This window comes from Camellia sinensis, chromosome 9 (genome assembly GCF_055761805.1).
Source record: "Camellia sinensis isolate YWXY chromosome 9, ASM5576180v1, whole genome shotgun sequence".
NCBI lineage: Eukaryota > Viridiplantae > Streptophyta > Magnoliopsida > Ericales > Theaceae > Camellia > Camellia sinensis.
Genome location: NC_138969.1, coordinates 79,937,978 through 80,010,066, shown reverse-complemented (window position 1 = coordinate 80,010,066; position 72,089 = coordinate 79,937,978). Strand labels below are relative to the sequence as shown.

Here is a 72,089-nt window from a genome sequence, read left to right as displayed (position 1 = left end):
AATGCATGCTCTGGTTTGTGCACGACCTAACATTGCATTTGCAGTTGGGATGCTTGGAAGATACCAAAGTCATCCAGGAATGGAACATTGGAAGGCTGCAAAGAAAATCATGAGATACTTAAAGGGAACCAAGGACTACATGCTTACTTACAAGTATGTTGACTGTCTTGAGGTGGTTGGATATTCAGACTCGGATTTTGCGGGTTGTCAAGATTCCAGAAAATCGATTTTAGGATATGTCTATCTGCTAGCAGGTGGTGCTATTTCATGGAAGAGCGCCAAAGAGACGATAATTGCGTCGTCAACAATAGAAGCAGAGTTTATAGCATACTTTGAAGCAACATCACAGGTTATTTTGTTGAGGAATTTTATCACAGGGTTTCGAATTGTGGATTCAATTTCTAAGCCATTAAAGGTTTACTGTGATAATTCGGCTGCAATTTTCTTCTCTAACAACAACAAAAGTGGCAGCCGAAGCAAGCATATTGACATAAAGTATCTTGCTGTTTGAGACCGTGTTAAGAAGTAAGAAGTCAGCATTGAGCATATTAGTACCGATATGATGGTTGCAGATCCCATGACCAAAGGTCTTTCTGTAAAGGTGTTTTCAAAATACGTTGAAGGCATGGGACTGATTGGTTAGCTCAATAATTTTTGCAATTGTTGCTTTGTTTTGTTTTATTTTGTCATGACATTTTGATTATTGTTAGTGAAAAGCATCATTTTGTGCACCTAAAGTATTTGTAATGCTATGTAGTCCATTGAGACTATTGATCCATAGGGATCATTGGACTCAGAATAACTTATTAGAAATTATTCATCAAGAATGACACCACATAAAGTTGAGAGTATCATACAATGTAATACATGGAAGGAAATACTCAATTGATAGAGTATAACCGCCATGATTCGTGTATTATGACTCTTATAAGGTTTAGGTATTTTTGTTTAATGGGCATAATTAGTTTGTTGGTTACCCAAAAGTTAGCAAAATGTGGCACATGTGCCAAGTGGGAGAATGTAAGTATGTCTCCGTAAAGTGGCCCACATGCCACATTAGTTTTATTTATATTATTTAATCAGTATTATTTGGGTAACTAACGTATGTGATACCCATTACCCAATATGGTGGAGTCATGGAAGTTACAACTTCCCTGATGGTGGGAAGTTATTAGGAGTTACAATGGATCATGGGTCTAAGCCTATCTATGTATATGTTTGTGATTGCCATCAAAAGCAGACGTTGTTTGTGAATAGAATATACTTGAAACTTTGTTCTTTTCACTTTTCCAATATGGTTCTGTAAAAGTGTTCTGTGAGTGGGTTTTGTTTATACATTCAAAATTTGATCATTCAAGGATAAAGATTCAAAGGCTTGAACACCATGGCAGGATGTATTCTTCTTTCTGAATTAAAATTATTTTAATTCTCACAAATAGATTAAGTATTATGAGAATTGACACTTTAAAGAAGCTCAATGTAATTGTGCTACACTTGTAAGACTCAATATGAGAAATTTTACTATACACACCTCTTGAAAGGAGTGTAACATATGCACCCCTAATTATGCCATTTTGTTATTTAGTTATGCGTAATTTTTTTCTTTAATTATGACAATATTTTAATTATGAGTTATTAAATCTTTGGTTATGTATCATATATTGTTTGGTTATGATTTTTTCTTTTTATTTTATAGTTATAACTCATAAAATATAGAATTATGCCATTTTATTATTTAATTATAAGGTGCATATAGTCTTTCCCAACTCAATATATTTTCTTTGGGTTGAACTTGAGACCCGTAGGGTTCACCACAAGTCCCTTTTTGATGATTTGAAACGTTTATCTTGTAGGGCTCTCAGTGCATATTATTCATAAAAAAAAATTAAATTGATTTGATAATTGAAACATTTTATTTTATTGTGTCCTAAAAAATGGACAATAAGTTTGTTTTTGAAAATAAGCCATTGACTTTTTTTTTGGAAACAAACATAATAAAATCACAAGGTTTCAATTATCAGAACGATCTAATTTTTTTTAATAGATGATACACAAAGAGCTTTACAAAATAAATAATTTAGAATATCGAAACGAAATATCGAAACGAGACTCACAATAGACTCCATGAGCTCCTCAAATTTAAATTCGAATTTAAGAAAGCCCATTCCTGCTCAGGGCACCTTCATTACTCACTTATATTGGAAAAATGACATGCTAATTAATTTTAATGGAAAAAATTTCTAATTTAATTTAATTTTTTTTTTAGATTCAAAGGACAAAATAATATTATAAATTAAATTAATGGAGGATTTTTCCTTCATTAAAGAATCAATTCAACTCTTCTATCCATATTTATGTCTATGTATTCTACATTCCCTATTTCTTCCATATCTCTCTCCCTCTCTCTCTCTCGTCAAAATCTTCACCATTTCTATCCATCATTTCTCATGGCCTCCATCGTAGAACTTCATTGATTTTTATATTTTGAATTTTATTTGTTATATTTTGATGGTTGTTTGGATTGAAGTTTGCGATTGACTCGTATAAGAGATATATATTTTGTTTGTTTTTTCAAATGAAAGAGTAAATAATTGTTGAAATATTTATTTATTTATTTATTTTTATGTGAGATTAGGGACTAAACAATGTGTATTTCATTTGTTACAATTATTTCTTATTGAATAGGACTGAACAATGGTGTTTTTGTTTGCTGTTAATTTAACTTTATTTTGGTTTAGTTTAATAATATATGGCTTATGTTTTATTTATTGATGCTTTGTTTAAAGGTAAAAATGAAATTATACTTTGGTTTGATACGAATATATGTAATTTATCTTTGTTTTTTGATATTTTGTTTTAAATTAACAGTAAAATTTTATTCTGTTAACATTATCATTTCATTATTTTAATAATTTTTTGATTCAATATTTCTACTTGTGGCGATAACAATTATAGTGTAGTGACTGATGTTTAGTGATTTAAAAGAATTTCAAGCCTAACATGAATCTTATTTGATAGATTCCGATGAGAGTATTTTAAAATGTTAATCATATTAAAAACGATATTTAAATTAAAAATTATATCATTTTAAAATTTAAAATATTAAATTAGTCACTGATGACATTTTGATAATAATAATGTATTGCCTTTTTGAGAAAAAAATTATATGCCTATCTTTAATACGTACAAGTTTTATTATGAGAGAGTTTTGACTAATTTCACATTTTAAACCTCAATAGAGCCCAAACAGGTATCATTAAAAAAATGTATAATAATAAATTTTATTAACCAATACTTTTTATGACTCTCATTAACAATACCAAACAAGAAATAATTAAGTGTCACATGCCATGGGAACTCTAATGTAGTATAATTGCAGTTGATGTTAGACATGGCATGTGGGACTAGGATCATGTGCATGGTTTTAAACTTAAGCAGCGTGTAAAAGAACCTTACAAGTTACAAGTGGCATAACACACGCGCTCTCTCTCTCTCTCTTTCTCATATATGAAATATATGAATCTTCCATGCCAAACAAACTGCTCAACCACCCTTACCCCACCGATCACCTATAATTATTACTCTCTCTGTTTTTCTTTCATTACTTCACAACTCACAACCTTCTCTCCCAAACAGAGCCATCTTCTTAGCTCATGAATCCTCATTTTCAACACTAAACCTTTCAAATTCCTCTTTACATTGCAACTTCCTAATTTTGAGATTGCATTTTAGTTGAAATGGCTAAAATGTTTAGACTTATGTTACTTTGTTCTGTTTTGCTTGCTCTGTTTTTGTCTTCCTCTGCGCAATCATGTGCCAAATATGCCTTTGCAAGCAACAAAGTGTTTAGTTCCTGCAATGATCTCCCATACTTGAACTCTTTTCTTCACTGGACTTACAACCCATCTTCAGGAACTGTCCAAATCGCTTATCGACACACCCAAATCACAACTTCAAATTGGGTTGCTTGGGCCATCAACCCACAATCTAAAGGCATGGTTGGATCTCAAGCTCTTGTGGCTTTCCAGAAATCTGATGGAACTATGAGCGTTTACACGGCACCGGTGACCAGTTATCAGACCCAATTGCAGAAAGGAGATTTGAGTTTTGGAGTATCGGGTTTATCGGCTACTTATTCCAAAAATGAAATTGTAATCTTTGCTACTTTGCAACTGGCAAACAATAGTGGAACAGTGAACCAGGTTTGGCAAGATGGACCAGTTAAGAATGATGCTCCTGGGATGCATGTTACTTCTGGTCCTAATATTCAATCAATGGCCAGTCTGAATTTTCTTTCTGGACAATCTGGGACAACAGGAGGAGGTGGAGCATTGAATTCAAGACTCAAGAAAAAGAATGTAAGTAACTTAATTCATTTTGTGGTTTTGCATAATGGGTTCAAATTTGTGCTCTGTTTTTGCTCTGTTTGTTGACTCTGCTTTTGTGTTGTGCTAGTAACCAAGCTATGGTTATTTTTCATCCATTAGCTAATATTCTTTACCAAAAAAACAAAAAGCTAATTAGACATAATAACTTCTCTCACAATATATTTTTCTTGTTAATTTGTTGATTAAGCAAGTATTTAGTGTCTATGAATAGAATCATTTTTATTTTATTTTTTTGAGAAATTGAATTTCACCTCTTGTGGTTTTGACTGGAAAACACATGGTTTACACCACTTGGGTTGCGTATTTTGGGGCCAAAAAACATGAGGTTAAGTAGACAAGAAAACAAAAGAAATAATTGTATTTTTTCTTCTCAAAAAAATAAAACAGGTGAGAGTAACAAAGAGTTCTATTTCTTATCATTTCTTACCAAATCACTCAATATAAACAAAAATTGAGGGTTAGTATTTTTTTTTTTTTAAAAAAAAAACACTAACCCTGTGTTTGGTTGGAGGATTTGAGGAGGGATTTGGAAAGGAAAAGGGAAAAGTTAGGTGAAATGTAAATAAAATATACCTATATTTTCACCTAGTTTCACACATCTTTTCCATTTCCCTTTCAAATCCCTCCCCAAATCCCTCAACCAAACACAGCATAAGAGATACATTACAATTGTGATGAATGAATACAAAGTTTGTTACTTAAATTTGGTGGGTGATGAAATTGCAGCTACATGGAGTGTTGAATACAGTGAGTTGGGGGATGATGATACCAATTGGGGTAGTGATAGCAAGGTACTTGAAAGTATTCAAAGTAGCAGACCCAGCATGGTTTTACCTTCATGCGACTTGCCAAACCTCAGCTTACATAATTGGTGTAGTTGGATGGGCAACTGGTCTCCAGCTAGGGGCTCAGTCTCCTGGCATCCAATACACTGCCCACAGAACCATTGGCATTGTCCTTTTCTCGATTGCCACCCTTCAGGTATATCATCAAACAAATTTTCCCATTTGCAAAACAGTTTCAAACAGTTTGGTCAAACAATTTTTCTGTGTTTTACTAGAACATGAAAATGATATGAAATATGGTCTATTTTGTAATGTTTATATTTGTAACATTTTTATTTATATTTATAAAATTTTTGAAATGTGTAAACATTTTATTAAATTTTTAAAAAAGTTGGTTTCACTTGTTTAGGAAAAAAAGAAAAAGAAAAAGAAAAAATTCCCTCTTCCACCCCCTCCAGCCACCACCTACCACTCTCATCACCACCACTCGACCTTGCCCGTCACCTTCTCTGGTAACCACCTTTGGCAGCTGCCAACCACTGTCCACCAGTGGCAACTACCTTCAGCCACCCTCTCTTGTATGAAACCACTCTCGGCCACCACGTCCAATCACCACCTTTGGCGATCAGCAATCACACCGTTGGCCACCAACCATCAACAACTGTCTTTGACCACCATCTTCCACCAGCCACCTCTTTCACTTGCTTTTGAAACATGTGTGTACCAAATATAATTTTTTTTGTTTGTTTTTGTTTTAATCAAAAATAAAACACAATCATATTTAATGTTTTCTACAAACAAAAAACAAAAAAACTGTATACTATAAATATTACCAAACGACACCATAATATACGTGTTGTTGTTTTCAAAGGTATAGCTATTTTGCTGATTGTGGCATACTAAGGAAACGTTTTTCTTTTTCCTTGGATGTAGGTGCTTGCTTTGTTTCTAAGGCCAAAAAAGGAACACAAGTACAGATCATACTGGAACATCTACCACCACTTGATTGGATACGCAATCATCATCCTAGGCATCATGAACATATTCAGAGGATTCAACATCTTGAATCCAGAGGAGAAATGGGAGAGAGCTTACATCATCTTCCTCGTGGCTTTGGCCGCCATTGCTGCATTCTTGGAAGTTTATACGTGGATCGTGGTTGTGAAGAGGAAGAAGTCAGGGGGATATGACAAGACCCCTCATGGCATGAATGGAACAAATGGGTTTAATGGGTGTGGAGCTAGGGCACAACATGGGGTGTAGAATGTAGATAGATCTCATGGTTTCATATTTACTTTTTTTGTTTTGTTTTTTTTGTTTTTGTTTTTGTTTTTGTTTTGTTTTACTGGTTTGTTGATGCACCACTATTTATAGATAATGAATGAGAGTACTTAGGACACCTGATGTATTGGGGGAGTCCATGGTTAGATGTAATTGGTAGCATAGGGTGTGTCTCGACAGTTACATGTATTTGTTTCTTATGTATTATTATTACCAGTTTTATAGATCGTTGTCTTTGCATTTTGTTTCTATATCATTCCATTTCCTACTCTTATTGTGTCTTTAGTTTCTTCCCAATTGTTCTTTGATATAATGAAGCTTTTAGCTCCCTTTGATTTTCATTCCAATTGTCGCAATGCCTCGACAAATGCATCCTTGAGAAGTGGATTTGAACCAGCCACTCACTAAGTTGTGACACCAAATTCTTTGCCAAAACTGATGCAAAACAAGCATTACACTTTCGATGAAGTAAAAAATCACTTTAAGAGTCTGTGTCATAGAATATAATATACATGCCCTTCCAATAGACCCCAGTCCCTCCAACACACACACACACATTGTTAATGTATATATTTATATTTATCTCATTGTATCTCATCTCTCTCTATCTCAATCTTATCTTTATCTCTCTCTATCTCTATCTCATTGTATCTCTATCTCTATCTCATTGTATCTCTATCTCTTTCTATCTCTATTTCCTTATATACTTATCTTTTGTGTTCAGCCTGTAAATACAGGCTCTCCTATTGTATTCTTATTCATTCAATAATATAGATACATTATTCTAACATTGTATCAAAGCTCTAGGTTCTACACTTATGGCCTTTTTTTTTTTAGTCTCGTACATAGTGGCACTATAGCATTCATTCCATCCCCAATACACTTTATTATATTTGTTCCCGCACTGCTTCACCAATTCCAGTGGCCGTAAACACAACACTGCGACACCATCATACTCGTCTCTTCCAAACGATTCCAGCACCACAAACCACGCACTAAAACAACTTTACACGCGCCCTCACGCGCCTTTTATTTCACGGCGTGTCATTCACGATGCCACCAGTCTCTATACGCGCTACCATGCGTCGGTTGTCAGACTATCCCACGCTATGCGTCAATCACGCGCGTGTGCCTCCGCTCCACTCGTCGCTGACATCAGCCCTCAACGCGTCAGCGTCATCACTCCCGTACGCTGCACTCCTGTTGCTACCGTGCGTCTCATCTCCTCCTGCTAACGTGCGCCGCGCCTCTGCTGACGCCTTTGCTGCTATCGTGTGTCGCGCACCCTCTTGCTAACGTGAGCCGCACACCTGCTGACGTCATCCAGCCCCTGCTAACGCCATCTCTACATACTAGACCTCTTTTACGACTATATTCGACCTTCCGAACCCGCTGGTACGCTCTGTTTTGCTGATTTTTGCCCCTATAGCACTGTTTTCACTATTTTACCTCACCAAACCATCATTATGGATCGTCATGATATTTCTCATCCAATCTTTGTTATCCTTGATGGCTCCAACTATGTGTTATAGGCCCAAGCCATGTCCGGTTTTCTGAAAGGGAAGAAACTTTGGCGCATTATCACTGGGGATGTGGTTCAACCAGTTAAAGAGGTTCATGAAACAGCTGCCACATATGCAGACTGTTTAGAAAACTGGGACAGTAAGAATTACCAAATCATCACTTGGCTTCGGAATACTTCGGTTACCTTTATCAGTTTACAATTTGGTCATTTTGAACTAGACTCCGTGACTACTCCTGCCAAAGACATTTTGGATTTTTTAAGAGAACGTTATCAGACTACTGGTCTTGTTCATTAGTATCAGCTTCAAAGTCAACTTCATCGCCTGTGTCAAGACCTTGGTCAGTCTATTAATGTTTTTCTCTCTCAAAATATTCCGTTTGGGACCAGCTCGTTCTCTCTGAACCTGTCTAGCCTCATATTGAAGATGTTACTTTATTCACTCAGTATCGTAATCACTAACGATTAGTTTAGTTTCTCATGGCTCTCACTACCCAGTTTGAGCCCGTGTGTGCATCTCTGCTTCATCGCACTCCATTGCCCACTTTTGAGCAGGCAAGTTTTGAGTTATTATCTGAGGAGACTCGTCTTGGCCCTCTAAAGACTCATCATGTGGATACAGTTCTTGCCACTCCCCAATCAGTGAGTTCCTCTGCACCAACCACCCAACGGTCCACTACTTGCAATTATTGTCAGAATCTGGGCCTTCTTTCTACTCATCTTCTGCTTCATTACCCAGTCAGATCTTGTCGGTATTGTAACAAGATTAGTCCTGGTCATCTGCAGCAAGATTATTTTCGCAATCCAGACCGTTCATCTACTACTCGTGGGGCTCTGTCATGAGGTCGTTTATACCGTCCCAGGAATCAGTCTAGATCTCTGCCTGCTCCTCGCACTGCTGCTGCTGCTGTTTCCTCTGAGGAATTTTCTGAGCCTTTAGATCCAGCCGTGCCTGTCTTTTCCCAAACTGATGTTGAAGCCATGTTCAAATAGTTTCTCACCACCTCTGGTACACCTTCTTCTACTACTCTGTCTGTGACTTTAGGTACATTTCCTTGGTATTTTGACTCAGCTTGTTGCAATCATATGACTTTTGGTTCTACCCTATTTTCTTCTATTTCTTCCTCTCCTCATATTTCCTCCATTCATACTGCTGATCGTTCTTTTATGTCTGTAAGTCATATTGGTTCTGTTTCCACCTCTCATCTATCCTTATCAAATGTTTATCTTATTCCTGCTCTCACTTTAAATCTTATATCTATTAGTCAATTATGTGAGCTTAGTCTAACTGTCACATTTTCTACTAATGGTTGTTTGGTATAAGACCCTTAGACTGGACAGACTCTTGGGATCAGCCGTAAGCATGGACGTCTCTATGAGTTCATTCATCTTCATGTTCCAGACTCCACCCTTATAGCTGCTCCTACATTTGCTTCCAGCATGTCTCATTTTAATATTTGGCATTGTCATTTAGGACATATTGTTGTTGGTCATTTAAAATCTTTAGTTTCTACTGGTCAGTTAGGTCATGTCATTCCCAATAATTTGGATTGTTTATCTTGTCAACTTGCAAAACAACCTGCTTTATCATTTAATGCAAGTACTTCTATTTCTTATGCATCATTTGATCTTATACATTTTGATATTTGGGGACCATCACCTGCTACCACTATGGGGGGATCACATTACTTTGTTGTCTTTGTTGATGATTTTTCATGTTTTACATGGTTGTTTCTTATGAAAAGTCGATCAAAACTCAAACAACTTTATTACAACTTTGCAAGCATGGTCCAAACCCAATTTTCTAAAAACATTAAAAAATTTTGGTATGATAATGTTATGGAATATAGGGATCTTGATTTTCTCTCTTTCATTCAGCGTCACGGTACCCAGCCTCATCGTTCCTATGCTGGCATGTCCCAACAAAATGGTCGTGCTGAACGGAAGCATAGGCATATTCTTGACACTACTTGAGCTCTTCTTATTTTTTCCTTGTGTCCTGAATCTTTTTGGGGGGGGAAGCTGCTCTTACTACTGTCGACACTATCAATTGTGTTCCCACTCCTACTATCCATAACCAAACTCCTTATGCACGTTTACATGGCACTAGTCGTCCATACACAAATCTTCGGGTTTTGGGGTCTGCATGAGTAGACGTCCTTGAACGTCCCGGAAGGGAATCCCGTTTTGTTCATTGGGGCTTACTACAGTTTGGACTCAATGTCACGGTCCTGTATCTAATCTCGCGGAGTGCAATGCAAGACCGATGAATCATCAAAGAGTCCAAATCTGGCAAATCATTTTGAAAAACTGATATTTAGAAAGAAGTGCCAAACATGGACTGCTTTGCCAGATACAGAGTCGCCACATAAATATTTTATTTTGGGAGAATTTAGGAAACCCCGACTCGTGCCTAAGGCCACGTGTCCGTCATCACCAAAGTTGCCTCGGCTCGGGAACTTGGGTACGATTGGGGAAGGTCACTTTGTGAGCACTCCCGCTCGCCCGATCAAAGATCGGCCTCTACTAACCATGATATCGAGTTTTGAAAACATTATGCGCTCTTATTCCGGTTATTAGCCTAGAATTACTATGTGATGCACACAACATACAAGTATAGACTGGATCGTTTGAGTTGGAACAAAACATTTCATGTTTGTTTATTTGAAAGATGGTTTGATGGTGCTACTCGCAAGTATGCTAAGACGTGGATTTGCCACTCTCAAGTGGGCTTAAAAAAATATGATTTTGCCACTCTCAAGTGGGCTTAAAACTCTCAATTGGTGAATTGTTCTAATTCAAATAACCCAACCTTCACCCATAGGCATTCAGACAATTATATCACATAAGCACATAGCCTCATGGTAAGCATGCTATCATGGCAGTCACTCACACGCATGCAAGGATGCTAAAGCATAAACACTTACCGAGTACTCCGAGCCAAAGAAAGAAGCTAATTAGAAAACATGCATGAATCCTAACTATGCTGAGATGCCTAATGCAACACATGCAAGAATGCAACTAAGATAGGCTCGGCTATTCTAAGATGGCATATGAGCTGCTACAGGTAACATGTATTCAACTTGGAATTGAAATACGATGTAGTTAGTATGATGCGCCGAGCCCGGTGCATGCAAAACAGATGAATGGATGCAAACATACGAGCATAAGGATGCTAATTTAAACGTGTCCTAAAACTAACCATCATAAGCTGGTAAATAAAAGGGAGAAAGACATGGGGTTGGAAGACATACATCACACACGCGCACACTTATTACAACATTGCCTTCCTCGGGGGGTCCGAATAAATATTACACAACCGAATGAATAACGAATTACAGTTAATTATTACACAACCCTAACTAATTAACAAATTAACTAGAATAAATAAGCTAGCATGCAAAACATATGAAATGGACTGCCTCAGCTCGGTCTTGAATGACAAGGAATGCATGCATGCTCGAGTCGCCTTGCCAGAAAATCCATCGCGATGCTCCGACTTGCCTTTGTTTGCAATTGACCTCAGAACATTGCACAAGGCTCCAGAAGGCTGAAACTCCACCCTGGGAAGCTGTGGGAAGGCTGCCGACCAGCCCTTGGCCTTGGAGACCACCTGCCGACCACCTTTTGTGGTGGAGACCAAAAGAGGTGGTCGGCCTACCAAAAAAGCTGGTCGGCCGACTAGTTTCTGCCTCCTGTTCCTGGTTTTCTGCAACACAAAGCAAGAGAGAGGCATAACAATGTATTTTCAACAAATGTGTGCACGACCACTCTCCCATCATTCCACAAGCTCAAGGGAGTGTAGTCCTCGACCCTCGTGCCACCAATCACGTATCTCGATGCATGATGGCCGAGGAGTCGGATTGCACGACTCGATGTAAAATGAATGCACATATAAACACAACAAAGCCTAAACTTCATCATGGGTAATCCGGAGTGTCGACGACTGAGAATCGAGGCGCGTTTCGTCACTTGGAGTACAAAACGTCCCTCGTTTTCCATGTCTAGACTAAACCCTACTCCAAACACAATGCAATACACATGGCATGCATGAATGCAACTCTAACATGCAACCTAAATATAATGCCACTAAATGATGCAAACATCCAAGTGATGATATGCAAACATGCTACTAGCATACACAATGCTATGAAATAATCAATGGCATATTCAATGCACATGAAAACTATATGGCATACGCAATGCACACATGGAGACTAACATTGAAATGCTCAAGGCATACACAATGCAATGGTCAATCATGCAACAACATGGACTAAATAGCATATACAACGCAAGATGGACTTAAATCAAGATAGGTGAGCCTTAGCCACACCCAAATCAATGGCTAAACATGATGCAATTAGGCAACAAAACACATGCAAACATGCACAAATGCAAGGGACCAAACCTAAGGCACCAAATGCAACTCTATCAAAGCATGGCAAGAGATGAAATATGGCATACAAACACACATTTTCCAACTCTGAAATGACATGCAAGATGGTCCCGAATCATGCAAACACGTCACACAATGCATGCTAGATGGCCCAAATACCGAAACTAGTGAAGCGCATTACACTAGAGGTACATAAAGCAATGCACAAATGGAAAAACCAACCCCAAACAGACCCTAGGCAGGTCCAAGACAGTGGGAAAATGATCTAAAATGATGGCTCGAAAGGCATGGAAATGAAACTCATGCAATGGTCCAAAAACGAGACATACAAGCACGACTCTCAAACGCATTTAAAGAGTGGAAGACATGGGAATATGGCATACATGTAAGCTCTGAAATATGATGCACAATGGCCCCAAAACATGGAAACACCTCAACATAAGCATGCAATATGCTCCAAAACTCAAAACTAGGCAAGGATATTGAACTATAACCATGCATAGCAAGCATCATTCGACCATGAGGCATAAAAACAAAGCTAAGGTAGTCGAAAACATGCACAAAATCGGTTTAAAGTATGGCCAAAAAGTGCTAGAATCAAAATAGCATGCAATGTAAGCTAGTAAAGAGGATTTGCACTACAAGCATGTGAGGCAATCAAGAGGCCATCAAACCAGAAAAATTCAGAGGTATGACATGCCAAATAAACCCAAAAACCCACTGAAACTTGGTCTATGCATGCAAGAATGATAGGCTCCTTTGATAGGCTATAAAGAGGGTTGTTCTACACGTACAAGATGGACACGCAAAATGGAAAAATGGGCTCTAGACGGAGCCTATGGAGGTCCTAAAACCCACCAAAAATGGCCTGAAATATGGCTTGGAAGCATGCAAATAAGGGCTCCTTTGTTAGGCCAAATATGCTAGTAAACAAGACAAGGGGTGAGAGGGTCACCCCTCTCTGATTTTGGCACTCAAAATAGCATGCTAGCCACTGAAAATCCATTGGATTTCAGTGGCTAGAAGGCCAAACAAAGGTCAATGCTAAGGGCCTAATGCATGGCTCAAAATAAGGCAAAATGAAGCATGCAAGGGGGTAGATGACCCCCAACAGAAAAATGATCTTAAACAAACATGTTAAGGACCTCAAAATAAGAATTTTTTTAGTTTACACCAAATCTCAAAAATGATTTCAAATATGGCTAAAAGATGAAGCAAAACAAAGCCTAAAAGAGGGAATAGGGTGTTACCCTTGTAGCTCAGCAACTCCAACAGCTTCTGGACAAGAAATGTAGCTTCTCAACCTCTGAAAATGGGCTCCAAGAAGCTTAGGTTGGTGTTGGAGGGGTTAGGCTAGGAGATGGTGTGCAAAGGGCCAAAAACTTCACACTTTCTAAGCCTAAAGGGAGAGATATAGAGGGAGATAGATGTATATGCCTTAACCAAAATCTGAACCTTCACAAAGGAGGGGGAGGCCCTACTTTACAGCCAAGAGGGTTCAAAGCTTCTCAAAGAAGCTAAAAAAACAATCTTGAAGTGTATGGAGGATCCATTCTGTGCCTTCCAGCTGGCACAGTTGGCAACAACTCACAGAGATAAGACTGAGGGAGGCAGGCTGACCAGTTCAGGTGGTTGGCCGACCACTTTCCCTGGTTGGCCAACCAGTTCAAAAGGTTTAGGTGGTCGGCCAGCCAGTTCAAAAGGGTCAGGTGGTCGGCCAGCCCATTTGGTAGTCTCCCAACTGAATGCAAGCTAGTGGTGTGGTGGGAGACCAGCAATTATGGCCCAAAAACCAGGGAGACCAGCTTCCTGTCAAGAAAATTGGCCGGCGAAGAGAAAGGTGGTCTCCAAGGAGAAAAGGTGGTCTCCCACCCTTGTACCACCTTCCAAACAATGAAAATAGGGTCCTTGCCAAAAATGAACTAAGACGGATGCAAAACGAGGGTTCGAGGGCCAAAACGCGCAGCCGGGTGTATAGCGATTCCGATTTTACCTTTCTGTATTTATTGTTTTCCGGACTTGGGTTCCGTGATGTTGGTGGTTGTATACCTTGTTGTCATCCTTTAATTCCGCTTGATTGAGTTTTAGGATGTATTGGGTAGAGTTGTTACAGGTTGGTTAGACTTTAGTTTCAATTCCTTGTTGCCCTGTTTTTAAGAGGTCCGCTTGAGCGGGTATTCTTGCGCTCGAGCGGAGATTGCACACTCCCAGTATTTTGGTGCTCTGTAGAATTCTACAAGCATGTTTTTCACACTCGAGCGGGTTTCTTTACGCTCTAGCGGTAGCGCTCGGGCAGGTACTCTGGCGCTCGAGCGGGTGGTACTTTTTGGGTGTAAGTTTTGGAAGGGGGAAATCTACGCTCGAGCAGATTGGTTTTCGTGCTCGAGCGGATGTACTTTATTCTTGTGTCTTGGCACTCGAGCCGGTTTACTTGCGCTTGAGCGGATCTAGTTTTTTGTTCTTGACGCTCGAGCGTTGTGTTTTCCGCTCGAGCGAAAATGTCGTATAACAGAAGGCTGCTGGGCATTTTTGAATCATTTTCTACACTTCCTCTCTCTCTTTCTCTTACTTTTCCAAACCGCCATTTGAGAGCTTCTCTCTCTAGAAACTCCCTTCTCTCTAGGGTTTGATATAGTTAGAGTGCTTCCCTCTCCTTTGGCCTTTGTAAAAGTTGGGTTGATCGTCGAGGGCTACATTTTGATCCGAGAAACTTGTGATTTGGAGCAACTTCGTTTTCGTCATCTTCTTCTTTGGGTGTCATCTTTTGAGGTAGGCATTCCTATTCACTCTTATGGTCTTTGACATAGATTTTTGGTTGTTTTGATAATGTGTTGAAGTCGGGTAATTTTGGGACTTAGGGTTTCAAAATGTTAAAAGAGGATTTTTGTTATTTTGATTCTAAAATGTGTATTGTGGGTGCAAAATAATGATATCGTTGTTGGTTGTTGATATATAGACCATTGGGTCAATATTGGGAAATGGGGTAGAAAACCCTAATTTTGGGAAATTGTGATTATATGGAATTGAGTTGGAAATAATGAAATTGGTTCATTATATAGTAGAACAGTGGAGTTAGATTTATTAATCGCTCACTTTTGAAAACATTGATATTCTATCTGTTGGAGCTTTTATTATCTATTTAGAAATAATTGCTTGGGCTACTGGTGGAGGGTAGTTTTGATTGTCGTAGACAATGCATGATGCTTAGGCAAACTAAAACTAATAAGTTGGATATGTCATAGAGTATGACGGTTGATAGAATACATTAACGTTATGTATTGATTGATTGTGTATATGACCTTTGTGTATATACGTTGTGTGTGTGTGGGGGAGGAGATATGGGATATACTCCATGGTTTAGGGGAAGATAGGGGATCGACCTCTAAACCGGATGTTGTTTGGGAGGAGATAGGGGATGGACTCCACTGATACAGCTCATATGCTTGTCAGTTAATGTGTTGATACAGCTTATATGCTTATCTATGGAAGTGTTGATACAGCTCATATGTTTATCTTTGGAATTGTTGATATAGCTAATATGCATATCTGTTGAAATGTAGATACAGCTTGTATGCTTATCTGTTGAGATGTTGATACAACTAGTATGTTTATCTATTGTAAAATAGGAAACGTTTAATATGAGTTACTGTCTCATATAAGTGGTTAGCCAGGTTCTGAGCCGTTGATGTAAATTGTGAAATTGATAAGAAATGGAAACTGAAATGAAACATGAATATAGTGGTCATGAAATGGAAATGGGTTATGAATTTATTTATGGAAATTGAACATTTATCAATTGCTAATGTCTTAGTTATTGCTCATACTGTGTTTAGCATATTTCTACTGGGCGTTGGCTCACCCTATATGGGACATTACTTTCAGGTACAGGTAGTATGCCACCTCCAAGGACATAGCTTGGATGATGATGAGAGTTGAAGACTCTTTTTGTTTATTTTGTTTGTATTACATGTATATCAAGCCAAAGGCTTATTTTGTATAGAGTTAGTACTCTTATTTTGTGTAACCAGGTGTTGACTTGGAAAGCTGTAAGCCCATAGGGCATTTGCTTTTGTTGTTAACATGTAATACAGTTGTAAGAATTACTCTGATGAATAGAAATGGTTAGTTTCCTTTATATTAATGCATGTCTAAAGTGATGGGTTTTATGTATTTTTTTGAGGGCGTTACAGGGTGTCCCGAAAACTGACTGTTAAGCATCGAAAGTGGCGTGCGACCACGAAGGTGGTCTCCCGAGCCACAGTGTCCCTCTAGAGAGAGGAAACAAGGTGTGTGCCAAAAATCGGAGCAAACGGAGAAAGTTAAGCGGTCCCGAACCGAGGCGCACGGCCGACGGCTCTGAAAACTGAAAACTGGTCTCCAAACGGGAACAGTGGTCTACGACCATGAAAAGTAGCCTACGGCCACTAAGAGATGGTCTACGAGACCTCTCCCTCCCTTCAGGAAGAGAAAACAGAACTTGGTTCGTAAACCGAGGCAAAACACAAAAGAATCCCAAAGTCCGGGGGTTAGGCTCTCAGTTGAGACTCCGTAACCTCAGAACGAGCACAACATGCACCATCACCGAGCGCTCAATCGATGACGTCTGAGTCTTAAGGTTGGTAAAAAATGGTGTGTCTACAGTTGCCCCTCTTTGACAAAACTCGAAAGTCATAAGTGACGGGAGTGAATGTCAAAGCCCAAAGATGACCAATTTTTGACAAGGCCGAAAACTTAGACAAACATGCAAGATAACAAAGAAATGTGCCCACAGGCAGGGGCAAAATGAAAGTGACAATGCAAGAAGCCGAACATAACTTATGATCATGCAAAGAAAGCTGTAATGAAGCAAATATGCACAATAAATTCAACAATTTAAGCAAACGAATACAGACCAAACTACATCACATGCAGAAAGGATGTAAGAGAATTGTACAATTCTCACTACGTCTCACACGGAGAATACAATACCATCCGGTTCGTCTAGTCGTACCAGCTTCAAATGAACCGTACATACAATATCGTGTGGTCGCACCAGCCTTGAATGAACTGTACATACAATATCGTGCCTGTAAAAGAGAGAAACATAACAAGTACAACATTCGTTAGAGATATGCATGGCAATGCAAATGAAAAGTGTGTGACGACGCAAGCGAAGTGTGGGTGCATGACAATGCAACCTAAGTGTGACGCATAATAATGCGAGAAGGGGCGCATAACAATACAACCTAAGTGTGACGCATAACAATGCGATAGGGATGCAAAACAATGCAATGCACTAACAAGTGCAGATGAGGTGGGCAAGATAGTGCGAATGATGCGGTGCACAAAACAGTGCGATGCGCAAGATAGTGCGATGCGCAAAATAACGCGAATGATATGCAATGCATAAGACAGTGCGATGCGCAAGATAGCGCGATGCGCAAAATAGCGCGAATGATATGCAATATTAGAAAACAATGTAATAATATACAATGTAACGAAACAATGCAAATGATATGCAATGTATGTGAGATGATCAAACCACAAGCACACAAATATCATAAAGGGATGGAGATGCAAAATCAAACTACTTTTAACACAGAAAAGGAAGTGGGCATGAGCCGAATGACGCCTAACACAAGCTAAGTGCCTACATCCTAGTACTGGCCACAACTCAGCATGGATGCTTACACATAATAGAACCATGTTTCAACGTGAAAGGGGTGCGAGCACATGCAAAACTATGTGTTTCGCAGGGAAACCACAAAGTACAAGTAATTGGGTGGCATGATATAAGTGGGGAATGATCTGTTGAGGAAAGATCGTGATCCTAAATGCTGAATGCAACAAACTAAAATACGATGAAATGGATGCAATAGATGAATTGAATAAAGCGCGCGGCCAAACCACATTTTGCCTAGAAAAAGGCATGGATACAAACAAACCACGTCTAACACAGAAATGGTGCTGTCACCCTCAAACCACAATTTCCTTAGTGGAATAGGCGCGTACACATAATCACATAACCATGCTTTAACGCAAAAAGTATAGGCATATGCCAGACTAAGTTTAACATGGAAAGGATGTAGGCGATGCAATGGATATGCAGTACAGGCATGTAACATATTCTATATACAATGCAATAGACATACTAGATGATGTAGTAGTTAGGAAGCAAAGGTACCTTACAGGGGCAATTGGCAATGACCTACTTCATGCTGCTGGGGACCTTCCCCTTCTTCTCGGTTGAACCGTAGGTGCTACTTTTCTCCCTGACTATGGTCGCAGCTTTCCCTATTCTCCAACAGGGTGACAGACTAGGTTGGTTCATTATCCAGAATTGAGGCGTATACACATGCTATCTCAATCTATGGGGCTGCCATACAGATTTCAAGCCGAGGATATACCCTTGGGTATTTAAACCAGACTTTACTCTCGGAAATCCCGAACCTTTGTGTTCTAGGCGTGAGCCATTCGAACTCTAGTTTTCACCGTCTCAATTAGTCTTCTAGGAACTCATCGCAAACACAAGTAGGTGGCTATACCAGACCACTGGAAGTCGTTCGGGCACGACAAACACCAAAGGAATCGCACCTTTAGAGGATTTAAGGTCTCCTAGACCAGAGAGTGCACAAGACAGTGCGATGCAAAGGGAATGCACAAAACAGTGCTATAGAGGTGCACAAGACAGTGCGATGCAGGGTGAATGCACAAGACAGTGCGATGTAAGTGTGTGCACAATATAGTGCTAAGACAAAGGATGCGCAAGACAACATGAACAAGAGTGAATGCACAAAACAGTGCTATGCGCAAGAAAGTGCGAGTGTAGAGCTGCACAAAACAGTGCGATGCGCAAGAAAGCGTGAGTGTAAACCACACAAAACAGTGCGATGTGCAAAAGAGCGCGAATGTAAACTGCACAAAACAGTGCGATGCACAAAATAGCGTGATAAAATGCATGCACAATGCAAGTAAAGTTCACAAAATAGTGCGATGTGCAAAATAACGCGATATGCAAGACTCGGCACACGACTTACGACATAGCACTCCATTCATTCAGCACACTGCTCACTACACAACACTTTGTTTGTTTGGCACGCGGCTCACAACACAATATTCTGTTCATTTGGCACGCAGCTTGAAACACAACACTCTGTTTATCTGGGCACACAGCTCTTTTGGGCACACAGCTCTTTCGGGCATACAGCTCATTTTGGGCACACAGCTTATTTTGGATACACAGCTTATTTCGGGCACGCAGCTCATTTTAGGCACACAGCTCATTTCGGGCACACCGCTCATTTTGGGGGCACACAGCTCACTTCGAGCACACAGCTCATTTTGGGGGCACACCGCTCACTTCGAGCACACAGCTCATTTTGGGGGCACACAGCTCATTTTTCGTGCACACAGCTTATTTCGGGCACACAGCTCATTTTTCGGGCACACGGCAGATCTCGGGCACACAGCTCGTTTGGGGGCACACGACTCATTTTTCGGGCACACAGCTCGTTTAGGGGAGCACAGCTTATTTTTGGGCACACGGCTCATTTTTCGGGCACACAGTAGATCTCGGGCACATAGCTCGTTTGGGGGCACACAGCTCATTTTTGGGCAAACGGCTCATTTTTCGGGCACATAGCTCGTTTCGGGTACACAACTCATTTTTCGGGCACACGACAGATCTCGGGCACATAGCTCATTTGGGGGCACATAGCTCCTTTTTGGGCACACGACTCATTTTTCGGGCACACAGCTCGTTTCGGGCACACGACAGATCTCGGGTACACAGCTCGTTTTGGGGCATACAACTCATTTTTGGGCACACGGCTCATTTTTCGGGCACACAGCTCGTTTTTCGGGCACACGGCAGATCTCGGGCACACAGCTCGTTTTTGGGCACGCTGCTCATTCTTCGGGCACACAGCTCGTTTCGGGCACACAGCTCATTTTTCGGGCACACGACAGATCTCGGGCACACAGCTCGTTTGGGGGCACACGGCTCATTTTTGGGCACACAGCTCATTTTTCGAGCACACAGCTCGTTTGGGGGTGCACAACTTATTTTGGGCACACGGCTCATTTTTCGGGCACATAGCAGATCTCGGGCACACAGCTCGTTTGGGGGCAAACAACTCATTTTTGGGCACACGGCTCATTTTTCGGGCGCACAGCTCGTTTTGGGCACACATCTCATTTTTCAGGCACACGACAGATCTCGGGCACACAGCTCATTTTGGGGCACACAGCTCATTTTTGGGCACACGACTTATTTTTCGGGCACACAGCTCGTTTCGGGCACACGGCAGATCTCGGGCACACAGCTTGTTTGGGGGCACACAGCTCATTTTTGGGCACACGGCTCATTTTTCAGGCACACGGCTCGTTTTTCGGGCACACGGCAGATCTCGGGTACACAGCTCGTCTTTGGGCACGTAGCTCATTCTCCGGGCACGCAGCTCGTTTCGGGCACACGGCTCATTTTTCAGGCACACAGCTCGTTTTTCGGGCACACGGCAGATCTTGGGCACACAGCTCGTTTGGGGACACACAACTCATTTTTGGGCACATGGCTCATTTTTCGGTCACACAGCTCGTTTGGGGGCACACAGCTCATTTTTGGGCACATGACTCATTTTTCGGGCAGACAGCTCGTTTGGTGGCGCACAACTTATTTTTGGGCAGACAGCTCATTTCAGGGCACACAGCTCATTTTTCGGGCACACAACTCATTTTTCGGGCACAAAGTGGATCTTGGGCACACAGCTCGTTTCGGGCACATAGCTCTCGTTTTTAGGCACACGGCAGATCTCGGGCACACAGCTCGTTTGGGGGCACATAGCTCATTTTTGGGCACACGACTCATTTTTCAGGCACACAGCTCGTTTGGGGGCGCACAGCTTGTTTTTGGGTACACGGTTCATTTTTCGGGCACACAGCAGATCTCGGACACACAGCTCGTTTGGGGGCACACAGCTCATTTTTGGGCACACGGCTCATTTTTCGGGCACACAGCTCGTTTCGGGCACACAACTCATTTTTCGGGCACACGGCAGATCTCGGGCACACAGCTCATTTGGGGACACACAGCTCATTTTTGGGCACACGGCTCATTTTTCGAGCACACAGCTCATTTTTCGGGCACACGGCAGATCTCGGGCACACTGTTCGTCTTTGGGCACGCAGCTCATTCTTCGGGCACACAGCTCGTTTCGAGCACACAGCTCATTTTTCGGGCACACGGCAGATCGGGCACACAGCTCGTTTGGGGGCACACGGCTTGTTTTTCGAGCACACGGTAGATCTCGGGCGCACAGCTTGTCTTTGGCGGCACACAGCTCATTTTTGGGCACATGGCTCATTTTTTGGGCGCACAGCTCATTTTTCGGGCACATGGCAGATCTCGTACACGCAGCTCATCTTTGGGGGCACACAGCTCATTTTTGGGCACACGACTCATTTTTCAATTTTGAACACCCAACTCAGCGGTTTTTTTTTTTTATTCTGAACACACAGCTCATTCACTTCACTTTGAACACGCAGCTCACACATTTCAATTCTGAACGCGCAGCTCATACATTTTCATTTGCACGCAGCTCATTTTTAATTCTCAACACGCAGCTCACACCTTCCACTTCTGAACACGCAGCTCACACATTTCAATTTTGAAGACGCAGCTCACAACACAACACTGCTCGATCTGAACACACGGCTCATAACATAGTATTCTTTTAATTTTGAACACACAGCTCATTCTGAACATACAGGATGCGATGACGGAACTTGCAAAAGTTGAAACAAACTCAGATGCCCGACATTTTTCCCTTTTTCTTTTGCTTCGAAGTCTGTAACCTATATAGCTTCAGATAGGTCCTGGTTTTACTATTCCCACACGACCCAGGTTAAACACTGTGGTTTTTGAAAGAACAAAATCTTGTTTTGCACAAATGTAGAGAACGGCACGGCACTCTGAGCACAAAATGATTTTTTTGAAATTGAGAGTGAGAATAAGTTCTCAATTGGGTGTTGAGCCTATGACTGAACACAGTGCGCCACGACTCAATAAAGGAAAAGAAAAGGGTAAATAACCTAAACACGTCAAGACATACTCGAAACGACTCAAAAACGAGAATCGAGACAAACAAAACAAAAGACACAACACTCAGATGTGTTACAAAGGCAAGAGACCTCTAAGTTCGCGAGGAGCCAGTTTCTTCGAGTATTATTTTCCCATCCTTTCTCACTTGTGATTCTCACATCACTCGGCCCTCAAGCTTTGTTTTCTGAAAAAGCCATTTTCCTCACTTTTTCTCTCAGCGCACATCTCTCTATTCTTCAATCTCTCATTTTTTATCCCTCCCCTGGGTGGTTGATGGATAAGCAGGAAGTTTGGGCTCTTGCCTCTGGTATTCTACTAGATTCTCATTCTTCTTCACAACAGTGAGTTTCTCCCACAGAGGGGTTGCAATGCGACCAGACTCGCAACAGATCTGCAACTGACATCGGTTGACGATGCTCTGCTGAGGAGTTTGGACGTGATCAGATCTCTCCGGATGAGGGAGTGAAATACCTTGCTCCATTCCAGTTCGTGCTTCGCACTTAGCTTGATACCTCGCTGCTCGGAGGATATAAGAGCTTTCAGCCATTTTTTGTTAGCTTCCTCTGTGCCCTTCTTGGCGAATATGGTGCCCTTTCCGGCAAGTATGGTGCTCTTTCTGGCAAATGCATTGATAACGGAGGAAAGGCAGGAAGCCTGACTCAACTGTGCCCCTAGTTCAGCATTTTGACCAATTTTTTATTTTGGTTTTCTACTAAAACAATTTTGACCAACATGAGAGTTAGATTAATATACTTGTTTGATTTTTCGATTTATAATCATGCAAGTCAGGCTATGACACTGGAAATTTTCCTTTTTTGGGTCCAAGAAATGGTCCAGTTTTAGAAAAATGGAATAATTTTTGAGAGAATTAGTCAACCTCCTTAAAAATTCTCAAAAACTATTTTTGTAAATGGCCACTGCTCGACCAACGCAGAATTTACTCTTGAGATGCACAACCTCAGATCCAAAATAATGAAAAAAATTGCCCCTTGTCTGAATAGCACCGCAGCACTGCACGGCAACGGAAAGTTGCCCCTAGTCTGAATAGCGCCGCAGCACATGGTAACCAGTCCTCACAGTGACAATTACGACCAAATTCTCGGATACAGAGAAGACAAAGATGACCAGAACCATCACATGGACAGAGTCGAATTTGAAGTGTTTTACGACTGGACTTTAGAATGAAGTTTCCTACATATCCCAAACATGGGAATCAAGCCTTGCGTAGTTCCGAGGTAAGGTACACTCGGGTATTAACCTCTCTTTTTGCGCTCTAACTTTTGCCAAGGTCGCCCTTCTGGGTTTTCAACCTTGCGAGTTTTGTTCTTCTTTTCTTTTCAATTCTTTTCATTTCTTTTCTTGTTTTTTCTTTTTCATCTTTTCTTTTCATTTTCTTCATTTTTCTTTTTTTCTTTTTTTTTTCATTCTTTGCATTTTTATTTTTTTTGTTCTTTTTGTTCTTTTTCTTGTTCTAACTTTTGCCTAGGTCGCCCTTCCGGGTTTTCGGCCCAGCGAGCCTCTCAAGGGTAAAAGTGTAGCTTTGTCCATGTCAAATGGTTTTTAGATCCTGAAGTCATCTGAATCTAGGAGAATGACTGTTGTTCGCTAATGATGTAGAAGTCCATCCAATGGAGGGTGAATTTTCCCCTAGTGTTGTGGATAGGAACTCGGTTGTCCTTTAGCAATGTCTTCTTCTTTCCTCCCTTCTGGGGTTTGGCATTCTTGCCGATCTTCATTGATTTGTGGAATGATCCATCTTCGGCTCTTTGAGCACAATCTGGCATCTTTTGCCTCTAGTTCGAGGGGTGCTTCTGATCTAGCTTTGCAAGCTTCTTTTGACAACATCTGATCTTCTTGATCTGACTTCCCTGCCCCTAGTTCGAGGGCTGCTTCTGATTCGGTCACACAGGCCTTACATGGTGGTTGACCGTTGAACATTCTGAATCTAAGTTCAAGGTTCAAAAGCAAGGGGTCGAGTCTCGAGGCTGAGAGCAATCCTAGGCTGCATAATCTCAAGAGCGATTCCACACAGGTCTTCGCAGGACCGTGCAAAATATTTTTTGAAATTTTTTAAGAAAGCGACAAATTGCTCGCGCTGAAGACAGTGTAGAACCAGTCTGGATCAAGCTAGGGTCCTTCTCAGTACTCACATTAACAAACATGATTTCATTCATTAAGGGCTTAGCATGCTTCTCTTTCTCTCGGTTGATCAAATTTTTACAAATCCCGAGAAATTCCTTCCTCTTCGTTTTCAATACATTGTTTAAAAAAGTTTTGAAAAACTTAGGTCAATGCAGTGACTTAAAGGCACAGGAGGAGTAGGTGAAAATGTACTGCCGTTTCATTCAAATCTATTGGCACAACTGGATTGAAGCAGAAATAAGCACAAAACATAAAAACCACTGCTGTTTCATTCAGATCTTCTGGTGTAACTGGCTCCACGGCAGAAACAGACTCAAAAAGAAAGCAAGAAGACAAACACAAAACAAAATAGTGATGTCCGAGGTTACACTCCCGGAACCCGACTTCTGTACAACATGACTGACTCGATACAACAAGACAGACCCTTAATCAAAAAGACTGACTCAAAACAACGAGACAGACTCAAAACAAAACCCTAGAACTGACTCAACACCCAAGTCAGAAACTACAAAACTAGCATTTGCAAATGCTTAAAACAGTGCGCACCATTCGCTATATCTGAAGTAAATTGAGCGTCGCCCGCCGGTGGTTCAACCCCTGATCACATACTTGTATTATTCTCGAAGTCCACCAACTCAGTGGTGACAGACTTTGCTGAGCTAGGTAGGAGGATGACCTCACTGTCAAACAGATCCTGCACTTCATGGCGAAGACGGAAGCAGTTGTCGGTGCTATGACCAGTTTGTTGATGGTATGCATAGTACTGGGTACCATCATGCTTAGCTGGAAGGGGATTCGAGAGGGGCTGAGGCTCAAGGGATTTGAGATGTCCCTTTTTAGTGAGGATTCGAAGCGCCTTAGACAAAGGCATATAAAGGGCATGGAATACCCTGCGACCTCGGGGCTGATACTTCGAGTTTTGTGCATTTTTACTGGATGCACTGGGAAAAGGATTGGCAGGTAGAGGCTTAGCTTGCTAATTTTTCCTGGGTGCAGGATTAGGGTTGGAGGGAACGGTTCTGGTATGATGACCCTTCTCTCGATTTTCCCTTTGGCTTGAACTGCCCTCGGTCTGGGTGGGGAAAGTGTCATCCACAGTCTTAGCCACAACTGCGAGTACTTGCTGCTTATTCAACCCTCCGGCTTTCAGAGCCTCAACAGCCTGCTGGAGCTGTTCATAGGGATCAGTGTCCACCTTCACCTTGTTCTTTCTACTAACCTCAGCTTGGTGGACGGTTTGGGTTGCTACTTTAGTGCGAAGTCCCGTTGTCGTCGACATGCCATTGCCGGAACTTGGGATGGCTTCAGGTTGGCTGAGCTCGATTACAATTCGCCCCAATAGCGGGGGCTCCTGCGGCATGAAATTCCCGGCATACGATGCAGTTGGTGGCAGGGTTGACATTCCATAGGCTAGATCAGCCACAGATCTTTGAAGGTCGCCAATCATTCTAATCAGCTCAAAGGTGGTGGGCTCACGGGTTTGAAATAACTAGGGTTCCCAGATCGGATGTGCGGCAGGTGACCTGGGCGGGTGTGGTACCTTAACATTGGTCTCATCCTGCAAGATGATTCCTTGGTTCAGTGCGGCTGCCATAACCATAATTTCTCTGAATTCTGGGTCGTCATAAGTCTACTGAACTAGACAGAGGTGATGTAACTGGTGACAGACGGATCTGATGAATCGGTGAGTCTTTTCCTGCTTTGCCTCAGCAGAGGAGAACACTGGTTGCTCTGAACTGAGTCTCTGAATTGAAAGAGAAAACAGGCAGCATCTCAGCACAATCAATACAGACATGGACATAGCTGAAGAACTGTATTCGACCACTGATCACTATTTCCCAAATTACTGCTCCAAAATTGAATCTGATACCCGCGGATATACTGATTCTCAAAACACTGGTGCCCACAGGCCTGATACCCGGACTTGCAAACTGATACATGCATTCCTGTAGAAACGCACTCTAAAAGCACATAGCAAGCAAGTGAGAGCCAAAACACCCCTATGTTGGGATAGGGTTTCCCTGTCCTATTTTGTCAGGAGTTAGGGTTTCACTACGCACACAGCGGTTTCAAACAATCTACAATCGGGTAAGCAACCTGTCCTAGTTTGGAATGGTCACTATGGATTCCGATATGCACTAGGTCGAATGGTCAAAAAGGGTGCACCGGTAAAAATCGGGGTTGTGTTCCCATCGTGGCAGAGCCTGTAACCGGTCAGCATTATGGCACGCTTCTCAAAGCAAGCCTCTGGCAAACCGTTCAGGAATAGCAGATAGCAAACACGGTGTCCTAGGCGCACCAATGCAAATGCAATGCAAAGAAACACATTAGTGTAATCAAAACAAGATATCATGAGTTTGAGTCAAGTTCTCTAAATCCTCAACAGAGTCGCCAGAAACTGTAGATGTCCCCGAACGTCCCGGAAGGTAATCCCGTTTTGTTCATTGGGGCTTACTACAGTTTGGACTCAATGTCACGGTCCTGTATCTAATCTCGCGGAGTGCAATGCAAGACCGATGAATCATCAAAGAGTCCAAATCCGGCAAATCATTTTGAAAAACTGATTTTTAGAAAGAAGTGCCAAACATGGACTGCTTTGCCAGATACAGAGTCGCCACATAAATATTTATTTTGAGGGAATTTAGGAAACCCTGACTCGTGCCTAAGGCCACGTGTCCGTCATCACCAAAGTTGCCTCAACTGGGGAACTTGGGTACGATTGGGGAAGGTCACTTCGTGAGCACCCCCGCTTGCCCGATCAAAAATCGGCCTCTACTAACCATGATATCGAGTTTTGAAAACATTATGCGCTCTTATTCCGGTTATTAGCCTAGAATTACTATGTGATGCATACAACATACAAGTATAGACTGGATCGTTTAAGTTGGAACAAAAAATTTCATGTTTGTTTATTTGAAAGATGGTTTGATGGTGCTACTCGCAAGTACGCTAAGACGTGGATTTGCCACTCTGAAGTGGGCTTAAAAAAACATGATTTTGCCACTCTCAAGTGGGCTTAAAACTCTCAATTGGTGAATTGTTCCAATTCAAATAACCCAACCTTCACCCACAGGCATTCAGACAGTTATATCACATAAGCACATAGCCTCATGGTAAGCATGCTATCATGGCAGTCAGTCACACGCATGCAAGGATGCTAAAGCATAAACACTTACTGAGTACTCCGAGCCAAAGAAAGAAGCTAATTAGAAAACATGCATGAATCCTAACTATGCTGAGATGCCTAATGCAACACATGCAAGAATGCAACTAAGATAGGCTCGGCTATTCTAAGATGGCATATGAGATGCTACAGGTAACATGTATTTAATTTGGAATTGAAATACGATGCAGTTAGTATGATGCGCCGAGCTCGGTGCATGCAAAACAGATGAATGGATGCAAACATACGAGCATAAGGATGCTAATTTAAACGTGTCCTAAAACTAACCATCATAAGCTGGTAAATAAAAGGGAGAAAGACGTGGGGTTGGAAGACATACATCACACACACGCACACTTATTACAACATTGCCCTCCTTGGAGGGTCCGAATAAATATTACACAACCGAATGAATAACGAATGACAGTTAATTATTACACAACCCTAATTAATTAACAAATTAACTAGAATAAACAAGCTAGCATGCAAAACATATGAAATGGACTGCCTCAGCTCGGTCTTGAATAACAAGGAATGCATGCATGCTCGAGTCGCCTTGCCGGAAAATCCATCACGATGCTCCGACTTGCCTTTGTTTGCAATTGACCTCAGAACATTGCACAAGGCTCCAGAAGGCTGAAACTCCACCCTGGGAAGCTGTGAGAAGGCTGCCGACCAGCCCTTGGCCTTGGAGACCACTTGCCGACCACCTTTTGTGGTGGAGACCAAAAGAGGTGGTCGGCCTGCCAGAAAAGCTGGTTGGCCGATCAGTTTCTACCTCCTGTTCCTGGTTTTCTGTAACACAAAGCAAGAGAGAGGCATAGCAAGGTATTTTCAACAAATGTATGCACGACCACTCTCCCATCATTGCACAAGCTCAAGGGAGTGTAGTCCTCGACCCTCGTGCCACCAATCACGCATCTCGATGCATGATGGCCGAGGAGTCGGATTGCACGACTTGATGTAAAATGAATGCACATATAAACACAACAAAGCCTAAACTTCATCATGGGTAATCCGGAGTGTTGGCGACCGAGAATCGAGGTGCGTTTTGTCACTTGGAGTACGAAGCGTCCCTCGTTTCCCGTGTCTGGACTAAACCCTACTCCAAACACAATGCAATACACATGGCATGCATGAATGCAACTCTAACATGCAACCCAAACATAATGCCACTAAATGATGCAAACATCCAAGTGATGATATGCAAACATGCTACTAGCATACACAATGCTGTGAAATAATCAATGGCATATTCAATGCACATGAAAACTATATGGCATACGCAATGCACACATGGAGACTAACATTGAAATGCTCAAGGCATACACAATGCAATGGTCAATCATGCAACAACATAGACTAAATGGCATATACAACGCAAGATGGACTTAAATCAAGATAGGTGAGCCTTAGCCACACCCAAATCAATGGCTAAACATGATGAAATTAGGCAACAAAACACATGCAAACATGCATAAATGCAAGGGACCAAACCTAAGGCACCAAATGCAACTCTATCAAAGCATGGCAAGGGATGAAATATGGCATACAAACACACATTTTCCAACTCTGAAATGACATGCAAGATGGTCCCGAATCATGCAAACACGTCACACAATGCATGCTAGATGGCCCGAATACCGAAATTAGTGAAGCGCATTACACTAGAGGTACATAAAGCAATGCACAAATGGAAAAACCAACCCTAAACAGACCCTAGGCAGGTCCAAGACAGTGGGAAAATGGTCTAAAATGATGGCTCAAAAGGCATAGAAATGAAACTCATGCAATGGTCCAAAAATGAGGCATACAAGCACGACTCTCAAACGCATTTAAAGAGTGGAAGACATGGGAATATGGCATACATGTAAGCTCTGAAATATGATGCACAATGGCCCCAAAACATGGAAACACCTCAACATAAGCATGCAATAGGCTCCAAAACTCAAAACTAGGTAAGGGTATTGAACTACAACCATGCATAGCAAGCATCATTCGACCATGAGGCATAAAAATAGAGCTAAGGAAGTCCAAAACATGCATAAAATCAGTTTAAAGCATGGCCAAAAAGTGCTAGAATCAAAGGCCAAAATAGCATGCAATGTAAGCTAGTAAAGAGGATTTGCACTACAAGCATGTGAGGCAATCAAGAGGCCATCAAACCAGAAAAAGTCAGAGGTATGACATGCCAAATAAAACCCAAAAACCCACTGAAACATGGTCTATGCATGCAAGAATGATAGGCTAATTTGATAGGCTATAAAGAGGGTTGTTCTACACATACAAGATGGATACCCAAAATGGAAAAATGGCCTCTGGAAAGAGCCTATGCAGGTCCTAAAACCCACCAAAAATGGCCTGAAACATGGCTTGGAATCATGAAAATAAGGGCTCCTTTGTTAGGCCAAATATGCTAGTAAACAAGACAAGGGGTGAGAGGGTCACCCCTCTCTGATTTTGGCACTCAAAACAGCATGCTAGCCACTGAAAATCCACTGGATTTTAGTGGCTAGAAGGCCAAACAAAGGTCAATGCTAAGGCCCTAATGCATGGCTCCCAATAAGGCAAAATGAAGCATGCAAGGGGGTAGATGACCCCCAACAGAAAAATGATCTTAAACAAATATGTTAAGGACCTCAAAATAAGACTTTTTTCAGTTTACACCAAAGCTCTAAAATTCTTGAAAATATGGCTAAAAGATGAAGCAAAATAAAGCCTAAAAGAGGGAATAGGGTGTTACCCTTGTAGCTCAGCAACTCCAGCAGCTTCTGGACAAAAAATGTAGCTCATCAACCTCTGAAAAAGGGCTCTAAGAAGCTTAGGTTGGTGTTGGAGGGGTTAGGCTAGGAGATGGTGTGCAAAGGGCCAAAAACTTCACACTTTCTAAGCCTAAAGGGAGAGATATAGAGGGAGATAGATGTATATGCCTTAACCAAAATCTGAACCTTCACAAAGGAGGGCGAGGCCCTCCTTTATAGCCAAGAGGGTCCAATGCTTCTCAAAGAAGCTAAAAAAACAAGCTTGAAGATCCTCCATACACGTGTATGGAGGATCCATTTTGTGCCTTCCAGCTGGCACAGTTGGCAACAACTCACAGAGACAAGACTGAGGGAGGCAGGCCGACCAGTTCAGGTGGTCGGCCGACCACTTTCCCTGGTCAGCCGACCAGTTCAAAAGGTTCAGGTGGTCGGCCAGCCACTTTAGGTGGTCGGCCAGCCAGTTCAAAAGGGCCAGGTGGTCGGCCAGCCCATTTGGTGGTCTCCCAACTGAATGCAAGCTAGTGGTGTGGTGGGAGACCAGCAATTGTGGCCCAAAAACTAGGGAGACCAGCTTCCTGTCAAGAAAACCGGCCAGCGAAGAGAAAGGTGGTCTCCAAGGAGAAAAGGTGGTCTCCCACCCTTGTGCTACCTTCCAAACAATGAAAATAGGGTCCATGCGAAAAATGAACTAAGATGGATGCAAAACGAGGGTTCGAGGGCCAAAACGCGCAGCCGGGTGTCCTGAAAACTGACTGTTAAGCATCGAAAGTGGCGTGCGACCATGAAGGTGGTCTCCCGGGCCACAGTGTCCCTCTGGAGAGAGGAAACAAGGTGTGTGCCAAAAACCGGAGCAAACGGAGAAAATTAAGCGGTCCCGAACCGAGGTGCACGACCGACGGCTCTAAAAACCAAAAACTGGTCTCCAAACGGGAACAGTGGTCTACGACCACGAAAATTAGCCTACGGCCACTGAAAGATGGTCTACGAGACCTCTCCCTTCCTTCGGGAAGAGAAAACAGAACCTGGTTTGCAAACCGAGGCAAAGCACAAAAGAGTCCCAAAGTCCGGAGGCAAGGCTCTCAGCCGAGACTCCGTAACCTCAGAACGAGCACAACATGCACCATCACCGAGCGCTCAATCGATGACGTCTGAGTCTTAAGGTCGGTCAAAAATGGGGTGTCTACAGCATGCTTTGTTCTCCTCCAACCTCATGAACACAACAAACTTGAACCCCGTTCTCGTCTTTGTTTCTTTCTTGGGTATGGAATTGAACATAAAGGCTATCGTTGCTAGGATCCTATCTCCAAACGTCTTCGTGTCTCTCGTCATGTGGTTTTCTTGGAGCATAAAATGTTTTCATCCGTATCCTCATTCCACTTGTCATTATCTTCTCCTTCCATTCTGTTTACTAATCCTTCTATCGATCTCTTCTCTAATGCCTTTGATGTAGGTTCCTCCTCTCTAGAGACGCCTTTGCCCACACCTAATCCTGTCTCGACTGCTCCCTCTGATGGTCCTGTTGAGTCTCCTCTCACCCTACCAGATCTTCCTCCCACCAGTCGTCCACATCGGGTAACTCAACCACCTGTTCATCTTCGTGATTATATTGTCTTGTCTACTGCCTTTTCTACTTATGAACCTACCTCCGATCGTGAGGCTTGTACTAATCCTCTTTGGCAGCAAGCTATGACTGATGAATTACAGGCTTTAGACAAGACTCATACCTGGGATATTATTGATCTTCCTCCTGGAAAGACTGCGATTGGCTACAGATGGGTTTACAAAATCAAGACCCATTCTGATGGCTCTATTGAGCGCTACAAAGCCCGTCTTGTTGCAAAGGGCTTCACCCAAGAATATGGCATTGATTATGAGGAGACTTTTGCTCCGGTTGCTCGGCTTGCCTCTGTGCGTAGCTTACTTGCTGTTGCAGCTGCTTGCCACTGGGATCTCTTTCAGATGGATGTCAAAAATGCTTTCCTTAATGGTGATCTTCCTGAGGAAGTCTACATGCAACCTCCCCTTGGGTTTGCTTATCTAGCTCATAAAGTTTGCAAACTACAGCATGCTCTCTATGGTTTTAAACAAGCCCCACAAGCTTGGTTTGCAAAATTCAGTTGCACCATCCATGATTTTAGCTTCACCTCCAGCTTATATGACTCCGCTCTCTTTGTTCGGACCACTCCTCATGGCACCACTCTTCTTCTTCTTTATGTGGATGATATGATTATCACTGGTGATGATGTGGCTGGTATTCTTAGCCTCAAACAATTTCTATATCGTCAGTTTGAGATGAAGGACCTTGGTACTCTTAATTATTTCCTAGGGCTTGAAATCTCTCATGATTCCACTGGTTCTTATTTATTACAAGCCAAATATGCATCCGATCTTCTAGCACGTGCTAGTCTTCCCGATTGCAAGACTACCTCTACTCCTGTTGATCCTTAGACTCGTCTGACTCCTCTTGAAGGGGATCTTCTCTCTGATGCTACTCTTTATCGCCAAATAGTCAGTAGTCTTATTTATCTCATTGTGACTCGTCCTGACATTGCCTATGCTGTCCATCTTGTTAGTTCGTACATGTCGGCTCCCCGCACCCTGCATTACACTGCTCTACTTTGCATACTTTGCTACCTCAAAGGCACTATGTTCCATGGACTCCACTACTCTGCTCACTCTTCTCTTGAGCTTTGGGCCTTCTCTGATGCTGATTAGGCTGGGGATCCTACTGATCGACGCTCCACCACGGGTTTTTGTTTTTTCTTAGGAGATTCTCTTCTTACTTGGCATAGCAAAAAATAGTCCCTCACTGCTCGCTCTAGTACTGAAGCTGAATACCGCGCTCTTGCTGACACTGCTTAGGAACTTTTATGGCTTCGCTGGCTCCTTACTGATATGGGTGTTTCTATGGGTGTTTCTTCCCCTCGTGCCACCTCTCTCTATTGTGGCAATCAAAGTGCCATTCAGATTGCTCACAATAATGTCTTCCATGATTGCACCAAACATATTGAGATTGATTGTCATTTCATTTGCCAACATGTTACTCGTGGCATTGTTCATCTTCTCCATATTTCTTCTGCTGATCAACCTGCTGATATTTTCACCAAGGCTCATCCTCCCAGTCGTTTCAGTGATCTAGTTTCCAAACTCAAGTTGGTTGATGCTTACCCACCTTGAATTTGAGGGGGACTGTTAATGTATATATTTATATTTATCTCATTGTATCTCTATCTCTCTCTATCTCTATCTTATCTTTATCTCTCTCTATCTCTATCTCATTATATCTCTATCTCTACCTCCTTCTATACTTATCTTTTGTGTTCAGCCTATAAATACAGGCTCTTCTATTGTATTCTTATTCATTCAATAATAAGATACATTATCTCTATCTCTACCTCCTTCTATACTTATCTTTTGTTTTCTATTGTATTCAATAACAAAAATTGAAATTAATAATCTTACTGGTCAAACGAAACTCCTCCAGACTATTTAACAATCAGAGCACCACTTGCCACATCCCTAATAAAAGGAATGAACATTTTAATAATGTGTAATATTGGTCATGCAATTCACTTATCTTTCCCTTAAAGCTAAATCTTGTACAAGATGCAAAGTATTTACACAAGAACATAGGGAATATATATACATATATATATTATACATTCAGAAAGCAAGTAGTAGTAGGTGCCTCGCAGATGCACGAAGCTGGTTATGGCCCAGATACAATGGATGGGAGCTCGTTACAATAATTGTCAATTTGTCATGAATTATTTTATTTAACAACAAAAATTATAAACACAAATTTTTATAGATGGTATTGCCTGTCCTGTGGTACCTCATAATAAAACATACTTTTTCTCTTGGGTGTATACTCAGACCATCTTCACTCATGCACATGGTAGCCCAATACTTGTCACTAATTATAACAGAAAACGTTCTATATAAGTAACACAAAGATCTTGGCGACATATGGTGAAGGGGTGAAGAATTCCCAATCAACTAACAACTGTACTGCTTTTTTGGTTCATGTGTTGCAGAACCCAAAACAATCACCGGATCAATTCAGGAAAAAAAATTAATCACCTTTTATGGGGTTCTCGTTCAGAAAAGCACATTTTTCATGGATGTTGGTGAAAAGTTTTTACTTCACTAAACCACTTATGGTTGTCAAAACACAATCTTATTTTATGAAATCGGCATATAGCTCTAAGAATCTCTAGCCTCAGTGGATCAATATGTCTATACCAAATAGGGGAAGAAGTACAATAGAGGAAGGGACAACTAATAACTCAATCGATAGGTAAATAAGATTTACGAATTCCATTCTAGTTAACACTTTGCTTCTTTGGGTAGGTAGGATCACACTAATAAGTGACAACTAGGAGACCACCTCGACAATTTATAGAGATTGAATAGTTTATTAAAGTTTGACAATCAATAAGATATAGAGCATGATAATTCTTGCTTCATCCATAATTGAGTTGTAAACAACACCAAGGCGATTTTTCCAATCGTTAAACCAATAAAGAAACACACAAACCTACAAGTCATTGTGCAATGCAACGAAAAAATCAATTGGAAATGCATAATAAAGAATAAATTCCCTACAGAGTTTGACATCAAAATTCGATAAATGTCCCATTAAGAGGATCAACTGTCCATGTTGATTCATCAATCAGCCCTGTTACGCCACAAGCAACAATGGCTTCTTCACCAATGAACTAAGATGAACAACAACTTCAAGAAATAATAAGAACCAGTTTTTTTAAAGTACCCAACATTGCCACACCAAGCAATCACATTCTAAAATTCCATCAAACATATGCAGTTATATAGAAGAAAAAAAAGGTAAATCTTATGGTTGGGAAAATCTTGCTTAAGATTATTGAAAATGAGAGCTTCACATGTCTTTATCAGTTGCATTATCACGTCTTAATAATTAGTTGCATTATTACATCTTTTATCATTTATGCCAATAAATCATAAAATATTGTTTTGGGTTCAATATTTTTTATAAATTAGTGAAATTTCGTATACTTTTCAATTCTTTCATTGATATTCTTCTTTCATTCCTTGTCTTAGGCTTCGTATAACCTTTGTACCATAGTAGCAATATACTATTTGATCGTTGACGTTGTTATATATGTCCATGACCAAATCATTTTCACTCTTCACTATTTTGTGTAGAATTTAGTACCTCTGATTTTTTTCTTTTTTTAACGAAAAAAGAAATGATGCTCCTTGGAGCCATCATAGCATCCGTAGGCCTCAGCCTCAGGATAGTCGGTTGATTGTCAAATTTAACCAAATCCATAAGAACGAACCCATCACTGGGGTTACAATGGACCCCACCCACACCCTTATAGCAGGAGGCAGAGTCTAGCAACAGAAGTATAGTGCCAGCTCTGAAGAGCGCACCTTCCAAGCGTCAAATCCTGCTCTTCTGTGTGAAAAACAGGTGCGTTATCTAAGTTACCACTACCCCAGTGGTATTTAGAAACTCTGATTGTTCTTTACTTCTTCTTACCTTTTTCTTAGAGGCTTTTGTTGGCTCAAATAGTCATTTTTAGTCAAATCTTCCTGCTTTTTCCAAATTTGCCTAACAACACTAATACTACTAAAGTGTCAACATTTGGCAATCTTTTATGTATTTCGTTAGGTTTTTGTAATTGGTAATTTCATTTGACAAAACCTAATTCAGTTGTAATAATATTCGCTCTTTTGTTTCAGTGAGACTATAAGTGTTTAGGTGTGAATCCTACCCGAATTGTGCCTCTGCAAAGGAGTTTACGATCTTGATTATTTCATGTTTGCCACTTCGCTGACTATATATGAGGATCAAGGGGGCATCGCCCCATGGCGGGTATAGGGTAGTGCCCCCAAAGCAAAAAGCAAAAATATAGTTGAAGTTGTTCGACATCTCGGGCGGTCATTTGTGTGCTCAAGCAGAGAAAAGGATCATCCGGTATTTTTGTAGAGCGTCTGAACTTTTAGGAAGCAAGTTTTACCGCTCGAGCGATAAATGCTACGCTCGAGCGATCAGCTTATATGTTTAGTACCGTCTTTACTCACACCGCTCGAGAAATCTTCGCGATCTAGTTTACTATAAAGTGCAATGTTTGCTCGTTTTAGGGTTTGAGCCGCTCAAATTTTCAGAGAGGCAAAAAAAAAAAAAAACAAAAGTGTTTTATATTAAAGAGTCCTTTACGCGTGTTTCCTTGATAATTTAAGAGTGATTAATGGATCCATGAACTTTATATCAACATCATCAAGGGGTTTGTTTGTTTTCTTTTATTCACAAAAGAGAGTTGTTTTTTGGTAGATTCTAGAGAACTTAGGCTTGGAGCTTTGGTGCATTCCAAAGTGGCCCATCGTCGTGGATTCGACATCAGCGTTGTGAATTCAATTTTTGGCAAGGCAGTCTCGAGGTGAAGACGGTGGTAGAAGAGACATATCAGGGTCTGTTCGATTCAGGTGTGGATTCGCTAGGTAATTGAAAGTATACATGTGTAATTCTTTTTTGTCTTCTTAGTGGATTGTTTTGTAACTTTGGCCTGTGATTTTTTTTTTATCACAATTGGAAGCACTCAAATTATAATTTTTTCACGATAAATCGTTGTGTCGATTTGTTTTTTATTGTTTGATTGTAATTGTTATTCATTGTTTAAAATTAAAACATAATCACAAATTAATATCTCAAGAATTTTAATTTTTTTTCATATTTTAATTTAATAAACTGAACAGATTGAAATATGTTTCCCAAAGTGTAGACACCCCATTTTGACCGGCCCTAAGACTCGGGCGCTTTCTTTTGATTACCCGATGATGACAATTAGAATGTGTTTCTCACAAAATTCTCAGTAAGAAAGATGGAATTTAAGTTTTAATCCCAACTTTCACCCATTTTTTTGGCCAAACTATTTTAGATCTTAAAACCCTCTTTTCAAAATATGTTTTTTTAAAATGTTTCTACGATGTCCTGAGGCTTCCATTTCGATTAAAATATTGCACTTTTCAGTAAACCGAGTAAGGACAAAGTGGAAATAAATGGAAGGGAGGTGAAATTTTTGAAAAATATTTAAAAATATCTTCTTTATAGGTTTGGAGTTGAAGGAAATAGGAGGGGATGAAAGAAAGCTGGTTTAGGAAAAGGATGAGTATCAAATCATTAAGAAGGAAATGAGCAGTCTTCACTAAATTAGGCATTTCTGTTTGTACACCTAGAATTTAAATGTGAGGCTACCACTATTAGAAAGTAGACTTCTGGGGCTTCAATTTAGACCCAAGAACCACCTTAGACCAAGTCCAAATAAGGGAGATATGCCCATTTGAAGTTGAGCTTAAAAACAGATTTTGTTGATTCGACCCAAAACAACAATAGCCCATTTTTTCCTGGTTTTGGTTCGGTTGGGACAACCCATTTACCCATTTTTTGAGCCATTCAAGTGCATCCACTCATCCTCCATTATACCTAATCATCCTCCATAGTCAAAAAGATATTTTGTTTGCATCCATAAAGGAGTATCCCATGCAACCACCTTGAAAATTTGCCCTCCTATCACATTCTTGTCTCCCACCTTGTCTCCCACCTTCTTTTTGACCTTTACTCTCCCTCATTGCCTATATAGAATGATCATATTGTAAGAGAGGAGGAGGACCACGAAATTGAAGAGAAAGGAGTGAGAAAAGAGAGAAAATTTGAGTTGTTTAGCCAAAAATATTTCTATCTTCCATATACACCCCATACCTTCCATAGCTACTGAAATTCCTCATTTCCATACACCAAAACCACTCCAAAAATTCTGATGTAGCCAAAGATCAATCGCCTCGATCATAAGGAAGAATGTTTAGTGACTGAAAGTGAGAAAAACTTAAGAGTTAGCCACTTTCCATACCACAAACTCCATAAACTCCATAATTTCGAATTGAGGATTTGAGAACACACTTCCTACACTTGAGGGTGATCAAGAGGAAGTTTGGAAATCAAGAAGTTCAATCTTTCTTTGGAAGGTGAATTTTTAATCTTTCATTTTCTTATATTTTATATTTATATTCTTGCTTCTTATTTCATTGTGTTTTGTTATAATCCAAGTAGTTTGTTTATCTCATATTTATTTTCTTACTTTATATTTCATAGTGTGTTGTTATAATCCTAGTGGTTTGTTTCGCTCATAATTATTTATTTATTTATTTTTATTCGCATACTTTAATTTCATATTAGTTTTGTTGTAATCTTGCATGTTTTACCTCATATTTAATTTTTTTCGTGTATTAGTCTCATATTAGTTATGTTATAATCTTGCATTTTCTATCTTATATTTGTTTTATTGCTTTAGGTTTATATTGTGAGTTTGCACTTTTTTTTATTTTTCTTTTCTTTTTTAATCTAACCAGTAGTGGTTAGTTGAGCCACCTACATATTTTTTTGTTTGTTCCTTTTCTTGGTTTTGCAACAAGACAGGTTTTGCTTGGCCTAGTTCGCCGGCCGGCCTATTTGGCCGGTCGGTTAGCTTCTTCCGAACAAGATGGCGTAATCTCCCAATATTGACCAATTTCCGCCGGCGGTTCTAAAGAACATGAAGCTTTTATTTTATTTATTTATTTTATTTTGAGTGTATTGTGAGGTTTTTATTTTGTTGTAATATTCTCCTCATCCCTCTCTAATTTGGTTTGTAATTATTCTTTAAATGTTGTAATAATTCCCCGCCCCTCTTCTTTCTATCCCGTTCTTTTACTCGCTTTCTTTATTTGTACATAAACATCATATTTATTTTTCATCATAGTTATGCTTTGCATCCATGTTTCATGCATCTTGATTCGGCTAAGTTTGCATTTGTGGATTTAATCAATTCCTATGTGATTATGTGCGCTACCTCATGTTCTTGAGATGATTCACATATCATATTTTAGAAGCCGAATCTTTAGTTGCATCTCATGAGTGAATTGCATTAGGATTTTGTATATAAGATCATGCATATTTTACTAACTTTGTTTTGCAGCTTGTTCGTGGGACGTCAAACATGTGAGTTTTTATGCTTTACCATCCCGTGTGTGTGTGTTTTTCTTACTATGTCTAACATTCTACCATGAGGCTAGTTGCTTATGTGATATAACTCTATGAATGCTAGTGGATGGAGGTTGTGTCGCTTAATTTGGAATGATGTTGATTTTTCATGCTTGTAAACTCAATTTATTTGGGTTGTACATCGTCAAAACTCTTTCAAAATGCATGATATCAAATTACTCCAAAATGAATGGCATAGTCTATACTTGTATGCTTCACATAGTAAATTTTAGGATTTATTAACTAATCAGAACATGAACATATAAATAAAATAAAATTCATATCATGGTTAGTAAAGGCCGATCTTTGATCGGGTGGGCGGGGGTGCTCATTATTGACCTTCCCCTCTCATACCTAAGGTTCCGAGCCAAGCATCCTTGGTTACGACGAACAGTGGCCTTGGCACGAGTTATGGGTTTCCTAATTTTCCCAAAATAAATATTAGGTGGCGACTCTGAGATCTGATGACGCAGTCCATTTTTGACAAAATTGCAATAAAATGGATTTTCAATAAAAGTTGCCAAATCTGGACTCTCATCTATGTTTCACATTGCACTCGTGAGAATAGATCAAAGAGATCTCGGGGGTCCGAACTGTTTAACGCGCGCGGGTACCCCCCAGGCATGGAAAGTGATTGCATCAACTTTGTTAGGCGATGCCACAAATGTCAAATCCATGCCAATCGCGTGAACATCCCGCCATCAAAACTCTACAACATGACTTCGCCTTGGCCTTTCTCAATCTGGGGCATAGATGTCATCGGGGCAGTCACACCGAAAGGTTCAAATGGGCATCAGTTCATCTTGGTTGCCATTGACTATTTTACCAAATGGGTTGAAGCACAGTCATATTCAGTGTTGAAAACATCACATGTGGCCAAATTTATCAAGAATAACATTATCTGCAGATACGGGGTGCCAAACGAATTAATTTCAGACAATGGTTCACATTTCAAAGGAGAAGTGGCAGTTCTACTTGAGAAGTATAACGTGGCTTTTCACAAGTTATCAACTTACAGGCCACAAACCAATGGAGCCGTTGAAGCTGCAAATAAAAACATCAAGAACATTCTGTGTAAGATGGTAGAAACTTATAAAGATTGGCCAGAGAAGTTGCCTTTTGCACTTTGGGGATACATGACATCAATCCGAACATCTACAGGGGCAACCCCTTACTCTTTGGTATATGGAATGGAGGCTGTTTTGCCGATTGAGTTGGAAGTGCCTTCATTAAGGATTATGGCTGAATGTCAGATAACAGAAGCTGATTGGCAACAGAACCGATTTGAGGAACTATTTTTGTTTGATGAGCGAAGGTTGAAGGCGTTATACCACATTCAGGGGTATCAACGTAGGATTGCCAGAGCATTCAACAAAAAGGTTAGATCCAGGAATTTGAGGGAAGGGGACTTAGTGTTGAAAGACAACCGAGCTCCTATTCACGATCCTAGGGGCAAGTTTAGACCCAATTGGACGGGTCCCTACATCATTAAATCAATCTGGTCAGGAGGAGCAGTCATTCTCATGGATTTGGATGGTTTGGAGTTTTCACAACCAATCAACATGGACAAGCTGAAGAAGTACTACCCTTGAGAGGCTCACTAGGTCGAAAACCTGAAAGGGCGACCCAGACAAAAGTTAGAGCATAAAAAAAAAAAAAAAAAAAAAAGAAAGAAAGAAAGAAAGAAGAAAGATATATATGAAAATGATGAAAAGCTCGCAAGGTTGAAAACCCGAAAGGGCGACTTTGGCAAAAGTTAGAGCACAAAAGGAGAGTGTCAATACCCGAGTGAACCTTAACCGGAACTACGTACGGCCTGATTCCGATCTTTGGGATACGTAGGCAGCTTCATCTTGAAGTTCGGCCTTAATCATTTGTCAACTCACTCATCTCGTCCATGTTTGATTGGTGTATCTTTATTCGGCTCGGCTATCCATATTTAATGGCTCGTCCCCATTTGATTCAGTTGTCCTATTTCTTCTTCAGACGAGTTCAGTCACAAGATGAATTCAAGTGTACATCTCAAGGGTTGATTTCATGTTGATCGAGTAGTGGTCATTTGCAAAAATAGATTTTGAGGACTTTTAATGAAGTTGACTGATTTTCTCAAAAATTATTCCATTTTTCAAAACTCAGACCATTCTTTGGACCAAAAAGAGAAAATTTTCAGTGCTCATAATTTGGCTTATATGATTTCAAGGTAGAAAATGGAACAAGTGTGCTAATTTACCTCTCATGTTGATTAAAATCGCTTTAGCAGAAAGGGAAAAACAAAAAAAGGAAAAGTGATGAACTAGGGGCACAGTTGAGTCAGGATTTCTGTCTTTTATCCACACTATCGAGTTCTCTTCACCTTAATCAAGCAATCACCGAAAAATGCACAGTAGTTGTCGCTGACAATCTTTTTCCATCGGGCGATCGATCGGTGTTACTCTGTTTTGCGTTCATTTTGCTCCGACAAGCGCAAAAGGGTGTGTTTTGGGATGGTTTTTGTTTCATTTTCATTTCATTAAGTTGTGTTTTGTGTTTTGGTCAGTGATAGGCTCAATATTCAGTTCAGAATTCACTAAAATGCAACCATTTTCAAGTTTAAAACAAAATGATTTTTATGTTCAGTGTTGTGCCATTCATACTATCCAGATTTGTAGAACAAACTTGTTTTATTAAATGTCAGGGATCAACCCCGATCAAAGTTGTACAAAAAGGAGTTGAAGCTATAAGTGCTCACTCCAAAAAAAAAAAAAAAAAAAAAAACAAACAAACAAACAAACAAACAAAAATAAGAAAACCAAAAAGAGAGAGAGTAGCATCTTCTCAGTTTTTCGGCAGCAACTCGGCGGAGAAGATTACAACCCGCTTCATTTGCACATAGTTTCATTGCCTAACTTTACCATCAACTGCCTCGTTTCATCTTTACTCCTTCGAAGCTTTTGAAGACTCTGCCTCAACCTTGGCAGAACTTCCAAAGGAGATTATTCCTCGCCGACCATCAAATTGGTTGTGCGAAGAAACTCCGAATCGAGTCACAGAGGTCGTCAGTCGTTTCAATTCTTTGTTCTGCTTTTTCAGCACACCAATTTCTACCCGAGCGTCTTTGTACATACGTTGGAGGAGGGAGAGTTGTGCATTTAACTGATGTACCTCACACATCCTGTTCTGCAGTCGACGGGACAAGTTGGAGACCGTTGTCACGGTCTCCACACATGACCTCAGCGTATACGAGTTTGCTTCGATGTCAGACTGTGCCGCCATGATTTGTTCAACTGACATCGCTGGAAAGTTGAAAACAGGGGAAGGAGGAGGAGCCCGTGGTTGAGTTTCAAGGGAGTCAGAATTGGTCATCTCTATCGTGGACTCGTTCAGGTCTGGAAAAAGAGTGAGAGAACCATGTGAAGAAGCCATGGCAAAGGAGAGTAATGCAAAAAAAAAAAGAGGTTGCAGAGTGGTGGCAGAGAAAGTTTGCAGGCTTTGGCTCTGCTTCTCTCTCGCAGGCCTCAACTTAAGAAGAGAGCGAAGGAGAAGACAATGAGGGAAGAAGGCTGAGATGATCATTGACAATCGGGGCACGATTGGATAGCCTGTCGGTCAGGCGCCGCGATTGTTGAAATCGTGCGCCAGACACAACGCTCGAAGAAGATGACGGAAGAGAGAGTGAGACAAAAACAGAGAGAGAGGCGGGAGAATTGTATATTTATACATATATGTATATATATATTGTATATCTATGTATTATATATATTTGTTTGAACGTTTTGGTTACAAGAGTGGCTTGGGTTCAGTGGTTTGGCTCAGTGGTTGAAGGCTGGAAGGTTGAGCCCAAGGTCAGGGGTTCGAACCCCAGAAACAAATGTTTCTTTTGTTTTGTTTTGGTCTTATGTATATATATGTCTCATATACCTATATATATATGTTTGTTTGAATATTTTGTCACAAGAGTGGCATGGCTCAGTGGTCGAGGACTCAAAGGCCAAACTTGAGATCAGAGGGTCGAACCCCCGTGTCTATGCATTTTCCATTTTTCCTTTCTTTTTTGCGTGTTTTGCATACGTGCGTTGACGTCAGCAAACGGAATATGCCTTCTCAGTAACGGTATCTTTCCGTTGATGGCTGCAAACAGAATATTCCCCGAATCTATGTATGTATATCGTGCATGCATGTCTGTGTATATTGTCGTATTTGTATGTATTTTGTCTGTACATAGTATATGTATACGGTATTTGGTTTGAGCATACAATTCCTCCTTACATTCTGTGCATCTAACGCATAATAAAGCACCTATCGCACAATTTCGATTCCATCGCACTGTCTTGTGCAATTTCAATTTAATCGCGCTATCTTGCGCATCACACCATCTTGTGCACTCCCTAGGTCTAGGAGACCTTAAATCCTCTGAAGGTGCAATTCCTTTGGTGTTTGTCGTGCCCGAACGACTTCAATGGTCTAAGAATGGTCTAGGAGACCTTAAATCCTCTAAAGGTGCAATTCCTTTGGTGTTTGTCATGCCCGAACGACATCAGATGGTCTGGTATAGCCACCTGCCTGTGATTGCAATGAGTTCCTAGGAGACCAACTGCGACGGTGGAAACTAGAGTTCGAATGGCGATGCCTAGAACGCAAAAGGTTTGGAATTTCCGAGACTAAAGTCTGGTTTAAATACCCAGGGGTGTATCCCCGGCTTGAAATCTGTATGGCAGCCCCATAGGTTGAGGTAGCGTGTATGCGCCTTAATTCTGGATATTGAACCAACCTAGTCTGTCACCCCGTTGGAGAATAGGGAAAGTTGTGAATATGATTAGGAAGAAAAGCAGCATCGGTGGCTTCTACATGTAGAGGTTACCCCTTGTTATTCTACCATACCTTTTTCCACTTGCGTGAGACGCGTTTGGATTTCGAATCCATCTTTACTCCTTTCACGTGAAACGTGTTAGGATGTGACGTTTACTTGGTTAAAACCTTCCCTCTCTTCGTATAAAATACGCTGAGATACGCCTGTTGGTTACACCATTGTCATTTTTTACTTGGTTAAAACCTTCCCCCTCTCCGTATAAAATACGGTTAGGTATGCCTGTTGGTTACACCATTGTCATTCTCATTGGTTAAAACCTTCCCTCTCTCCGTATAAAATACGTTGAGATACGCCTGTTGGTTACACCATTGTCATTTTCTCTGGTTAAAACCTTCCCTCTCTTCGTATAAAATACGTTGAGATACGCCTGTTGGTTACACCATTGTCATTTTCTACTTGGTTAGAACCTTCCCCCTCTCCGTATAAAATACGGTTAGGTACGCCTGTTGGTTACACCATTGTTGTTCTCCTTGGTTAAAACATTCCCTCTCTCCGTATAAAATACGTTGAGATACGCCTGTTGGTTACACCATTGTCATTTTCTTTGGCTAAAACCTTCCCCCTCTCCGTATAAAATACGGTTAGGTACGCCTGTTGGTTACACCATTGTCATTCTCATTGGTTAAAACCTTCCCTCTCTTCGTATAAAATACGTTGAGATACGCCTGTTAGTTACACCATTGTCATGTTCTCTAGTTAAAACCTTCCCCCTCTCCATATAAAATACGGTTAGGTACGCCTGTTGGTTACACCATTGTCATTCTCATTGGTTAAAACCTTCCCTCTCTTCGTAGAAAATATGTTGAGATACGCCTGTTGGTTACACCATTGTCATTTTCTACTTGGTTAAAACCTTCTTCCTCTCCGTATGAGATACGATTAGGTACGCTTGTTGGTTATACCGCCATTCCTCCTATCGCGTGAAACGCGTTGGGATTGCAAGTTTACTCGGTTAAAAACATCAAGTGCGTCTGGTGTTTACACCATCTTTCCTCCTTTCGCGTGAGACGCGTTAGGCTGTTGTTTCACTCGGTTAAAATTATGTTGTGACACATTTGCATGTGATTTTGTGGCACATTTAATGCAATGCACCCCCTGTTATGTTTCATATCATTTGCATGAAGCTTGCCTCTTCATTGTTGTCATCTTCATATCTTTATCATCACTCCATGGCATTGTATTGCATTGCATAATCATGAATTTTCAAACAACTGGCTTTGCAAAGCGTGTAAGTCCAACCTTCAAACTGCATTTTGAGCATGTCACTTCTATTCTGCCCCTGAACTACGCTGGTTTGATTCCTTGCAAAAGGATACGTAGGCAACCTTCGGGTTCAACCACTTGCATTGCATCTTGTTTGTTTGCCCAAGTCTTACGGCCTTGTCAAAAGGGTCGTCTTTGGGCTTTGACATTCACTCACGTCATGAAATGACTTTGAGATCTGTCAAAGAGGGGCAACTGTAGACACCCCATTTTGACCGGCCCTAAGACTCGGGCGCTTTCTTTTGATTACCCGATGATGACAATTAGAATGTGTTTCTCACAAAATTCTCAGTAAGAAAGATGGAATTTAAGTTTTAATCCCAACCTTCACCCATTTTTTTGGCCAAACTATTTTAGACCTTAAAACCCTCTTTTCAAAATATGTTTTTTTTAAATGTTTCTACGATGTCCCGAGACTTCCATTTCGATTAAAATATTGCACTTTTCAGTAAACTGAGTAAGGACAAAGTGGAAATAAATGGAAGGGAGGTGAAATTTTTGAAAAATATTTAAAAATATCTTCTTTATAGGTTTGGAGTTGAAGGAAATAGGAGGGGATGAAAGAAAGCTGGTTTAGGAAAAGGATGAGTATCAAATCATTAAGAAGGAAATGAGCAGTCTTCACTAAATTAGGCATTTCTGTTTGTACACTTGGAATTTAAATGTGAGGCTACCACTATTAGAAAGTAGACTTCTGGGGCTTCAATTTAGACCCAAGAACCACCTTAGACCAAGTCCAAATAAGGGAGATATGCCCATTTGAAGTTGAGCATAAAAGCAGATTTTGTTGATTCGACCCAAAACAACAATAGCCCATTTTTTCCTGGTTTTGGTTCGGTTGGGACAACCCATTTACCCATTTTTTGAGCCATTCAAGTGCATCCACTCATCCTCCATTATACCTAATCATCCTCCATAGTCAAAAAGATATTTTGTTTGCATCCATAAAGGAGTATCCCATGCAACCACCTTGAAAATTTGCCCTCCTATCACATTCTTGTCTCCCACCTTGTCTCCCACCTTCTTTTTGACCTTTACTCTCCCTCATTGCCTATATAGAATGATCATATTGTAAGAGAGGAGGAGGACCACGAAATTGAAGAGAAAGGAGTGAGAAAAGAGAGAAAATTTGAGTTGTTTAGCCAAAAATATTTCTATCTTCCATATACACCCCATACCTTCCATAGCTACTGAAATTCCTCATTTCCATACACCAAAACCACTCCAAAAATTCTGATGTAGCCAAAGATCAATCGCCTCGATCATAAGGAAGAATGTTTAGTGATTGAAAGTGAGAAAAACTTGAGAGTTAGTCACTTTCCATACCACAAACTCCATAAACTCCATAATTTCGAATTGAGGATTTGAGAACACACTTCCTACACTTGAGGGTGATCAAGAGGAAGTTTGAAAATCAAGAAGTTCAATCTTTCTTTGGAAGGTGAATTTTTAATCTTTCATTTTCTTATATTTTATATTTATATTCTTGCTTCTTATTTCATTGTGTTTTGTTATAATCCAAGTAGTTTGTTTATCTCATATTTATTTTCTTACTTTATATTTCATAGTGTGTTGTTATAATCCTAGTGGTTTGTTTCGCTCATAATTATTTATTTATTTATTTTTATTCGCATACTTTAATTTCATATTAGTTTTGTTGTAATCTTGCATGTTTTACCTCATATTTATTTTTTTTTCGTGTATTAGTCTCATATTAGTTCTGTTATAATCTTGCATGTTCTATCTTATATTTGTTTTATTGCTTTAGGTTTATATTGTGAGTTTGCACTTTTTTTTTATTTTTCTTTTCTTTTTTAATCTAACCGGTAGTGGTTAGTTGAGCCACCTACATATTTTTTTGTTTGTTCCTTTTCTTGGTTTTGCAACAAGACAGGTTTTGCTTGGCCTAGTTCGCCGGCCGGCCTATTTGGCCGGTCGGTTAGCTTCTTCCGAACAAGATGGCGTAATCTCCCAATATTGACCAATTTCCGCCGGCGGTTCTAAAGAACATGAAGCTTTTATTTTATTTATTTATTTTATTTTGAGTGTATTGTGAGGTTTTTATTTTGTTGTAATATTCTCCTCATCCCTCTCTAATTTGGTTTGTAATTATTCTTTAAATGTTGTAATAATTCCCCGCCCCTCTTCTTTCTATCCCGTTCTTTTACTCGCTTTCTTTATTTGTACATAAACATCATATTTATTTTTCATCATAGTTATGCTTTGCATCCATGTTTCATGCATCTTGATTCGGCTAAGTTTGCATTTGTGGATTTAATCAATTCCTATGTGATTATGTGCGCTACCTCATGTTCTTGAGATGATTCACATATCATATTTTAGAAGCCGAATCTTTAGTTGCATCTCATGAGTGAATTGCATTAGGATTTTGTATATAAGATCATGCATATTTTACTAACTTTGTTTTGCAGCTTGTTCGTGGGACGTCAAACATGTGAGTTTTTATGCTTTAGCATCCCGTGTGTGTGTGTTTTTCTTACTATGTCTAACATTCTACCATGAGGCTAGTTGCTTATGTGATATAACTCTATGAATGCCAGTTGATGGAGGTTGTGTCGCTTAATTTGGAATGATGTTGATTTTTCAAGCTTGTAAACTCAATTTATTTGGGTTGTACATCGTCAAAACTCTTTCAAAATGCATGATATCAAATTACTCCAAAATGAATGGCATAGTCTATACTTGTATGCTTCACATAGTAAATTTTAGGATTTATTAACTAATCAGAACATGAACATATAAATAAAATAAAATTCATATCATGGTTAGTAAAGGCCGATCTTTGATCGGGTGGGCGGGGGTGCTCATTATTGACCTTCCCCTCTCATACCTAAGGTTCCGAGCCAAGCATCCTTGGTTACGACGAACAGTGGCCTTGGCACGAGTTATGGGTTTCCTAATTTTCCCAAAATAAATATTAGGTGGCGACTCTGAGATCTGATGACGCAGTCCATTTTTGACAAAATTGCAATAAAATGGATTTTCAATAAAAGTTGCCAAATCTGGACTCTCATCTATGTTTCACATTGCACTCGTGAGAATAGATCAAAGAGATCTCGGGGGTCCGAACTGTTTAACGCGCGCGGGTACCCCCCAGGCATGTTACACAAAGCAAAGTAACTTATTGTATTTTTTTTTTTTTAAAATAAAGAAATAAAGGCTGACAATAAAGCCAAGTAAAATAATAAGGCAAAACAAATGTTTTACCGTGATGAATCACGCTTAAGTTAATTATATCTTCAGCATAATTAATTTTAAAATTTTGAGGCATGACAGCATAAATGCAAAAAAATATGAGATTTTTTTTAAGGCCCCTTGAATTAAGATTTTATAGCATAAATGACATCTAATATTTTCATAATGTCTAAAGTCCCTCAAGTTGATCCAGAAAAAATTGGTCCACAGAAAATTAGTCCAGAGAAAATTGGTCCAGAGAAAATTACTCCAGAGAAAATTCATGTCACAGAGAAAATTGGTCCAGGGAAATTTTAAAAATTTCTTCAGACAATGTAGCAACCCTTTCTTCAAGCAACCTTTACTCTTGTTGGAAATCCAGAGAAAGTTGAAAAAGAAGGGGTTGCCAAATTTCTGAAATAGATAACTAATCAAAACATAAATATAGTTGGGTCATAAACAGAATACTCACTCATTTACATCAGGCAAGTTAAGAAGGAAAGAGAAGAGCTTCTCAAATACCACCAGAAGCACCATTTCAATTAGCAAAGGCTCCTTCTGTTGTGTCTTGGAGAGACTTGGAGAGACTCGCTTCACTTTTTGTTCCTTCTCCAGCCTCGGTAGATGGATATGTTGATGAGCTGTGCTTTTTTAGCAAGGCAGCAGTAAATCCAGCTGCCCAGACCTACAATTACAAAGGTTGTGTTCTTAAGAAATGAGTAAAAATGAAAAGCCAACAACATCCAGCATGTTTTATTATCAACAAAGGGAGCAATAAACTGAAACTCTAAAATCAGAGTGTATAAAAATGTAAAATCAATTCATGCTTGAAACCGGTTACCATAAAGTTTAACAATGTTTAAATTCAATGCAAATGTACAAAGATCTTTGTGGATTATTGACAAAATGAAATTCCTACCCTCTAGGTAAATACTATCAACAAGGCATGATTGTGAAGTGCGTAACATCATAACAGAAAATGAAACAAGAACAAGAACAACACAAGAACAGAAAATGAAACAAGAAGAAGAACAAAATGGTAAAGTGTGCTCTCTACAAAAGGTCAAACAAGGAACAAAACGATTATGCACATTTAGAATCATAAACACTTGTGTTCGATATTTTTTTTTTAAACTTTAATTTAATGATTTTCGGTTTATATTGACATTAGTACCAAAAGTGTACACCATTTGTGCCCTTTGTGTGAATGAATTAGTAAACCTCATACATGTTTAATCCAAACCAGAGAATTTCTTTGGATCAACCCAGAGAAATTTCAGTTCAAACCATAGAATTTCTCTGAACCAATCCAGAGAAAATTCAGCTTAAACCCGAGAATTTCTCTGGACCAACCTAGAGAAATTTCAGTTCAAACAAGAAAATTTCTCTTCACCAATCCAAAGAAATTTCAGTTGAAAGCAAAGAGAGAAGATCATTTCATTGAGTGAATAAGCAACAATAACAACCTATATATATATATATATATATATATTACAGAAACCACATCAACTATCTTCATCTTCAATGCCATAGCAAAAATGGGTATTCCAAAGAAGCTCATAATCTGCCTTTTCCTGGCAATAAAAATGGCAATCCAAACCACCACAGCTCTCATGTCCTACATATGAACCTCCCTCTGGGACCTAATGCTCCCACCAGATGATCCATTTCGCATCCTTGAACAAACCCCTCTCTCTTCCAAATCAATCGAACCCCTAGCTCTCGCTTGCTACGGTTGGAAAGAAACCCCCACATCCCACGTGATCACGCTCGACATTCCGGGGCTAACAAAGGAAGATATCAAAATCGAGGTGGAGGAGAACAGGGTGTTGAGGATCGGAGGAGAGAGGAAGGAAGAGAAGGAGATTGAGAGGGAGAGGTGGCACAAGTTTGAGAGTAAGAGTCAAATTTCTCTGATACATGTTTAGGGACTTTTTAGACATCAAAAAATAATTTTGTGAATCTCTTCCATTACGAAAAGTAGGAGAGGGACCCTAGACTAGTTTTTCCAAAAAATAAAATAGACAAAAGTGACCCTAAATTAACTCAGAATCACAAACGCTGACATACTTGAGTATCTTAGAACGAATATTATAAGCCAAATTCAAGGCTAGGGAAATGACATATTACTCATTAATATGAAAAAGATAGGAAGCATGAAGAAAAGTCCAATAAAAAATATTGTTCTGCAGATTCAAATTTAATATAATGTGAATGAATTTAATCAGCACACTTAGGCCTCGTTTGGCAAGTATCCCTTTTAACTAAAAAGTCAAAAAATTACTAAAAAAATAAAAAAGCCAACAATCCATACTAAAAAGTCAAAAATTTCATTTTCTCTCTACTTTTTGCACATCTTTTCGTAAAAAACTAAAAAATACATCACATTTTAACCAAAAAATCAAAAAATTACTAAAATAACTTATTCCCATTGGTGAATTAATATTGGGGTCACCTCGTCCAAAAATGGCAAACACCAAGTGTAAAATTGCAATATGGTAATGACATGGGCATCGCGGAAATGATTAAGGCATCAAAGCATACACTAGAACATTTGTTTTGCTACCAGACTTTGGCAAATTTGGAGCGACAAGAACAAAAAGAATTTTGAAAATTTAGGCTAAAACCTAATATTATGAAATTCGCGAGGCCTTCCAATTCCCACCAAATACTGATCACATAACAATTAAACTAATTAAATCGATGGTTTCCTCTGTAAGTACAAATTAAACACCGATGGATGTTCTAAAGGAAACGCTGCATATGGTGGCCTCTTTCAAGATGATAGAGGGATGCAGGTCCATGTTTATTCAGGCAAGCTCAACAAGTGAGAATCCATTTCAAATCAAACACAGTTCCTATTGAATCAGAAATTTTGTGAATACAAAAAAAAATCATCTCCTGTGAATTTTTTTTTTTTTTTCCCCTTTCTTTTTCCCTCTTAAATTCCTTTTCTCTAAGCTGTAAATAGCGTTCCAAGTAAAATTTCTCCATTTAGAAAACACAAAATTATAAAAATAATTAAAAATTAAAAAATATGACAAATAACTAATTCTTGATGCCTTTGAGCTTTAGGCGAAGAATGTACCCAGATTTTCCAAGCACATTAATAAATTGCTACCAAAGAAGAAATTAATATACATCATCAAATTATTTAATAAGATTGCTGAATCAATCAACTTGGCACCAACTTGGCACCAGTTATGCGCCGCATTACAATGGCACCAACTCTTCATCATCATCATCATCTATTTCTTGTCATCGTCTTTCTTCATTAGCTTGGTAACAGATGCTATATAAACAGCAACAAACAAAATGAAAATAAAAGATCTAAAATAATAATAATAATAATAAGGGGCTTTTCTAAAGATACAATAGTATGGTCCTGACAAGGAATATTGAAAAGATTTAATGAGGTTACTCGTACAACAGAGCTGATTCATGGTTGATCCCAGGGTTCAAGGGCCAGAATTTCTCTGATAACCTGAGCTTTATCTGCTTCAAACTGTTCATCCTCTGCACCAACAGACTAAAATTGAGAAACACTAACAAGACTGCTAATACAAACGAATGATTACTCCATATGTGAATTTCATTACTAACCTTTATCTGTCTTGAAATCTGCAAATAGACGAAGAAGCTTTGTTTTATTGGCAAGAAGTATGCTAATAATATCCGCGGGCTTATGTTGATTAGCCACAAATAACTGGAACATTTTATCTTAGAATTAACGACGGCCAACACCACTTTTGACAAATTAAAAATTCCAGCTGTAGAAGCCAATGTTAATTTATACAGCGTACCTTAAAAACATGAAATGCTTCTATTTGGATGCTCTTACTTGACTCCTGGAACCAAAACAGGAGCCAGTTTTAATTTCATATAATTCCAAAATGCTTCTATTTGGATGCTCTTACTCAACTCCTTGAACCCAAAAACACAAAAAATAAAAATTATGAACTGGAAACCAAATAGAAGCATGTCGCCAAACAAAAATCAATGTCTTTCTTTTCTTTTCATTTCCTTTTTTTATTCTTCCTAACTGAGGCTGTTCAGGGGGAAGAGCATCAGACAAAGCACCAAGCAATCAGGAAGACCATCTTACTCTGAGGAGATTCATAAGAATTCTCAAGTTATCCCTTGAGCTCACATAACGTGTCATCACAGCACAATTTGAACGATCCAGCAACATGTCTCCCAAGAGCTGTAACAGTAAAAGGGGCTTCCTTAGTTACAATCAAAGATACTTCTGTTAACATATGATGCCACATGCTTTAAGAGTAATGAAGATTGTGAAACTGAAAAAATATCAGGATAATATGAGACGCATCAATCTAGTAGTATTAATCCCAATAAAGAAATAGAATTTTCAGTTTTGTGAAGCAATAAAACTATGGCCTTGTCAACACATTCCACAAACATGCCCCTCACGAATCCTCTCAGAACCAGCACTCAGGTGATGTTAAAGCGAAAGAAAGAAAAAAAGGAGACGAAAGAGCCAATAATCTGACAATAGGATGTCCCTCAGTGATATGTACATATAAACTTTCATATAGTTATCCTTGATTCGGTAAACAAAATTAACAAGTATATGAAAGCTATCAAGTAAACACATGTTTTATTGCAATATGCCGTATTATGCAAAATATGAGATGAATGAGGAGCCAAAACCCTACATTTGTACTCACAACAAAAAGACAAAGGAGAAGAGGTTTCATTTTCATATTAATAAAACTATACATATCTTTCATGAAGAGTACAAATTCTAGAGACAAAATAGCATTACCTAGGATCTCAGGTGTCAAAATTTCAAATTTATTATATTCGTCCTACCTTGATAGCTTGTCGCCTGGTAATGTAGTTGGTAGATTCCAGTAGTTTTGAGTTATACTCTGCAAAAAACTAAAACCACAAATGTTCCAGAGAAATCAAATTATGGTTAACCAGAAGCCAAATAAAACAACAACAATAACAATGATGATCGACACTAAGTTGATAAACAAATAACCACATGCAAAAATAGATAGGTGTGTATATCATACCAAATGTAGATTCATACAAGTGGCATGCAAGAGATACTTATACATGTTAGCTTAAACCTCATCAAAAAGAACTCACAACTCCATTCATATTTATTCTCAAGCACATATCAGTGCTTCAAGCAGGTACCAGAAGGTTCTGTAAGTATAAAAAAAGCATGTCATACTAAATGGCTGTTCAGAGCATGATATTAGCAATTGAACAGGATTTCACAAAAGAAGGTTTGTTTGCAGACGCTGCAAGAGGAGACCAATTTATGAAGACATCAACACAGACAACACAATATAATTTATCAACTACCACCACCATCCCCAATCCCCAACCCTACCAAAAAATGCAAAATGAAAATGAAAAAATAAAATAAACAAAAGTAAACTTTGGGTCCCAATCAAGTGGAGTTGACTACGTGAATCTTTTTTTGCCATTTTGCTCAACTAAGCGCTATATGCTAGTTAAATTAAATAAATTCATATCATCTTTTGCTACCACATTTCCTGTCAGGACAAGTCTTCCTCTCCTATCACTTTTCCTTACCATTGAATTACTAATTTTGGTTGTACAAGAGCAAACCATGTTAGTCTTCTCTTTCTCAACTTAAATTCAATATATGCTTCTCCTACCATTTCATGAATATATTCATTTTATATATGTATATATATAATTAACCACACATCCATCAAAGTATCCTCATTGCAGTTACACTAGTTTTTATAAACCTGTTGTTTTTTAGTTCTCTGTCATTCTCCCTCAAATCATTGCTGCCTTTGTTCTAATTTAAAATATAAAATAAAATAAAATTTGAACAAACAAACCAACTAACCAACCAACCAAAAAACCTACATTTTAGATGCTTCCAATAAGTCTTTATACATATAAAAATATTCAATTCATCACTTACCCAGTCATAGTTTTTAGAAAGAAATTCAGCTACAGTTGATTTATGCCTTGTCAAGAGTTCCTGCAATAAAATGTCCCAACTGAGTCAAAACACATAATAACAAAACAGCAGACAATTGCCATTTTTAATCCCTACAACATATTCACTCAACTATTATAAGAGAACCCTTATATTGAGGCCTTCCACGCTATATTGCCCCTTGTATAGGTAGAGATGATACATACAGTGTCAAGGAAAATACAAAATTTACTTAACAGTGATATGATACATTTCTGATAGAGAGAGGAACCTCGGTTCAACCAGCAGATTGATAGAAATCATGGAACCTAGAAAACCACATGTTGCGATAATGCACTTATTATTTTAAAGAAATGGATCACAGCATCAGGCAGCTCTAAGCAGGGAAACATATTCAGCACAGGCAAGAACCAAATTGGCTGGTTTTTTGAACAAAGAGGGATTAGGGAGCATGAGAGTGTGTGCATGTGCATATGAGAGAGAGAGAGAGAGAGAGAGAGAGAGAGAATTGATCACTAGTTTTGTCAACCGTAATCAACCTTGAAAGTCGCAGAAGCATCCGCAGCAATATCAAAATTTGGAAGTTGTATATAATCAAAAAACTTCTTCACATTTTCTGATTCCAGAACATATCTGTCAAACAAGACCAGAGAAATTAAAAGACTAACACAATTGACAACATGCGAAGTAATGCCACATCAAATAACAGTTCAATTTTTCCTTTTTTGATACACAGAAGTTCCTAATGAACATTTTAATTGGGCCAAATGTACGTAAAAAAAATAAAAAATAAAAAAATTCATGGATCAATCTGTTGGACAAAGTTTTAGACAAAAGCCACTATAACTTATATAACCTTAAGCCATTTAACTTTGTACTAAATTAAGAGATATGGTTGTTTTTAATTAAGTTGGTTAATATTGTCCAAATATAAAAGAGGAGCATAAGCATAATCACAAGGAATTGACATACATACCAGCAGTAAAAGCAATCAACTATATGTCTGAACATACATAGTTTACAAACAATGAGTTATGAATATGAGTGCCTCATACAGGAACAGTGAAAATAATAGAGGAAATATGCATCATTTATTAAGTTGAAAATTTACAGAATTGAGAAGCATAGTTTAGTAAGAATATTATCATATACATGATAATCTCTTCATAGAAAAAACAGGTAATTTAATTCACCCTTCAGAACAATTATGAAAGAAAGTATATTCAAGATCAAGACCCACAAATTTATTTATAATATTTGAGCACAAATTTAGTCAAATAAAAAATTGAACAGAAAAACCTGGTTGACGTGGCTCACCTTGCAACGCTCTGATGACGTATGCACTCCCTCAACATTGTACCATAATGTAAAGCCATGTCTGTGTTCTCATAACTAAATGAACCAGTAATAGAGCATTAGAATAGTTGATCAACAGGAAATGTAGAATAACGAATGTAGTCAAAACTCCAAACAACCCTCTTTATCTATTCTTGCCCCCAAACAAAAAACAAGTCTATCTACATAGAGATGCTTCCAAACTGTGTCCCAACCATTTAAATATCACGAGGCATATATACTACAGAAATGTGCCATTACAAAAAAAGAAAAAAAAAAAAAAATTCTCATTAGTATTCCCAAAATTTCTTTTTTATTGAATCTGATTATTCAAATATTATCAGGAAAATGGTCCATTTAGGATCTCCAAAAGTAGTCTGCAACAAGATAATTGTATCTGGTTGATAATAAATTAAGACCTCGTTTGGGAACAGGCTAATTTAGTAACTTTTTGGTTATTTGGCTAAAATAAGAGCTAAAAAAAACTAGTATGTTTGGGATGACTTTTTGACTTTTTACGAAAAGATATGCAAAAAGTAGGGAGAAAAGAGAATCTTTGACTTTTTGGTATGAGTTGTTGGCTTTATGGTTTTTTTAGTGATTTTTTGACTTTTTGGCTAAACGGGTCGCTTCCCAAACGAGGCCTAAGTCACTCTCATTTCAAACGAATCAAATTCTGTCTTCCCATATAGAAATCCCAATGCAGTGAGGAAAATCAAAGCCACAAATGACAAATAAAATATTACAAATAACAACAATGTAGAATAAGTTAACCTGCAAATTAATCAATATATAGAATGATAAAGACAGTTTATCATATTCTCTACTTGTAGCAGCTTACCCTAACACCAAAATATCCATTAGATCTATGTTTGCTTCTAAGTAATCACAAGCAATCAGCCGAAACTGAACTTGTTGCCTTTGTAAATTTGCAACAACTTGAGTGGCATCTTTACGGGCCTGCAAAAGTTGACCGCTGCCATGATAAATAAGATGAAGGAAAAAGGTAGAATGGATGTAGTACAAGGAATAGGAGAAAAACACACATTGCCAAATCCGACAGGTTAATTGATTATACCATCAAAATTTATAATACTCAATAAGAAAATGAGTTCATCCTACCTCTAAGTTCAATTTTGGAAGACACAAAATTAATAGACGCAGTGTGTTCTCTCTAAAGAACTCCTGGGTCAATTGTGCACAAGCTTCGGATACTGGTTCAGCTTCATCATTTCCATAAAGAATTGACTTTAGCTCCCGAATAAGCTTATTTAACTCCAACATCTGAAGATGGTGCAGGGAGGGACCAAAAAAAGAAAACAGAAATTAATACATAACAAATCAATAATAGGCTAAGGTCGCCAACTAACTCCAACAAACCCCACATAAGTAACGGTGCATAAGCAAGGAAACTAAGAAACACGTGTCATGAACAACACTGACACAACACGATACTCGTTGGATACTTCCCAACGCTCAGACATGTATAAAACATATTACAAATTTGAATAAAATAACTTAGAATCTAATGAAAAAAAATTACAAATTTATACATGTTCTCCTTCTTCATACATTAAAAATTATTGTTTTTTTATTTAAATATTCAATTTCATATGTATGACATAATAAATATATAAAATTATATATTTTACACGTGTTCCCTACGCGTCGTTCTACATATTTTGAAAACTTGCATGTCTGTGTCATATCTATGCTTGTTAGCAACCATATTTCTCAAATCCACAAATATACATAATCATCCATACCTCAATACAACTCAAATGACAAAAATATTCTTCACAAATTACGAAGTAATTTAAAATCCACTCAACATCTATATTTGGCTTACAATGATAATAGACTAAATTGACTGCGATGCAAACATCTTCTAAAAACATGTTTCAAAGTGAATAGTTTTTCCTCTTCTAGTATTAAAATAGTATAAAATCTGTAGTATATATCATATAATAAAAAAACTAAAACCCATTACCATCCTTCGCTTTAAAACGTCAACACATGTAATATCCGGGGGCTAATCTCGCTGTCCCCATCACAAAGTTGTCATTTGGCCTTACGGACACAAAAAAGTGCAAACCAATCTAAGCAAATACTAAATAGCCAATTAAATACTAGAATTCGCACAAATGACGATCATTCTCCAATTGAATAAAAAAAAAATTGAAAAAACAATGCAAAACTTGGAAATAAATTAAAATTACGCAGTTCTGACAAGGACACTCATTTCGCGCCGTTAGTTTGTAATCAGTAATTCATTATTTCCAGAATTGCTTGTTCATTTCAACATAACTTTGTAAACAAATTCTAAAAAAAATATCAAATTTTGATCATAAATTAACCAAAAAAACATATATTGATCAGAAACGCATGTAAAACACAATTGATACCTTCTCTTCGCGCTTGGTTTCTCGAGAGTCAGGATTTTGATCGACATAGATGAGAAGATCACGGGTGAGACGGACCAGATCAACCGGCGTCTTAGGCTTGGACTTGAAGAGACCCTTCATCTTCCTCTTGCCCCCAAAACCTTTCTCTGGTAGCTCCGGCGCCGGCGACGATAGCTCCGAACCACCACCGGCACCAGAGCTTGTTGTGTTCGGCACGATGACAAACAGATTCCTATGATTGGGTTTGACTCTCTCTCTTAATCTCTCTCATTCTCTCTCTACAAACCCACATGCTATATGCTATGCTATGCTATTGTTAGAAAAAATATGAAAATGAGAGAATCAAATAACCCCCCCCCCCTCTCTCTCTCTCTCTCTCTCTCTCTCTCTCCCCCACACACATACACGTCACATGTAAATTCAGGTGCTGCTTCATTTCTGGGAAATAATTTTGTGATTTCATAATTGAGAAAATTGGTAAAAAAATTCGATTTCAAGAGAGGGCATGGTGTGAAGTTCGTTGGGTTTGTTGAAATTTTTATTCTATTTTATCTGTTAAAATCACTTTTTTTATCTGTTCAAAATTCATCTCTCTCTCTTCATTAGGGTGCTCGTGGTTCGGTTTCGGTGGGAAAACTTTCAATCCGCTATCTGTCCACCGGATTGACGGATTAAAAAAAATCAATCCAAACTCGTTTGCCAGATTGGTTGATTAGCATATGGATGCGAATCGATTTGACAATTTAAATTTTTATAAATTTTGAACATAATATAATAACTTGTTAATATTTTTTTGAATAACAATCCAACTTAACATAACCAAAAGATTATCAAGTAAATTGTCAAATACCAATGATAAATACATATAAGAAAATCAAGCATTATCAAAACTATTTCATTATTTTTTTTTTTTGGTCAATTCAAAAACTATTTAATTTGATTTTTTTTTTAAATGACAAAATTAAGTCTTATGTTTTTCACACAAAAATATTAAATATCAACACTTGTCATTTGATAAAAGGATTTCCAAATTGAAAATACAACAAAATATCTAAACTCTTTTTTAATTGAAAATACAAACAGAATATCTAAATAAATTGAAAACACAAAGTTTTACAAATTGCTAGGGGTGCTCGCAATTTGGCAGTTCGGTTACGGCCAAAAGAATCTCGAATTCGCCATCTGCCCAAAATTAGACGGATTGAAAAAAATCAATCTGTAATCGTCCGCTCATCATCACGCATCTGTCCAAAATGCGACGGATCGATTCGGTTCGGTAGGTTTAGGTGAATCGGAATATCCGCTAAGCACTCTTACTCTCCATAAACCCACTTTGTCAATAATTTCAACAGATAGATATTCAACCACTATCTGTACAAATTATATTAACTTATTTTGTCCTATAATTTGAATAGATAAACATGATTGAATTTTTATCTGTTGATATTCTTGTAATGTATATGTTTTAATTTTTTCTTATATGTGCAAATTAGAGAAAGGAAAGTGAGGATAATCTGTTCAACCAAATACACAAATCATATCAGATCCAAACAAAGACACAGATTAGATCTAATCTGATCTGATTTGTGCAAAATCGAACTAAAATTGAAACTCAAGTCTGTGCAAAATTGAACTGAAATAACTTTCATCCTTCACCATTAATGGATTGATCTTCATTTGAAATTGAAACTGAAACTAATACTCAAAACATCATTAACCATGCTTTTTCCAATAGCAAAATCATACAACTTGATCACCATGCCACTGTCATTAGAATCACAATCATGATCGATTCAAATAATCCAATTGAATTGTTTCAAAAATTGAATAGTACTAACTTGTAATCTTCGTTCTTGATGAACTCAACGACGATGTCCCTCTCAGGCGATCCGGAGTGTTTTGGTGACGAGACACATGAACATGGTGGGTTTGTGATTGTCGCCACAGGTGGCGCCAAGGTAGTCGAGCTCCATGGCTTTGTCGACCAACATCTCCGTCGTGAGGCCGAAGCATTGCTCATTCCCATAGGTTTGTTGGTATATCTTAGACGCCAGTAGCTTATCCACCAAGTTATGTGGGTTAGTATATAGATGGATATATATAAATACATGGGTAGTTTGGTCATTTTGTTGAAGCATGTCCTTATAGACTTTATAGTTTAGCATGTGGACTTTTGGGCAAAAGATATTCAAATTTAGATTTATGGACCTAGCTTCCTTCATAATTTTATTTTGAGAAAATTATCAATATATCTTATTTTACTCTTAAGATTATTATTGGATGTTCCCAACAATTTCATTCCTTCATAATGGTATATGTTATCCCAATTTTACCCTTCATTTAATATGAACAATAATTTCATAAATATTTTTAATCTAAGCAAAATTATATTTTTTTAATTGTAAAAATTATGATATTGAATTAAAATATTAATAAGCCACAATGAAAAAAAAAATACCAATAAAATTTATTTTATTTTGAAAATTATTATTGAGTTATATCAAATTTCAATATTAACACAAAGGGGTGTGTTACACCCTGTCCGACCCATGTAAATAATCACAAATAATAAAAGAAAAGACAATGAATCAAAGAAATAAAAAGGTGAGCTCGCATACATATTTAAACAACATCATCCATTCCATAACATAATTCCATTACATACATCCTATATTCAGATTCTAGGTGAAATGAATACACAGTATGTAAATTAAGCTATTAGTGTTAAGTGAACAAATAAGTTGCACTAAGGCTTAAAAAAACAAAAAGGGTTCAACCCTTAACCAAAAATAGCTTATGGCCTAAATAAAATAAAGTCCCTTGGCTTGAACATCAAAAGCTCCTCAAGCTCAAGCACACGTCCTGGCGTTTCGCCTCAAAGTTGGAGCATGCCATCAACACTTGAAAATATTTCAACCACGTATGGTGAACATATAGTCTAGTAGGGAACATTTCAGAAACCAATACAAGCCCACAAGTATAGATGATCATGATACTACACATATATATAGCATGTTTAAAATGTTTGATTAAGCCATCATTTCCAAACCTAACACAAAAACCCGGTGAACCCTCTCAAGCCCATGTATCTGCTAGTGGTTATCGCTAAGCACTACCTACAACCAATGCACTATATGAAGCTACACTCTGCCAGTGACCATCGCCAAGCGTTACCTAAACCACCAAATTTATCGGTTACTAACCAAATGACCTTGGCACCTAATCGCGCAATTTTCTAGTCTTTTCCCTTGGACTATAGAGCCAAATTAACCAATCATCACCTCAACCATACATGACCCTGATTAACCCAACCACTTAATTAAAATCATGTTGTTTTAATAATATCAATGCAATAATAGTAATAACTATTTCTTACAAAACATGCTCAGTGTATCACTATTCAACAATGAGTTTTCATTCTCAACACATCTAAAAAAGGTATGAAATGATAATAATTAGTAACCACTAATTACATCAACCTTTCCAACATTTCAACAACCACTTCTCAAAGCCCAAACTCACAAATTTATATGGTTTTCATATACCATTTAGGGCTTACTCAAAATAAAGCACCCATATGCTATTTGTTAAAATAGAAATAGGTTTGACAAGAACCAACTGAAAAAACCCTATCCCACCTAAAAATCACCAGACCCCAATATTACAATACATGCTCTTTCCAAATTAACGACAACAACAACAACAACATGTAGATTTTATATCAAAACTACCACAAGTACACCAATAAACTCATATAGAGCTAAAGAAATAGAACTCGACCTTTCGTAGAGAAGAGGATAAGCTATAAGCAAAGATAGATGCTGAAATCCATTTTTGGCAGAGATTAGAATGATGTTCTCAACAAGATCCACAACACTCGAGAATGAGATAGAGATCAAAACCAAGCTTAAGTGCTCGAAAGTAAATGTTGAAGCTCCTAAAACTAGGTTACATCGCACAAGAGAGAGAGAGAGAGAGAGAGAGAGAGAGAGAGAGAGTGAGAGTGTGTAGAAAGTTGAGAAAAAAGTGATATTTTTGTGCACTACTCTGTTTTATGTAGCTAATAGACTGCGAGCGTGATGGTCTAGATCCCGAGTGCGAAAGACACAGTCGCGAGCGCCACTTAACTTTTCGAGTGCCCAGAACAACATACAAACAAAAGTATTGGAAGGGGTTTTTGGTCGCAACCTGGTCACATGAGCGATTCACAACATCGTGGGAGCGACTATAATATTGTGGGTGTGACCATGCTATTCACGGCCTCCATTGCAGCCTATCACAAGTCACGCAACTTTTCCAAGCCTAAGGACCTGAAAATGTGTTTTGGTCGCGTCTTGGTCGTGGGTGTGACTATAAGATCGTGGGCACGATAAAGATTAGAATAGATTCTCACCCTGTTTTCCTGGAATAGTTCTAAGTGTACAAAACCACTCCTAACCATAACCAACATAACAAAAGAAGTAAATAAGATAATAATAACATCATCACCCATTTATAAGCCTAAAAGTGTACCATGGCATCCATACAAGTGGATTACAAGTTGGGTTTTAAAACTGGGATATTACAGGGCCTAACATATAATTTCTCTACGCTTAACAAGTCCTAAACATGTTGTTCTAAAGAGGATAGATGAAACATACAAAATAAGATGAAAAAGTGAATTAAACTAAGAAACTACATGATATTATGATGGATTAATGTCCTAACATACTTTGCATACTAAAATAAATCTTATTGTGCATGGGTTTAATCCAAGTTACACTCGCTGGATTTTTCATGGAAAAGAATTAAGGTCTACAAACTGTGGTATTGAAAACAATAGCCAAGTTGACTCAGATCAACTTGAGGTGCAAGAAATGTTATGTAATGCATTTGTCATTTTTCCATAATGCCTTTCTTGTGGTATGGAACCTAATGATCCACCTGGTGATGGCATGCAAGGGTCCAAACAAAGAAACAAATAAATTTTTTAAGTTATTGAAGGAAGCTGAGCAAGAGTTGTACCATGGGTGTCAAGAGTTTCAATTGTTCTCATTTGTTGTGCGATTAATGCATATTAAGTGCCTTAGTGGGTAGACTAACAAGTTTTTTATTAAGTTGCCAAAGTTATTAAAGGATGTCCTACCTAAGGGTGAAATTTTGCCAGGCGCTTTTAGCACTGGCAAAAAAACTATTAGGCTTTTTGGGCCTTGATTATTATAAGGTCCACGCTTGCTCTAGAGATTGTATGACGTATTAGGCGGAGAATGATGAACGTATTGATTGCAAAATTTGTCAAAATCCTAGATATAAACAATTTGAAGAACAAGCAATGAACCAAGCAAAAGCATGGGGAAAATTCTACAAAAGGTTGTAAAGTATTTTCCATTGATATCCAAGCTCAAAAGATTATTTATGTCATCTAAGACTGCTTCATTAACGAGATGACATACTGAGAACCCAGCTCCTAATGGCATAATGAGATATCCAGTTGATTATGGTGCATGGAAACATTTTGGACAAGTATTATTGTCACACCCCAAACTTGCCCCTAAAATTTCGAGCATGACCTACTCAGAAACAGGCACTTATCCTGCTACATATATATATATATATATATATAATATCCGGGGCCTGAATGGAAGCGTTAATATAATAGAATAACATGCAGACACATCTATTGAGCTACTACAAGTATACTAGGATCACGACTCACAAATAGCCATATAGGGAACATATATCTGAAATAAGGTACATAAATACGTATACGTTTACAAGTCCAGCCCATAAATGGGGCACATACAATACATTAGATACCATTCAACTTTGGCCGATATGGAGCGTGGCCCAACAAAATTTAGCAATACTGTACTAAGACACAAAAGGGCTTCTCCAAGTGCCTGGTCGTACTTAGGTTGACAAAAGGTAGATGATAATGATGCTAGGACTGACTTCCAAGTTGGTTACCTACAGAATCAGACAAAAATTACAGAGTGAGTCAAACTCAGTGAATAACAATACGTAAACAGTTTAATATTCAATTTAAACCATAATACAGAACAGTGCATACACAAAAGTGGATTCCAATTAGTTAGTTTGATGCTGTTTTATTTTCAGAACGGCCTTGGGCCTAGTTATAACAGAACGACCTACTAGCCCAGAAATACAGAACAGCCTTTTGGCCCAGAAACGTATTGAACAGCCTTTCGGCCCAGAAATATACTGAACAACCTTTTGGCCCAGAAATATACAGAAATGTACATAATTCTGTCAACCTTACATTGTCACCAAGTTCCAATCAATACATATGTTAATGTCATGACTAACAGAAAACAGAATGGTAATAGCGGATATTAACGGTAAATAAATGTACATTCAGTGTACCATTACTCACAGTATTGTTGCGGAGCGGTGGTTTCTCCTGTGGTGTGTCCTACACACATAGATAACACATTAGTTTCTTTCGCCTTTTAAACCATTTCTTGCATTATTACATTTCAATTACATGTACAATCATCAACAAGTATCAAACATAAATTCCGAAAAGAGCTGAGGGTTAAGCACGTAAAACGGAGCGAATAGGATTTCTGACCTGGGCCGCACGTGCGGCCATACCCTCCGCTCGTACGGACATGTACCGCACGTGCGGTCCCCCTCCACCGCTCGTGCGGCCAAAAATAGTATGCTTTCCCAAATTTTTTCCTCTTCTCCGCACGTGCGGCCACGACCTCTGCACGTGCGGTCTGGCCCTTGTTTGGCAGTCCGAAAATCATATGAAACCCCACATTTGGTGATCAACAACAAGGTCCAAATTAGATGCTTTAAATGCTAAAATATGGTGCAAAGATCATGTAATTAAGGGTACAAACACACAACTATTTGAATCATGGAAGATCAATTAATCATCACCACAACCTATGTCTCTTACATACACATATATACATATATAGCTATATATATATACACATATGGGTTCCAACATTGTAATAACCCACATTCATGTCTTAGTCATGTTCATGTACATTTGCATGATTTTGTCTTGTTAAGCTTGCATTTGTAGACTTGGACTTGTTTTGCCTAGGTAAAGGTTCTTGTCTTGTCTTGATGCTATCATGTTTTCCCTAAGTGTTGTATGCATGCTTTGTTCCTTCCTTGCTATGCCAAGCCTAGGTCATGTCAAGCCTAGGTCATGTTAAGCCTAGGTCACACCTTTGAACCTCTTACACCTTGGACCATCTTGGAACCCCTTTGGTTGACCTCCACCGTCACCTAGGCATATTGGCCGAGATGTTATCACCTAGGCGTCCGAGATCCTTAATCCTTGCACCTAGTGATCTTGTTCTGGGACTGGAATGACCTAGACCGAGGTGTGGCACATCTAGGCCGAGGTGTGGCACAGCTTAGTCAAGTGTTGTCCTTCCTAGCCGAGGTCATTGTCACCCTAGTTGCCAAAGTCTTGTGGTTAGCCGATGTCACCCCTTGCCGGAGTGCCATTCCGAGTAGCTTGCTAGATACGCCTTGTCAGGGCCTTGTCTTGTCAATCTATCACCTTTTTGAAGAGAACCAACCAACCGTTGCCACGTGTCCGAGCTGAGAGTTAAGTCAGCTGGCAGAGAGAGAAACCCCTCATTTGTTGTATCTTGTTTTGAAGAGTAGAGAGAGAAGCTCTAGAAGAGGGAGAAGAGTTCTTGAGAGAGAGTGGATTTCCAAGCTTGATTATTTGAGATCGAACCGTTAGATCCGTGTTCTAAGGTTAGATTCTTGATCTGCTCTTGTTGTTCTATATGTTTATGATATTGCATTGCATGATTGAATATGATTTGTAAGCCATGCATTGCTTTGAAGTTCGGTTTTAGAAAGAGAAAATGGTTTTCATGTGTTCTTCAAGAAAAGTCATGTTTTGATCCGAAGGCTCATGCCTAGATCCATGTTTTTGTGTTTGTTCTTGCATGATTTTCAAGTATTGGTACCCAGGTCCATGTTTTCGAACTCATGTCATGAAATCCCAGATCTTGTAATAACAAGTTATGATTTTAGCATTCATGTTCTTCATGTTCATCATGCTCATGTTCTTCAAGGAGGAAACCCAGATTTCCAGGCTTCATTTCCCTAGGTGTGATCACAGAGACCACTCTTGCCTAGATCACACACCTTGGTCTACCTTGCATGATCACTTGCACGTTAGTTTATCTTGCATGCACACCTAGGCTAACCACTGCACATCTAGGCCGACCATGGTACACCCATGCCGGCACCTTGTAACACCTCGGCAGACAGCTGCATACTGAAGCCTAGGTAACCACACCTCGGCCAAGAGGTGTGGGACCTCGGCCAAGACCTCCTGAGTTCACCCAGCTAGGTCGTTTTAGCCTAGATCATCTCTGTGCATCCATTCCAGGACCTGGTTGGTACCCAGCATGTTTTCCCTAGATGTTTTCAGCATGTTTTCCCTAGATGTTTTCAGCATGTTTTCCCTAGATGATTTCCAGCATGTTTTCATGTTTTCCCTAGATGTTTTCAGCATGTTTTCCCTAGATGATTTCCAGCATGTTTTCCCTAGATGTTTTCAGCATGTTTTCCCTAGATGTTTTCAGCATGTTTTCCCTAGATGTTTTCAGCATGTTTTCCCTAGATGATTTCCAGCATGTTTTCATGTTTTCCCTAGATGTTTTCAGCATGTTTTCCCTAGATGATTTCCAGCATGTTTTCCCTAAATGTTTTCAGCATGTTTTCCCTAGATGATTTCCAGCATGTTTTCCCTAGATCATTTGCATTCATGTGAAGCTTGTTTTAAGAGTGCGTTCAATAGACTTTGCCACGTGTTTGTAGGACTTGGACCTTTGCCTTGATCCCGACGTCCCAAGAACTAAGTGAGTGGTATTTTTAATAAAGTTATGTTATAAAGTTTTGACAAAGCCTTGCTTCGTTTTAGAAAAGTATTTGATCAAGCATGAATGATTATCTCTATTTTGTGTATCAAGTAATTAGCTTTGTTTTGGATGACATTCTTGGAAAGTCCTCCCATGCTAGGGGACTCTAAGCCCATGTAGCACCATGTTTGAGAGATCTCTGTCATCGACGGTCTATGAACGGATGGCCCCACCGACGGTCTATGAACGGGTGGATTTGTCTAATCGATTCCGGGTCGATTATTCCCTTGTTTTGTCCGGAATGTCATCACAAGTATTATGTAGATGTTATTAACATCCCAAGCAAGATTTGAAAGACCAAGATTTGATTAATGAACTTGATTCATCCCATGCTTCGTTTTGTACAAGTTATGACATATGTTTTGTTTTGACAAGAACCTCGGGAATCATTCATTTACCCCTTTATTACTTATATCATTCACTGAGTATCCAAGCTCACCCTCCCTATGTATATATGTAGGTAACAAGTTAGAAGTCGGCTACGCCGAGATGTGTGTTTTGTATGCATGTTATGTCGGCAGTGAGGACGTCGACAATCTTGAAGCTTTTGTATTTGAACATATCGGCTGAGAAGCCCTTTCGTTAAGATGTGATATGTATTTTGTACTTCATTTCTTTATGTATTCAAGTTGTAAAGCTATGTAAAGATGTATGCCATTTCATTTGACTTATGCACTGTTCTTATGGACCACTTGTATCTTGAATTATTGCTTCCGCATTTGTGAGCCCCCTATATAAATACTCTGATTGTGTGTGAATTTTGTAAGTTGGCCTTCGGTAATTACGGATTACTGGCCATCACAGCACCAAACTACTAGGGGCGGTTTGGGGTCGTGACAAACATGGTAATTCAAGAAACAAAATTAAGTTAAGACAAGCAAGTAGTAGAATCATCTTACCAATAAATCAATACATCCAAAACCCTTATTACAACTCTAGGGTACACCATAACAAGCAATTCCTTCTCCAAATTAAAAAGAAAGGGTTGAATTTGGGAAACTTAGACTTACCTTGAACTTCACTATCTAGATCTCCCTTCAATCTCACAAGTCTCTACCTTCTTTGATGAGCTACTCCTCACAACCCTTCTCTTAACTAAGTTCTTCCTCCAGGAGATATTAAGTCAAAATGATCCAAGAACTTTGATATATAGAGATATTTCTATAAGGGTGAATAAGACAAAAATTCAATCGTTTAAGCATCCCAAATTGAAATTCCACAGAAAATCCCATTATAGCTTAAAAATCATACAGATTTCAAATGTCAAATCAATTTCAGAAAATTAAGTCTCTAAGGCTTCCAATTCCGGATTCAACCAGTTTAAGTACGATACATAATTTTCTTATTCAACAGATAGGAATCCATATTTCCAAGTTTCATTTAATTCAATGTAGTTTCACATAGAATTTCACAATAAGCATTCAAAAACACAGAATAGAGGACTGAAAAGATACCAGAATCATGTACGAGGGTCGGGTCATTACAATTATCCTAATTTTTCTCAAGACCCTCACAATGTTAGGCTTGGGTTAGCAGCTGATGGTTTCAACCAATTTCGTAAAATGAATATTTCCCATAGCACTTGGCCCGTTGTTGTGATGACATATAATTTACCTCCTTGGTTGTGTATGAAATAACCTTATATGATATTGTCACTACTTAATTATGGTTCGAAAGCACCTGGAAATGATATTGATGTATACTTGAGTCTTATAGTGGATGAGTTGAAGGAGTTATGGAATACATATGTTAACCCTTATGATACAATGAGTAATGAAATGTTTGGAATGCATGTATTTTTGTTGTGGACAGTTAATGATTTCCCTGTATATGCTAATTTGTTAGGTTGGAGCACAAAGGGTCATTTTGCTTGTCCTTATTGTTATGTTAACACTCATTCTCGTCAATTGGTCTACGGGAAAAAGATATGTTATTTGTGGCATCGCCGATGGTTGGATAAGGACCATAAATTTAGATATGAACACATGTCTTTTGACGGCATGACTGAATTTGAGACCTATCCAACTTGATAATCTAGATCATAATTCTTAGCCATGTTTCCGGTCAACTTCGTCAATATTGGGAAGTAAGAAGAAGAGAATTCAAATGTTAGAAAGAAAAGAAAGACACATAAGGATAATAAAGATGAGGATACTAGTTCATTATACAATTGGAGGAAGAAAAGTATTTTCTTTGAGCTTCCATATTGGAAGGATAATTTGATTCGACACAATCTTGATGTGATGCATATTGAGAAAAATATATGTGATAATGTACTTTGGATAATATTGAATGTTGATGGCAAAGGAAAAGATAACTTAAATTCTCATCTTGATCTTTAAGAAATGGGTATTCGAAAGACATTGCATCTCTAAAAAGGAGGTGGTAACAAATATTATTTGCTTCATGCATGTTTTACAATGGACAATAGAGAGAAAACTATGTTTTGCAATCTTCTACAAAAATTAAAAGTTCCAGATGGTTATGCTTCTAACATTTCATGTTGTGTCAACGTAAAACAATGTACCATATTTGGACTAAAAAGTCATGATAATCATATATTGACAGAGTAGTTGTTTCCAATAGCAATAAGTAGAATACTCCCTAAGAAAATGTGCGGACCATTGATAGAGCTATGCAATTTCTTTAGACAACTATGCTCAAAAGTTTTAAAGGTTGATGACTTGGATTATCTTTAATCTTGAATTGCTCTCATTCTTTGTCATCTTGAAAGAATATTCCCCCATCCTTTTTTGACATAATGGAGTATTTACCTATTTATTTAACCGAGAAAGCCAGGATTGGTCGTTCTGTGCAATATCAGTGAACGTATTGCATCGAGAGGTATACAGATAGACAATAGTGCAAATTGCACTTTATTTTTTAAATTCCTTTTTCATGCATTGACTTTAACATTGGCAATCACTAATTTATATGCATTAGGTACCTTATGACACTTAAGTCATACATTCATAGTAAATCCTATCCTAAAGGCTCTGTCGCAGAAGGGTACTTGATTGAAGATTGTATGACATTTTGTTCTAGGTACTTAGATGATACCGAGTCCAAGCTAAATAAACCTATGAGGAATTATGATGGAAATGATAATGATGGTCAAGTAGGGGGTCATTCTTTAGGAAAAGATGAAAAGTTTGTACTTAATGATATACAAAAGAAATAGGTTCATCAATATGTCCTCTTCAACACTAATGTAGTTACTCCATATCGAGATTAAGATGTATTATCTTATTTTTTAAATAATTAAATTTAATAGTTGATTACAATTTAAAATTTCATTGGCCAACCTAAATAAACAATGTAGGATTCATCGTGAGTTCATTAAATGAAGCAATTATTGTATTAGAGAGCGTGAATTTGATCGTACTCACCATGAAGCATTTCCTTTTTGGTTTCAAAACTACACAAGTAGTATATCTTACACAAGCATACATCATATCCTTTATAATAATGATTCATATTCATTTCCTTAATTATGTCAATATAGGTCCACATGTTACAAGTTACAGGGTCTGAGCAAGTGTCAGATGAGATTGGAGATTTGGCATTAGGCCCTCATGACACGACAACTAGTGTGACAATCCTCACTACTGATTAGTGCTAATCTATGATTAGGCATGTTAACTGACTGACTGACTGAATTACTAAACTGATTGATTGATTGTGCTAGTTTGAATGCAATTCTATCTGTTGACTGTTAAATTATCTGCTCATGTTTTATGCCTTAAACTGCAAATTGAAGGCCTTATCGGCGGCCGAACCGGAAATTGATTAGTGTTTTATGCTAATTGAGATTTATATGATTTTATGGTGTATATAATTGAAATGTGATTTGGTACGTTTAAATTGGATTAAATAATGCTAAATTACAAGAGTTGCCCTTATTTGCAACTTTGCCACTTAGTGGCCCACTTCCTTACACATATTGAGGCTTGAATACACTTAGGCAAAACATTTCCTCAGCCATTTCCTTAGACTCAACCGACTAGAGAGAGAGGGAGCTAGGAGAAACTTGTCTTCATCTTGCATTGTTTGGAAACTTAGTAGTTTTGAAGAGAATTTGGCAAATTGAGCTTCCCTTCTTATAATTCAAGACCTAAGGTAGGACATTTACCTTCTTGTTTGTGAATTCAAGATAATTGTTGTATGGTTCATGGTAAATAGGAGCTTAAGATCATAAATTGGTTGTAGATTGTTGAATAGAGACTTAATTCATGCATGCATGTGCATATTTTGAAGTTTAAAGTTGTTTTCATGGAAATTCTTGCATGAACGTCCATATTATTGTTATAGTCCTTGAATTCCTCATGTTTTTGAAAGAATTGGCTCATTTGTTCTTGAATTAGAAGCTTTAAAGTTGATTTAATTCATACATGTTATGTTTTACATCATGTTCATGGAATTTGTTTGAATTTGTGTTCAATTGAACTAATTTTGGGCCTTGATTTTACAAATTAAGTTTTGAATCATGTTAAACTATGAATTTACAAATGTTTTCTAGAAAATTTGCCCAAGAGGATCGAATTTGATGCATTAAAACTTGTTTTTGAGCTTGAGGTTCAAATCTGGAAATTTCAG

The 72,089-nt window shown here is 38.7% G+C and overlaps 2 protein-coding genes across 6 annotated transcripts; one reads left to right on the top strand and one right to left on the bottom strand.

Moving 5' to 3' along the window:
- Window positions 1-3,400: 3,400 nt before the first annotated feature.
- Window positions 3,401-6,705, top strand: LOC114288073 (cytochrome b561 and DOMON domain-containing protein At4g17280). The gene is made up of 3 exons (XM_028231560.2): window positions 3,401-4,358; window positions 5,115-5,369; window positions 6,107-6,705. The coding sequence occupies exons 1-3, from the start codon at window positions 3,738-3,740 to the stop codon at window positions 6,434-6,436; spliced, it is 1,206 nt and encodes a 401-aa protein (XP_028087361.2). The 5' UTR covers window positions 3,401-3,737; the 3' UTR covers window positions 6,437-6,705.
- Window positions 6,706-51,881: 45,176 nt separating this feature from the next.
- Window positions 51,882-59,094, bottom strand: LOC114288072 (putative MO25-like protein At5g47540). 5 transcript variants are annotated; one of them, XR_014340013.1, is made up of 12 exons: window positions 58,585-59,060; window positions 57,302-57,463; window positions 57,021-57,139; window positions 56,162-56,236; window positions 55,384-55,477; window positions 54,827-54,886; window positions 53,722-53,790; window positions 52,994-53,092; window positions 52,692-52,812; window positions 52,492-52,594; window positions 52,316-52,404; window positions 51,882-52,180 (listed from the first exon to the last, which is right to left on the bottom strand). XR_014340013.1 is itself a non-coding variant. In XM_028231557.2 (12 exons), the coding sequence occupies exons 1-11, from the start codon at window positions 58,702-58,704 to the stop codon at window positions 52,328-52,330; spliced, it is 1,023 nt and encodes a 340-aa protein (XP_028087358.2). In that variant the 5' UTR covers window positions 58,705-59,094; the 3' UTR covers window positions 51,882-52,180; window positions 52,316-52,327. The 5 variants fall into 5 exon arrangements, 4 of the variants coding, with proteins under 4 accessions (XP_028087358.2, XP_082743293.1, XP_028087359.2 ...); XM_028231557.2 differs by having other exon boundaries at window positions 52,692-52,736; window positions 58,585-59,094; XM_082887167.1 differs by having other exon boundaries at window positions 52,310-52,404; window positions 52,692-52,736.
- Window positions 59,095-72,089: the final 12,995 nt, after the last annotated feature.

Excerpts from the sequence above, each read along its gene's own strand:
- LOC114288072 (XM_028231557.2), bottom strand. The coding sequence starts at position 58,704 with ATGAAGGGTCTCTTCAAGTCCAAGCCTAAGACGCCGGTTGATCTGGTC. Across the intron at positions 57,464-58,584 it reads AAACCAAGCGCGAAGAGAAG|ATGTTGGAGTTAAATAAGCT; the intron begins GTATCAATTGTG and ends CACCATCTTCAG. Across the intron at positions 55,478-56,161 it reads CGTCATCAGAGCGTTGCAAG|ATATGTTCTGGAATCAGAAA; the intron begins GTGAGCCACGTC and ends CTTGTTTGACAG.
- LOC114288073 (XM_028231560.2), top strand. The coding sequence starts at position 3,738 with ATGGCTAAAATGTTTAGACTTATGTTACTTTGTTCTGTTTTGCTTGCT. Across the intron at positions 4,359-5,114 it reads CAAGACTCAAGAAAAAGAAT|CTACATGGAGTGTTGAATAC; the intron begins GTAAGTAACTTA and ends ATGAAATTGCAG. Across the intron at positions 5,370-6,106 it reads TCTCGATTGCCACCCTTCAG|GTGCTTGCTTTGTTTCTAAG; the intron begins GTATATCATCAA and ends CCTTGGATGTAG.